Here is a 63,655-nt window from a genome sequence, read left to right on the forward strand (position 1 = left end):
ACTGCCTCCACATCGGTAACATCGTATGGAAGGTGGCTTGTGATTTGTAGAAACCACAGGAGCTGCTGCTGAGGCACGGAGAGGAGCAAGAGCTGCAAGGACTTGAGCCTGATTTGACTCTGACTGTTTTTGTAACCCTTTACCAATTTCCTTTCCTAATTCCTTAATTGCCTCAACTATAAAAACCTGTGACCCTACAGGCTGTAGTGACATTCTTTCTATAGCCTCTTCAATAGTCCAATTTGCACCCAATGTAGCTAACACTCTTTTCGTATGATCATTACTATTCTGCAACACACACTGCTTAAGCAATATTCCATACATATATTCTGGAACACCTGCTCTCTGGATTGCAGAAGCAACTTTATCCACAAAATTTCCAAAAGACTCATCTCTTCCTTGTTTGATTCCCATATACATAGGTATCCCAGAACTATCCTTTACAGCATCCAAAGCTGCCCTCACCAATCTCATAGCCTCTCTTATTTTATCCGGACCCATAATCATCTGAGCTTCTGTTCTCTGATAAGGTCCCAGTCCCATCAGTTCATCTATTGTTATCCCATGCAACGGATCTCCTGCCCCTCTTTGTACTGCAACAGATTCATTAACCTGTGCTTGCCAATGTGCATTAAAAACCAATTGTTGATGCTGTGTGAGTATCAGCTTTACCACACTTCGCAAATCAGTAGGAATCAACAGCTGAGTGTTAAAAATATAATCTAGCATCTGTCGAGCAGGCTCACTCTTAAAGCCAAATTGACTAACAGTCTGTCGCAATTGAACCAACAATTTCCAATCTAACGGAGTATATTCTCCTACTTGAATCGGATTACCTTGTGCATCTACACCTTGCGTATAAGCCACTGGAAAAGCCCATAGCTTTCCTGCATCAATCTGCGCCTCATCTCCCTGTTCAAAGCCATGTTTTGCTACTGCATTCCATGCCTCTTTGCGCTGTCTCACCCTCTCCTCCCACAGGCTATTTTGTAATTTAGGGACAAGGGATAATTGTGGCGCCTGTGGCTCACTAGACACCTGTGATGACTGTGTAGATATTTCAGGCAGAGGTGCAGAGGGTTCTACTGAACTACTTGTGGCTCCCGATGTTCCCGGCAAGGGTATCAGCACTTTTGTTACAGCTGGGGCTTTTGGCTCCTCAGTAGCTGCATACTGTTCATTCCTAGTTTGTGCCTTTAAGGCTTCTTTAGCAGCCCGCTTTTCAGCCTCTTGTTGCAACAAAGTATTTTGAACAATTTGCCATGTCTTAGCTAACCTTTTTGCTGTTTTATCCTCCCCCAAAACTAAAGTAAATAACTCATCACCTAACTTTTTCCACTCAGTGAGCTCATGTACCGAATGTGGGTTAACAAAATAACCTTTAGCATATCCCCATTCTAACAACCCCGGGAGGTCTTTCCTTATCTCCTTAACCCCCCGTTTCTCTAACCCTGTCATAAATAAATCATATGCTGCTTGCCTGTCCATTATGTCGTCAGCGCTGTTGCAACTCTCCGGCTTCGGCAGCACGTATGGCTCAGGACCACCTATATGGCTCCTGAGGGCGTTATCCCTTCCTCGTTTAACGCCGACCCGGTTGCATCAGGCCCCAACCCTACTTCTCCAACCGTGGCAGACGTGCACCAGGGCGCGGAAGCTCTTTTTTCGCGAAAGCTCTTCTTTCGCCAGGCGCAGGCAGACATGCTCCCCCTTTTTCTTTTAGTCGAGACGAGAGGCAGCTTCAGCTTCAGGTTCCTGTTCAGGTCCCTGTTCGGGCGCCATTTGTCGGAGAAGGGAGACGCGACACCATATGGTCATCAGCAGAACTCAGTTTATTTAAGTACAATCTTGAGTTATATACTTTGCTTAATTAACTCATACATATTGCAAAAGCTAAGCTCCTAATTGGTAGTGACTATACAATAGTTTACTTCATGTTATATCAGCATATTGCAACAGTTTGTATCACCTTGTAGCATTTAACTCCTCTTTCTCATGATCTCAGTTCTTCTCTCTCATCCTCATGCTGGCCTTGTCCTAGCTTCTAGTTCTGAGAGCCATTGTGTCTTTTCTGAAAGCTATTGTGTCCTTTATCTTCTTTCCCATTTCTCAGCCAGCTTCTCAACCTCTCCACAGGAAAGGCTTTTTTCCTTCCTGAAACTTTATAGCAAACAGGCTACAAGACATCCCTAATTTTTCATAAATAATATAAAATAACTCTGCTTCTTTGAAGTGCTCCCTGGCAAGACCATGCAGGCTTGGCTGCCTAAGCACATCTCTCTCTTGCAGGCAGCTTGCTGCCCCTCCCCATGGATTTGGAAGAGGCTGCTGACCTGGGAGCGCAGCCCACCACCACCATACACCCTACTGCCCCCTCTGCTCCCACCATCACCACCCCCCCTGCAGCTCCAATAGCCCACACCAGCTGCAAGAAGAGCTGGAAGAAAAAGAAGAAGAAGGCCGAGACCAGGGCAGCTGCTCAGGAGGGAGGGGATGAGGTAGCAGGGCAGGTGGATGCAATCAAGGGCTTCACACGAGCCGGGCACCGGGCGCTGGCTCTGGGCGCTGGGCGGGAGGCAGTGGGGTTCTTCAGGAAGGCCCTGATCCTCTCCAGGGACACAGTGAGCCCCCAGCTCCACAGGGCTTGTGCCTTCAACCTGGGGGCTGCCTATGTGGAGACTGGGAACCCCAAAAAGGGCCTTGAGTTCCTCCTCCAGTCACAGCCCTCAGAGATGGAGAGCAGGGACCACTTGGGGAGCCTTTATTTCAGCGTCGGGGCGGCTCATGAAGGGCTCCAGGATTTTCCAAAGGCTCTGGAGTGTTTTGAGAAAGTCGCTGGCCACGCCGGTGCTGCGCAGGCTGGCGGCCGAGCAGGGACCTGTGTGCAGATGGGCTGCTGCTACCTGGGGATGCGGGAGCCGGCCCGAGCCGCACGGTACTTCCTGGACGCGGCGCAGACCTACGCGGCGGCGGAGAGCCCCGAGGCCGCGGCCGTGGCTCTGAGCAGGGCGAGCGGCTCCATGCTGCAGAGCCGGCGGTTCCAGGCGGCAGAGATCGCCGGGGTCCTCGCCCGGTGCCGCTCACTCTGCGAGACCATCCCTGACCTGACCCTGCGAGGTAACACTGCGCCGCACCCCTGCGCTCTTAGGGCCTGAGATGAGCAGCTCCCACGCTTGCTTTTCCTCTCTGTTCCCAGGGAAACTCTACAGCGACATCGGCCTCGGCTACTCCCAGCTCCACATCTTCTCCCTGGCTGCCGAGAGCTTTGAGCGGGCCCTTGAGCTGTGTGGTGGGGAGCCGGAGCGGGACCGGCGCCGGGAGGCTGCGCTGCTGCAGAACTTGGGTGCTGCCCACAACGCCCTGTGCAGCTTTGGCACAGCGCTGGACTGGCACCGACGTGCCGCCGCGCTGCACGGTAGGTCACACTGCTCTCTCTGCCTCTCTCCTTTGCCGGATGTGCCAGCTCGGCATGGAGACCTGTGTTCCCAATTCCAGGTGCTCTGGGGAACCGGAGGGCTCAGGGGCAGTGCTTTGGGAACCTGGCATATGCTTTCAGCCAGCTCGGGAACCATGGGGCTGCCGCGGAGAGCTACCTGCACGCCCTGCAAGCCTTCCGAGACTCGGGTGAGGGGAGGCACAAGGCACCCCCTTGAGGGGAGTCTGCAGCATCTGTGAGCCAAGTGGACTCAAGCTGGGTCACGCTGCCTGCCAGGGATCTCGGCTGAGCAGTGCTGAGACCAATGTAGCCCTTTGCCTCCCAGGGGACTTGCAGGGGCAGTGGAAAGCATGCGAGGGGCTGGGTGCAGCATGCTTCCACCTGGGAGACCCCCAGAGAGCCATCAGGCACTATCAGGAGGCCCTGCTTCTGCTTTCCCTCTGTCAGGTAAGAGATGATGGGGCAACCCCAGGGCCAGGCCCTCCCGTGCATCATGGGACACTAGTCTTAGCCCTGGGGCACATCCACTCAGCCCATCGCACATATGGGTTCTCTCCACCACAGAACAGCCCCAGAGCTGCCCACAGACGGGTCGTGCACAAGCTCACAGATGCCATCCAGCACCGACTCCGCCTCAGCCACCTCTCCTACCGGGGGGGCTGGGCGCCCACCCCAGCTCTGGTGAGCACCACCCAGGGCATGAGACGTTGCAGGGCTGGGAACTGGGACCCCAGTAGGGGTTGTGGCAAGAGATGCCTGAGTTTGCTGGGCAGAGGGACACACATATTAATCCCATCAGGAGCCCAGCCAGCTGCGGTTTTGCTCCACACTGCCCCGTGCCAGTAGGACACAGCTCCAGGGGAGCAAGGTGTGAGTAGGAAAGCTGCCATCCTCTCTCTCCTGCCTCTAGAATGAGTTTCCAGATCGCACAGGAGACAAGCCTTCCTTCCTTCACTCCATGTCCTTCAAGGGGAAGGCCCAGAGTGAGGACAAGCTGTATATCTGTGCGCCAGGAACACATCCCAGGTATTCAGGTGAGAAGGTTGAAACTAAACATGGGATTGAGCCATCCAAGCAATTCCTGATGGAGCTGAGGCTTTGGCACAGTCTGATACTGCATACTTGCCTGTTTGTCCTTCCTTTCTGGAGGCACAAGAGTGGCCCTGACTGGTGGTCTCACACTGGAGCCCTGCCACCCACATGGCCTCCTGGGCACCTCTGGGGAGGATGACGATGGTCCCAGCTCAGCTCCAGGGTATCACAGTGAGCCCCAGGCTAACAGGTGGGCAGGCAAGGGGGAGGCACCTCAGTATAGCCCCTGATACCCAAATACCTCTGCAGCACAAGGGACTTCTCCTGTTTAATGGTGAAATCCAGAGATTTTTAAAGATACATAATTTTGGGAGTGCATTTGGGGTAATTCCAGCTGGATCCTGGGGAGGGTTCAGTCACGATGTGATAGGAGAGAGTTTCTCAGAGATGCTGTCCAGAACCCACCCATGAGGTCGACTTGTCTCTCAGTAAGAGGAACACCAGCTCCCTGCACCCGGCCAAGCTGCCCCATGCCAGCCTCTGGCTACATAAGTACCACACACAACCAGAACGTCACTTCTCCAGCAAGCCCAGGCCTGAGGATCTCACACCACATTCCACAGGGCATCAAAACTGCCAAACCCTCCATCCAAGGTGTCTGGAGAGGTAGGTGATGCCTTGGGGGAGTGGGCAAGGGAGTGGATGGGAGGTCTGGGCTCCAGAATGTCCTCTGAGGGGAGGGTTCATGGGTGGAGACGCCAGCAGGGCTTGGGACACCCCTGTTTCTTGGAACAGATGTGACCCCAAGCCAGAAGTCACAGGGGCTGGTGAATTTGGCACCTCGTAGCCAACACCAAAACTATACCCTATGGATGGGTTGGCAGATCTAAGGGGCAGTTTCCAGGACCCTGGTATGAACCTCCTGCCCGCTCCTGGCTTCCAGTGCTTAAAGGGGCTCCAGCAGAGCTAGAGAGGGACTTTGGACAAGGGCCTGGAGTGACAGGACAAGGGAGAATGGCTTCCCACTTCCAGAGGGCAGGGATAGATGGGATACTGGGAAGGAATTCTTGGCTGTGAGCGTGGTGAGGCCCTGGCACAGGCTACCCAGAGAAGCTGTGGCTGCCCCATCCTTAGAAGTGTTCAAGGCCATGTTGGACAGGGCTTAGAGCAATCTGGGATAGTGGAAGGTATTCCTGTTCATGGCAGGAGGGTGGGACGAGATGGGCTTTAAGATCCCTTCCCACCCAAAAGTCTGTGACTCTGTAATTCCATTATTCCATTTTGCATCCTGCTGGACACCATCACTCCCCATGATGCCTCCTTGGCCCTGCAGCCCTGATGATGACCCCATTGCCACTGCTGCCGGCTGCTGGTCCCGCCAGAGACCTCGCATGAGGTCCAGAACTCTGTCCCTCATCTGCATCCTCGTGTGACCAGGAGGACACCGGGGAAACGCCGTTTCTCGGACGGCCTGTGCAGGCCCAAACCGGGGGAGGGAGCGGGCCGTTGAGCAAACACGGTTTTGACCCCGCTCCGTTTCCGCCATCCTTTGTTTTTCGGGATCCCGGGGAGGAAATGAAGGGGCTGGAAGGACTGCAGAGTCATGACTGGGCCTGGAGCCACTGCGGACTCTGCGCGGCTCCGCCCCGGTCCCGCCGCGCAGTGAAGGGCGCTCCGCCTCGGGGTGGCCCCGCGCCTGCTCCGTGGCGCTCCAGGTGCTGCCCTGGGCCGTGCTGGGCCGTGCCCGCTGTATGACAGGCCCACGCGCGCTGCTGGGCTTGGGGCTGCTGGTGGCGGCGGCGCGGGCGGGCGGGCGGTGTCGGGACCGGGGCTGGGGCTGGGACCGCTGCCGCTGCCTTCCCCGACGCGCCATGCACGTCCCCAGCGCGGGGTCCGGCCCGACGGGGCTCCGCTTCCTGGGGTAGGGCCGGGGGAAAGGAGGGAGGTGGGAGAGAAGGCGAGCGGTGCTTGGCGCCCGCAGGGGGCGGAGGGGGCACGGGGTGAGGTCAGGCGGGACAAAGGTACGGGCGGGCTGAGGGGTGCAGAGGGGCTAGGCAGGACATGGGGTCGAGGTGCAGATGTGCGCGGGGGCTCAGCTCTGTGTGTGTCGTCCGCCCCCCGGCTCATGCAAAGTCGAGGGGATCATAGCAGTCCCCAGGCTGGACCTGGCCGGGTTTTGGGGTACCCAGGGATGCCATCTTCCACCCTAGGCAGGAGGAGGCCCACGCCATCGACCAGGAGCTCTTTACTGAGTACAAGTTCAGCGTGGACCAGCTGATGGAGCTGGCGGGGCTCAGCTGTGCCACTGCCATTGCCAAGGTGGGGATCCTGGGGGGCCGGAAGGGGGTCCTGGCACTGTGGGCTGAGCTGCACCACTGCCAGGGTGTGTGCCTGGGAGGTGGGTGGAGGTCCTGCGGGAGAGTTCCAGCACTACAAGCTGAGTACTGTCACCACCATTGAAAAGATGGGGGCCCTGGCAGGCAAGGAAGGGTCATGGGGGTCCTAGCATTGTGTACCAAGCTGTGCTACCACCAAGGTGGGCACCAGGGAGGCAGATGGTGATCCTGGGAATGGTCCCAGTCCCATGGGTATGCCAATCCCTAGTTGGGATCTTGTGAATCCTGGCCCCATGGTATGGGCCCACTTCTCCATCATAACCCTGTGCCTCTTGTCCCCCATCAGGCCTACCCACCCAGCTCCTTCACCACGAGCCAGCCCGCTGTGCTGGTGGTCTGTGGGCCAGGGAACAACGGTGGTGATGGACTGGTCTGCGCCCGGCACCTGAAGATGTTTGTGAGTCTTGCACAGCCAGCCATAGGGTCCCATGAGGGTGCTGGTCCCTGTGCACTCCTGTACCTTTGAGTTCCAGGGTCCTACTCCTTTGGCTGCTGCCAGTGCCAGAGTGGGATGAGTTCAGGTCCCTTGTGCTCTTGCAGGGCTACCAGCCAACTGTGTATTACCCCAAGCGCCCCAGCAAGCCCCTCTTTGAAGGTTTGACAACCCAGTGCAAGAAGATGGATATTCCCTTCCTCCCCGAGTTCCCAAGTGAGGTGAGAAGCAGCCCCAGCTTGGCAGCAGCTACCCCTGGAGCTGTGGCCAGGACTGCCCTTCACCTGCTGCCATCCCTGCTGCAGGCTGCATTCATCGATGAGCTCTATGGCCTGGTGGTGGATGCCATTTTTGGCTTCAGCTTCAAGGGAGCAGTGCGGGAGCCCTTTGGCAGCATCCTCAGCACCCTGGAGCACATCACAGTGCCCATTGCCAGCATCGACATCCCCTCAGGTGAGTTACGGCTGCACCTACCAGAGGAAGGCGCCTGGCCAGGGTGGTCCCAGCTGCAGCCTGGCCATGGGGCTCATTGCAGGCTGGGACGTAGAGAAGGGGAAGGCAGATGGCCTCCAGCCTGACATGCTCATCTCCCTTACGGCACCCAAGAAGGCGGCGATGCATTTCACCGGCCGGTACCACTTCCTTGGGGGCAGGTTTGTGCCCCCCGCGCTCGAGGAGAAATACGCTCTAAACCTGCCAGCGTACCCCGACACAGACTGCGTCCTGCAGTTGACCTAGAGCTGGGGCCAAAGGGTATGGGGAGGGGGCCAGGCTCAGCTTCAGCACTGCACACCAGGGCCAAATTTTCCCCAAGCCTCTGCCAGGACGGTGCTCAGCCTTCACTGGGCTTCAGTGTGAGCCAGCAGGATTGAAAGCGCCAGACAGAAGGTCCAGGAGGTGGGAGTGGTAAGGGGCTGCAGGGGGAGGTCTCTTTGGGGTTGCTGACTAATCCAAGTACTACAGGTGTAAAGGTGATCTGGGATCCGGGGCTCTGCCACTCATGCTACCACTCACACTTCAGGATAATCTGATTACAATAAAGATTTATTCACGCCCTTAAAAAATATTTCAGTATTCTGCAGTGTGTGTGCTTGTGTCCCTCTGTGACAGGCCCATGGCAAATGGGTTCCTGCCCCAGGACCAGAATCACCCCTGAAGGTTCAGATGGTAAAGTAAAGCTTGATATAGCTCCAGACCAACTTGTCTTAGCCCAGCATTCCCATGCAGCTGGGCCACAGTGCTGAGCTCCATCTGGAACAAGCTCAGAGCACCCCATGGCACCCACCAGCAAGAGGATCAGGACCCTTACAGCCAGGTGGGACTGACAGCTGCCCAGCACAGCAGCCATGTCACTTGCTCACTCTGGCTCCCTCTTCCTCTTCTTCCTCTTTGTTGTAGGGCTGTGTCCCAAGTTGGGCTCATCTGTGTCTTGTAGAGGTATGTCTGTTTCAGCTGTTTCTTTGTCCACCTCTTCCTGCTGCTTCTTTTTCTTCTTTCTCTTCTTTGCAGCCTTCCTCTCCTCTTCTACCACCTCCTCTTCTGTGCCTACCTCTTGCTTCTTCTTCCTCCTCTTCATGACCTTCCCTTCCTCTCTTGATACCTCTTCTCTACATGGCTCCATGACTACCTTCTTCTTCTCCCTCATGACCTCTTCCTCTCCTGTCAGCTCCTCTTCTCTGCTTGGCCTCTGGTTCTTTTTCTTCTTCTTCACAACCTTTTCTTCTTCCAAAACCTTTTCCTGTTCTCTGTTTGGTTCCTGGCTCTGTGGCACCTCAGGATTGGCTCCTTCCCTGGACTGTTTCCTTTCCTTCTTTTTGCTCTGGCTGCCCTCCAGGGGCTCCTGCTGCTGCTCCTGTTGCCGGTATGTGGCCAGGAAGGCTCGTTCCTGCTCCTCCAGGCGTGCCAGCTTGGCACTCATGGTCAGGCCGTGACGGGCACCCCTGCAATGACCGCAGGCATCGAGGACTGGCACCTCCCCAGCAGGGAACATGTCCCCAGCCCAGCCTGCTCAACAGCTCCTGTGAAGAGAGGCAGCCCAGACAGGCAATCCCCCAGCCACTCACTTGTGTGCTGTGCGGCCCCCACACGCCTGTACCAGCTCCTCGTCCGTCAGCCTGTGAGAGACAAACAGGACCTGTCACCCCCAGCATCTGTGTAGGAGGAACACGGTCTGGACCAGGGCTCCACCTTGCAGCCCTCATCGCTCCCCGCCAAGGGATGGGGCCCAGTCTCACCTCCTGACTGAAGAGAGGTCCAGCTTATCCTCCTCCTCACTGCTTTCAGAGCTGGTGGGCAGTGTCACAGACTCCTCCCCACAGGCTGTGAGTGTGGCTGACTGCAGCACAGAGACAGAGGGACTGTGAGAAAGGGGAAGAAGGAAAATGGAGCTCTGGGGGCCACAGCAGCAATGAGCTGGGGGTCATGCAGCCCCCAGGCTCCTGGAGCCAGTTACCTTCACAAAGCGGCCATACAGCAGGCTCCCACTGTTGCCAGCCTTGCGTGGCTTCTTATTGCTGATCCTGCCTCCCTGCTCAGAAAGTGCTTTCACAGAGATGCCATCCTGGGTGGGAAAAAAACAAGGGGCTTGAAAATGATCTGTCCAAGGGGCTTTGCCCCTCCAACAGCACCTCTCCACCACCACAGCCGCTGTGGAAGGTGCTGTTTGCTGACAGGGCCTGGGGGGATACAGTGGCTGTACAGGAGCCACCAAAGGAACCCAAACACCCTCCCCTGCCTTCAACCCCATCCCTGTTCAACTGGGGTGCCCCTGCCACCCCCCAGCCCTCCAACCTGCCCAGCCTCCACAGCAATGTTGGCAGCCGCCTTGTTGAAGACGTGGTCCCACCAGTGGAAGGTGAAGGGCTCTGCCGCGTCGTGTCCCACCTGCGGGGTGCAGAGGAGCCGTCAGAATGGCTGCAGTGGGCAGCGGGCACTGGGCCAGGGCCGAGAAAGGATCTGCACTCACCCCCGCCGTGTCGCACTTCACCTTCACCCGGATGGCCTCGGCGATGCCGTCCTCCCGCCTGCCCAGGCCCTGTCCTGCGGACAAGGTACCCCGTCACCCCTGCATGGCCGGGGAGCACCGGGAGCTGGGGTGCTGCAGGACTCCGAGAGTGGGGGGGTGAGGTCGAGACCGACTACTGCAGGAAGGAGGGGGGTGAGGTGACGGGCTCTGGGAACCAGAGGGGTTTGGGGTGGGGACCCTGGGGCTGCCGGGGTCTGCAGGGTCCCGGGGCTTGGGGGTCGCTGCGTCCTGGAAGGAGGTGGGGCCTGGTGGAGGAAGATAGGGCTTGGGTAGGCACGGGGGGAGACGGGACTTTGCGGGGGACCAGAGTCTGGGGGACAGCCGGGGCGCTCAGGGTGGGGCAAGGTGGGGCGCAAGGCCCGGGACCGCGGTCCAGGGACCCCCGCTCGGCCCCACCTCGGCGCCAGCCGTGTCGCCTCAGCTGGTTCTCAGCGAACAGCATCCCGCGGCCCGCCGGATCTGGGGCGTTCATGGCCTGGCGGGTCCCGGGGATCCCGGAGGGTCTCCGGGAGTCTCGGCGTGCCCCGGTGTGGTCCCGGTGTGTCCCAGCCGCCGCACGAGGCAGGAACGGCGTCACGGCCGGGCCGCCGGGAAGGGACTGTGCGCGTGCGCGAAGGGCGGGGCCGAGAATGCGCCGAGGGTGAGGCGGGGCACGGGGACGGAAATAGGGGGACGGGGCCGGCGGGGTTCGCCGCACGGGGACAGTGATAGGGATACACAAGGGGTCAGGGATAGGGACACATGGACACGAGGACACACGGACACTGGGATAGGGACATGGGGGTGTGGGGGGACGCGGACACGGGGACGGGGGTTACAAGGACACGGGGGCACGGGGACGGGGATACACAGGCATGGGGATGCACGGACGCGGGGATGCACGGGCGCGGGGACGCAGACATGGGTGTGCACATACCCACATCCGGACGCGTGCTCACACGTAGCATGCATATACGTGTACATGCTTACAAACATGAACGTGTGCACACACGCACGTGCTCACAGACTTGTGCACATGCACACATGGGTGCACACACAGACGCATTCGTGTCTGTGTACACCCACCCCTCCTCACCTGCTGAGCGATGCACACACCTCTGCTCGGTGTGCCACAGGCACACACGCACACACACAGAGCTGACTCTGCCCTGTGCACACACACGCACACACACTTGCCCTCCCAGTTTCAGTGCACCTGCACTATGGGCAGTGTTGGCTCTGATACAGACAACCCGACAAGCTGGAAACACCCCAACACCGACAGCAAGCTGGTGAACATCACCAGCACCAGCCAGGCAGTGTCAGGAAATCAGGTGTCAGCTTGCAAGTGGAATTAAAAATAAACTATGTCAGAGAAACATGAATATGGCCCTAAATGTGCCATGGTCGGGTCCTGCAGCAGGGAGCTGTCAGGGCTGGCTGTGGCCCAACCATGCTCTAAATTATGGTTTTCTGCTCTTAAATGCTGCAGAATTCAGCAGAGAGGCTGAGAAGCATCATTGAGGAGCCTTATGACTCCTGTGGCTGAGCAAAGTTGCTGCAGCAACTCCACATACACACACACACACACATATTTTCCAAGCTATCCTACTCCATGACCTCCTAACCTCAGGATATTTCCCTACTGACCCTCTCTTGAGACACTTTGAGTTTGCCCCTCTATAATCAGGGCTGTGACCACAGGAAACTGCCCATACCATGGATCTTGGTAACAAAAAACCCCAGTTTATTGAAAGGAATATAGATGTTGGTTTCCTGACATCTTTCTCTCCTCCACGTTTTAGAGATTTGATTTCGAAGTTGGAAGTGTTACACTGGGATATTGGGGGAAAAGGCTGTGGATCCCTTCCAGGGAAAGGGGGAGGAATGAAGTGAAAATATATCCTTGACAGCAGAAATCTCTCCCAATCAATCACCTGGATTTGCCACTACCTGCTGCCAAAATTACTTCTTTCATTATGTTTTAAAAGAATTAATTATATTTATCAGAGTAAAAAGAGGAAACAGTCAGTGAGAACACCTTTGGACAATCCCTTGGAGAAAGAGAGATATGGGATCGAGAAAGTGCAGTCATTCCTTCGAAAGTGGGCCATTGAACACATTACCAGGGATTAGGGAAAGCTCTGGAAGGGATTAAGGTTTCACAAAAGACTCCTTCTCACCAGCCTTCAAAGCACCTTTTTCTTTGAAGCCTGGAAGGGCTGAATCTGCATCCCCCATAGGTACCAAAGACCAGACCCAGCTGCATCCACTTCCCAGCTCTCTCCCAGTGATCCCTGTCGCATTGTGTCTCACCACTGAGGAAGCTGCAGACCAGACCCTCCCAACTCCCCTTCCCAATACATGAGCAGTACAGCAAAGCCCTTGGGAGCAGTGTGGCATGGGCAGCTTTGCCAGACTGTTGGGGGAGGCTGAGAAGCTGGGAGGTGGCATCAGATGAACATAAGAGGCTGCAGGCTGCCCCGTGTCTGTATTTTAGCATCTTGGCTGGTGGGCTGGCAGCAGGGGAGGAATGTCCCCAAAGTGGCACAGGAGCAGATGCTACACTGTGGAGACACAGTAGAAATGTGTTTTTCCACTTAAACAAACAAGAGACACCCAGGACTGGATGGCCTGTGAGGGCTCATCATGGCCTTTCAGGAGTTAAAGGAAACTTGTGAAACTGATGGACAAAGTTTTTTTTATATGGACAGATAGTGATGATTCAAGGGGAAATTGTTTTAAAGCAAAAGAGGGAAAACTTACACTGGATATTGGGAAGGAATTCTTCCCTGTGAGGGTGGTGAGGCCCTGGCACAGGAGCCCAGAGAAGCTGTGGCTGCCCATCCCAGGATGTATTCAAGGCCAAGTTGGACAGGGCTTGGAGCAACCTGGGATAGTGGAAGGTGTCCCTGCTCATGGCAGGGGTGTGGAATGAGATGAGCTATGAGGTCTCTTCCCACCCAAACCATTCTAGGGTTCTTAAACTCCTGTGGACTCTTGTCAGTGGTTCACAGCCATCTGCATACACTGCAGCAGGATTCCTCTATCATGCAGGGATTTATTTCCAGCCAACTTTGAAGTCATGAAACTGCTCCATCCCTCCAAGTCCTTGTTCCAACAGATCCCCTCACACGCACACAGATCCCTTGCACTGCGGTGACTGACATCACCATGTCACACCTTGCTGACACACTGAGGGGGAGGAAGGATGATTTCTGTCTGTCCAGAAACAACACTAATGGGACTAATTTTGCTCCTCAGAAGTTCAAACTCACCATGGGGTATATGGTGAGTACCACTGCCACTCCTCATGACCCTGTGCATCCCCTCTGTAGCCTCCCTTCCCTGCTTGCACCATCCATCCTCCCATAAGCACATTCCTTACAAGAGCTGGTTTGTGCAGGGACACAGACTTTAGTGCTGTCAAGGGACACTGAAGAGATCCCAAGGCTCATACAGGCATTTTCAGGAGCTGCAAAGGGGCCGATCGGCAACATATGGGAAGAACTCTGATCCTGCCAGTGCCAGTTGGGACCTTCAGTCCCATTCCTACACAGGTCTGTGTAGGAGTCTTCTTCTCACGTCTGAGGAGAGGTTCACAAAGCAATCCACACGTTTGTGCACCGTCTCCAGAAGAGGTTAAAGAGGCTTTCTAAATCCTCCTCCAAGGGACTGCAGTCTCATTAGGATGCATATGCAGAGGCAGGAGTGTTTCCAGCCCTGTTTTCTCCACCACCACCACCTACACTCTAAGCAACACGAACACCCATCGATCCCAGTTTCAGCTACGGAGCCAGCTGGGTGCAGCAGGTTTTACAGGTATGCAGCAAACCTCCTGTTCCCACTCTGCCCAATCCTCCCACACTGAAAGAAACTTAGAACTATCAAATAAAACTGACTCCGCGCTCTCAACAGCTCCAACAGTTGCTAATTGCCAATTCTAATTCAAAAGAAGCTTCCAAACCGCCACTTTAGGACCAATTTTGGGAAGCTTCAGCAGCATTCCTGAAGCGTCAAAGGTTTCCGGGCCACAAGGAAAGGCAGCTGGGCCAGGTGGGAAGGAAGAGAGACAACCCCATGCCTGCATTGAGCACAGAAAACAGGACAGGATGGATTAATCCCAAGTAACTGGGAACTGACCCAGCTGAGCGGAGGCAGGCAAGGATGAGACAGGGATGCAGGGAGACAGATGGTTGTGCGCGTTTATTTTCCTTTGATAAAAATGGTGTATGTAAATTACACAGCCATGGAGGCTCCTAGGAAATACCACCCTGCTGATCCTGGGGAGTCTCTTGGACAGTAGGAACATCCAAACACATCAGAATGGAAGGGGGGATGGAGGATGGATCTAAACTGGGAAGAACATGAACTTCAACTTTTTCCAGTGAAGTGAAAAGACTGTTAGCTTATTCTTCCATTTCTTTTTTAGTTTTCACACTTGTAGAAATGAGCCCACTGAGCACAGGAGTCAATGACCCGGCACACTTCTGACCAGGAACCATATGACTTGGGAAGAAACACACCTTTCAAACACCTTCCTCTGCACAGCACCTTCAACTCAAGCTCAAGAACAGCACACCTGGTTGCTGCACACCCCTAGGCTCTGTTACACCACCCCCAGAGTGTAAAGAGGCCACACTTCAAATGCAGGTTTTCCACCCATTAACCCTCTACCAGGAGATTGGAGGCACCTGTGAGTGAGGGACACGGGCTCGGTTCATCCCAGGAAACATTAAGACAAATGACATCAGAAATTCTCAGGTAATTTCAATTTTTCTTTTGATTCATTCCCAATAAGATGGTGAGAGAAATAACCAATCCCCAAACTTGGCTCAATTTTTTAAATATTTGCCTGAAAGGAGGGCTAGGGGAAGGAATCATGTACAGTTAAAATCAAGCTACTCAAAACACAATCATTCAGGTAAGTAACTAGAAGTATCGCCTCTACCATCTAGAGAGAGAGAGAGAGAGAGAAGAGTGTCTGAGACAGGGCATATTTAGGAAAAAATACACATCTGAAGTCTCTGTGGCCACGATGAGAACTGGAATCCACATACAAGCCAGTTAAAGAGCATTTCAACATGAAATCTTAACTTAGTAGGAAGGTCAAGGGTTAAGCTGTATCTTTTTGTTTTAAATACATGGACAACTGTCAGATATGAAAATGATGGTGGGCTTTCCGGAAAGATCCCCTGTGCATGTGTATGGATGCATGTGCTGACGTCTGTGGGACAGCAGGACAGAGTTTAGGAAGGCTGGGAGCCCAGCAGTCTCTCGATAGCTGCGTTGATGTCCCCACCAGTGGCGATGAGCGCCTGGAGATTGGCCTCACGGTTGATGAAGCCCATGGCATTCAGCTGCTCCAGCTGCTGTTGGAATCGCACTTCGGGACTCTGCACCTGTGAGGAAAAGCACAGAGACCTTGGAGTCAGAGAGCACAGACAACATTCAGGCAGTGCCAGCAGCCATGGCTGTGCAGGAACCCCGAGGTCAGCTTCAGGCTCATGTGGGGACAGTCCCCATGTCCCCTTGGGTGGTGGCACAGCAGCCACACCAGAGTCTGTCCTGGTGCAGTACTGACAGCAGCAGTGCAGGGAGAAGGATCCCCAGCATGCTGAGCTTAAACCTCTCAAAGGGTTCAACACACCAAAGAGTCATTCAGACCCCAAAACCAAACCTGGCTCAGGGCACCACTGTCACAAGAGATTGTTGGGTACCACATCCCCTGAGTGGGGTGAGGTGGGAACCCCTCTCAACACCTCCCTGCCCGTGCCAGCTCCCACTGGGTGCTACGTACTTGAGAGCTTCCTCCGGCCAGCAGCTGGATCATCTGCTGCATGAGCTGCTGTTGAGGGTTACCACCCCCAGCTGGAGAGGCACTGGCCGGCGTTGAAGCGGAGGGAACGGGGTTCTCCGGGATTGTGCTTCCTCCTGTGGAGGACAGGGGCATCCGGGGCATGCCAAAGGAGCCGAGGCTGCAGAGGAAGGCAGGGCATGCTCAGGGTGACACTGGCATTCTGGGCACCCCCACAGAGTGCAGCAGCAGGGCAGCCAGCAGGCATGACCAGGCTGGCCCTCACTGAAGGCCCTGCTACAGGGTAGCTTTGAAAACTGAACAGACTGCATCCATGTTCTGGTCACACATGGCACAGGGAATGAGCAGCGCTAACAGAAGCCTGAAGAGAACTGCTTTGATGGAACATGACCCATGGTAACAGTGAGCTGCCAGTAGATCAGCCTGCCCCAGCACACCCACCCAGCCTTGTGTCTCTCATACTGTTTTCCAGAGATAAAGTTCTAGAGTTCAGTTCACACCAAATGCAGCAAAGGATGGGGGGAGAACCAAGTGCGTTCCAAACCTTTTCTCCAGAAAGAAAAGGTCAAGGACTTCCCAGTTAAACACAAGCAAGCAGCAAGTGCTAGTTAGCTTGCCCAAGAGGCCTGCAGGCACACACCCGCACAAGTCCCCATGACAGAGCATCCTAAGCAGATCTCCCAGATGAATCCACAGCCAGTTTTGCCTGCTGGTACTGGGCACAGCAGTTCTGCATGGCCCCACTCCGTACCTTGGCACTAGTCCAGGGGCCTCTGTCTGCAGCGTCTGGAGTCCCTGCTGGATCTGGAGCAGGGCCTGCATGGCACGGGGGTTGGTGAGGATGGACAGGGAGTCCGGATTCTGCATCTGCGGACCAAGGCAGAGAGATACCATAGTACCAACCAGTGAGAGCTCAGGCAGCCAGAGCTCCACCACTGTCACATCCGAGCCAGTGCCAAACTGCGCCTCTTGCCTGCAGCCAACACTGGCCTTTGTGTCTGGATCCTCCTTTGAGGCTCCAGACTGCAGGGTTCACCTGCAGGGACACTCACAAAGCTCACATCAGGTTTCCTAAATGAACTGGGTGAATCAGATTAGAACTGAGGACACATGCCTTTGGACTCTGATTTACCTGAACACCAGCTGCTGTAATTTTTGTAAACTCAACACAGTGAGAGACTGTCTACACAGGGGTTCCAAGTAGCTTAACAAGTCTAATCTGGAGTCCACCTTTCAGTAATTCAGATGAGTTAATTCAGACTACCTTGTCTAACCAAATTCTTCTTCTTTGTCTCCCCTGTGCAACCCCCTTCCTTCCTCAGCACGGCCCCCCAAGCCCACATGCTTCCTAGTGCACTCAACCAAGCAGCTGAGATCCTGCCTGTCCCACAGTGGGGGGAGAAGCTCTGGAGCCAGGGGCTGAGGGCAGCACAGGGCCAGCCAGAGGCCTTTACCTGCTGCAAGAAGACAGGGAGCTGAAGGCGGAGCTGTTCTTGAAGCTGTGGATTCCCAGCAAAGAGGGGGACATTTACCATGATCTAGCAAGAGACAGCACATGTAGGTAGGGTCAGAGGGTTGCTGCCACTTGCTGTTAAACCCTATGCAACTAAGCCATGAAGAACAGGTCAGTCATAGGGCCCCTGACTCCCTCCCTGGGCTTTCAACATGCTCCCCTGCTAAGTGCTAAGTGCTCAATTCCTGACAGCAGTGTTGAACAGGGGCCACCTGGCCACAGGCAAAGAGAAGAGTCATTCCCATTTCCTTTTCAGAGCCACCTCTTGTGTTAGGGGCTCTGCAAACACACAGGGCTCAGAGCTGGGGCTGCCTTCAGGCTATTGAGAAATACAACTAAACTGTGTATTTACTCTGCTCCAGTGTCTGCAGGAGGAACCAGTCCAACTCCAGCAGCAGAGTGACCTCACACTGAGCTCATGGCCTGTTTGGCAACAGCAGACAACTGCAACACTTTTACCTGTGCTGCAAAGTCCGGGTTCTGGGCAAGAGTTTGCATCATGCTCCGCATGTAGGGGGCAGAGATCATATTCTGCATCAATTGAGGGTTTTCGGAAATCTGCTGCAGAAGTCCTTGCATCTCTGGGCTGTTGAACATGCCTGCAAGGGGAAGGGAAGACAAAGGAAAACCCCTGATGAGCCTGAGCATCACTGCATTGCCTGAAACACAATGTGACAGGTGACAGCACTGCCTGTACTCTATCCCCCCCTCCAGCAGTGAACATGGCTGTGGACAGCCATGGCAGTGCTTTGCTGGCCACCCTCCTGTTCTTGAGAGCTTCAGGGACAGCAGAGTTCCCAAAGGAACTGTCTGACAAGTGCATCAGAATAATTAATTTGTGTCTGCAAGTAGGCTAGACCCACTCCTCTGGGTAACAGCCACAGATAGGGCTCAAATGCCAGAGGAACTGACCCTCCAAGGAAGCCTGTGTGACCTGCTCAGCCAGCAGCACCCTCGGGCTCCTCCCTTACGTACCAGCACCAAAACTGGCAGCATTCAGCCCGAAGGGGTTGGATACAGTCGGGGTGCCCTGGGTGGTTGCTGAGCCTGTGCTCCCTTCACTGCTGGGTGCTTGACTCTGGGAAGCAGGGGGTGTGGGGCTCCAGGGGTTTGGCAACGGCTCTCTGTTCTCCGTCCGCAAAGGCTGAGAGCTCGAGCTGTCAGAATTCCCCGTCAAGGAAGAGAAAGGATTGTTGCCAAACTAGGGAGAAAAAAAGAAAAGAAACATATGGAATCAGTTAGTCCCAGCAGACCAACGCCTGAGTGAGCCAGGGAACAGCCGATGATATTCAGCCAAGTCCAGAATTTGCTAAACACGTGCCATAATCCACCTCCTGAGAAATCTGCAATCCACAACACACCTCACTCAGAAAAAGACCAGGCACAGGAGTGGCCACAGCCCTGGATTCAGCTCCCAAATGCAGGGCTTCAAAACGCCCCTGTAAAACCAGCGCCTGGACATACAAGTAGGTAGTGCTGGATTGGAGTATGTCTGCACAGCCCTCTGCAGCCAGACCTGTGCTCTCTCCTCCTGCACTACCAGCCAACTGGATCTGAGCCAGCTCCATTCCGAAGGCATTGGGCTCCAGCTAATCCAGGGACCAGAGGGCTGTGCTAACAGTAACAGGGCCTGCCTATTGGTCAGGGCTGGCATCCAACCTTGCTGGGGGGCTGGAGGAGCCAGAGCAGGCCTCTCTAACACCTCAACCTGTGTCATGAGAGGCACTGCACCATACTCTCTGGCCCATGCCTACACTGGAGTGGAGGGATGAAGAACCACACTCTAGGAAAACTGCTCCGTCAGCACAGCAAACAGGGAAAGACCCCTTTCCCACACTACACCCCACTCACAGAAATGCATCCAATACCTGCTCCCTGGCTGCACTAAACATGGGCTCCTGGATGTCCGTGTACATTCGACGCAGGGCATTGTATCCTCCTGGAATGCTCTCGAGGTTACTCAAAGCACGGTCCTGGTTCCGCATCATCTCCTGCATCATGGCAGGGTTACGAGCCAATTCCATCGTCTGAGAGAAGGAGGAAAAGGTGGAAGGCTCAGGCCCACATGCACCATGAAGGGCCAGAGCCGATCAAGAGCCTGGTCAGCAGCCAAGCCCTGAAAGAGTTAAATCTCAGCTCCGAGATGAGAGGATAATTAAACCCTATTCACAGGCGGAGGGCAGAGAGATCATTTATCCAAGCAAAGACAGCCCAGGGATCCAGGCTCCTCCCCAGCCTTGTTCAGCTCTCTTCCTTCTCAGCCTCAGTTCAGCTCGATGAAACTGTTCTGTTCCTAAGCAGTATCAGGACATCCAAACATCCAACACCCAAATGTTCCCACTGAGACTGGATGGACTACATACAACAACTCGGAAGGTGGATCCTTCCACCCTCTCCAGACTTTTGATGGGTCTTCCCTGCACAAAGAACATTCAGGTCTCATTTGAGGAACTGCTTAAGTACAAATTATTCACAATTTAGTCCTGCAGGTCAGGAATTTCAGGTATGGCCTAGACAATTGAAAACAGAATAACCGAGAAGCAGAAACTTGGTTAAACTAGGCCCATTCAGCACAACCTTCTTGAAAAGCCTTCCCAGGAAACAGCAGATTCCTGTCAACAGCTATTAACACCCAGATTCTCACTGATCCCTTAGGATTCCCTTCTGATGAACCTTTGGTCTTCCAGACAGCCACTCCTCTTGGATACGGGTCCTCTCTGTTCTGGGAAAAATGAGAGCCCTCTGGGATCCCAGTCTAGACTCGGGTTCCCCACTGACACAGGTAGTGAAACACTCACTGTACAGCTCTGGAGTCTCTACGTAATCTGTCAAGAGAACTAAAGAGAAACAAAGAGCTTGTGCAGTAGCTTCACTTCTCCAGCATTGTTTTTACTCCCAATCCTGAATCACACAGCAGCCTTGTAGTCAGCATGCCAGGAAAATCCCAGCATCCCTTTTTTTCCCAATACACCATGGATTCAATAGCTCTGAAAGGGAGACAAAGAGTTGCAATGATGTGGGTTGAGTAATCGGTATTCACATAACTCAAGACCCCCATCTGTTTGTGGGGAGCTCACAGCAGGAAGTAAGAGATCTCCAAAACCACTGTTCTGACATTCCCAGTCTTCCTCTGCAGTGCAGACACTGATGTTGGTCCACAAAGACTCTCCTCAACACTGTTTACTGAGCCCTGGTGTGACTCACCTGCCTCATGAGCTCTGGGTTATTGAGCATGTGGCTTATCTCTGGATTTCGTTCCATGAGCTGCTGCATCTGGGGATTGGCCATGATCATCTGCCTCATGAGGTCAGGGTTAGACATCATGTTCTGCACCAAGGGATTCTCCATGATCTGGGAAAGCATCTCTGGGTTGGACATCAGCTGCCGCTGCATTTGCTGCTGGAGCTCCATAAAGTTGGCCGAGCCCATCCCAAGGTTGCCCAGCCCAGTGATGCCACCGAAGCCAGCTGGAGAGGGAACACACAGGAAGAGAGGCATGAGTCAGTAACTGCCAGCAACTGCAAAAGAGGACAGTCAGCTGAACTGCATTCCTACAAATCCAGGGGTATCCCGTATTCCTATGATGGCCAGCTCTGAGTAAAGACATCCCTACACACACACACACTTCACTAAGTGGCATTACCTTTAGCAGGGACACAGAGGTGTGCCACGGGAGTGACTCATGCAAAGCCTATGGCAAGCAGAGACAACAACAGGGGTCAAGAACCCCAACTCCTTGGTCTAATCCCAGAAAATTCTTCCTTCTCACAGCCCCCACTTACACAGGATGGATGCAGCACTGTTGGGGCCGCCATCTCCAGGACCTCCCACGGTCCCCGACCCACTGCTCCGTCTGCTGCCACTCCCTGCATCTGGACCGGCACTGCTGGATGTGGAGGGCTGAGATGGGGCAGCAGGAGAAGAAGGGATTGCAGTGGGGGCAGAAACAGCACTGGGGGCAGAAGCAGCAGATGTTGAATCTTGGACCCTGCAAAGGATAAAAAGTATTAAACTCCCGGTACCCGGGGAAGGGCAAGGGCAGTCCTCTGCAGGGACACAGGATGCACAGCCCATGATGACCAGGCTCCCAGCACACCAGTCATCCCCACAGCAGCCAGCCCCAGCTTCCATCCCATCTATGCCTGCACTGATCCACAGCTATGCTCCCAGATGCCTTCCATCTGCTGGAATCTGCCTCCCATCCTGATGCACTGCAGCCCCTGACATGTTTTCCTGGCCCATGCAGAGTGGCTGGACTGGTCTTACCCTGAGTTGTATCCAGCTCTTCCTTGAATCCCACTGAACTATTTACTGCAGCCATATCCTTGAGCAATGAGTGTGCTCCAAACAGGAAAATCCTTCTGCTGCTCCCACAGAAACCACAGGAGGTTACAGCAGGGCTAGTGCATGAGGTAAACAACAATGTTCACTTCTGAATATTCCTAGCAGTGCTTCTGGGGCAAAAAGAAGCATTAGCATTACTGTACAAAGAGGGAAACTGAGGCACAAGGCAGCCAGCACCTGTCTCACAAAGCCATGGAATGTTTCTGGCCAGCTTGCCTGCAAATTCCCAGCTCTGCCACTGGCTGCACCTTGATGCAAGGCTCCTGCTCCAACACAAGTTGTCTGGAGCTTCTTTTAACACATCCACACAAACACTTTCCTGTAAGCCACCATGCAGCAGGTGCTGGACATTAGCTTTGCTGAATACACCAACCCAGGTTAGTACCTTGTTATCACAGTTACTCCTCAAGAGTGTTAAAGGAATTTGAAAGAGGACATTTAAAAATTTTCTGAAGCCTTCATAGTCACAACAGTGAGTCCTGGACTAGTGTTGAAGAGCTTTCATTAAATTAGACCAAAAAAATCACTTTACTCACTTCAATAATGCTATTATACTTCTAAAAACAAGAACAATGATTTCCTGATTTTTCCCAAAACGAGAATAATTCCTTTTCTCTATCTCCTTTTCCTTTTTCACTCTTCTAGAACTTGAAAAATGAACCCTAAAGGCCCCTGTCCACTGTCCAGACTAACCTGACTGCTGCTGAAAACCACTGGCCACTGAGAGAGGCTAAAAGTGGGGAAACAAAGCAAATGGGAAGCTGAACAAGAAAGGAAGAAGGAAGGGCACTTGGTTTCTCTCTGCCTCTTCTCACAGGAAGAGGCTGTAATGTCTTCAGTAAGCACTTATCTAGGACTATTAGCAGGAGAAAAATGAGCAGCCCAGGACAGCTATGATTCACCCTTTGAAATAGTTTGCCAATACCACATTTATAATGGAGATAGCAGAAACAGCATCAGGCTCTCAGGATACCTGGAGAGGCAGAATCCAAGGAGAGGCCACAGAACCTGACAGTACACTTCCTTGTGTTTGTAAAAAAAAAACAGGTGGAAAAAAAAAAAAAAACCAGGAAAAAAACCCCATCTTGATTAATGCAGCTCTCCCAGAGGACAGCAGAACTGCACAGAGACATAGCCCTGGAGCTCCCTGGGAGCTGGGGCACACTGCCGCCGGAGCCTGAGGCATGGCTGTGAAGGGCCAAGATCAATGAAATGTGGCTGCAACTAAAGCACAGCTGCTGTTTCCAAAATCCTTCCATGCCCACACTCCTCTGGAAAGTGCTGGGAAGAGCTAAATCAGCAGGAGCCGGAGGTCAGCCCCATGTCCCATTCTCAGTCTGAGGTCTGTGGTGCACGTGAGCTACATCCCCACTGGGAACTGCCCCGAGTGCACCCACAGCCTCACATGAACGAACCCCCACACCACTCCTGCGGCTGCACAGCCTAAGCCTCTGTGCACTCCCGATGTGGAGCATCCACTGTCTGCACCGGCCTGTGCAGCTGTGCCTCCACAGGTGCCCCACAGGGCTCCGCATGCCATGTGCCTCCTGTGGTGCCTCTGAGAGCCTGAGCACAGGCTGAGAGCTGAGTATGTTCACTGGGAAAGTAACGCCTTTTATCAAAACCTTTTTCTAGAACTTTTGCTAGAAGCAGTATCCATTTCTGATGGGTTCTTCCAAGACACACAGAGGAGTAATGTTAAAGGGTACCAGCCCCTTCAGGTACCTGCCATACACCATCACAGCTGTGTCACCCATGGACAGGTTACTGACAAACCCCATTGTTGCGTGGCACAGCTTGGGCAGGGAAAGCTCATCAGGATCATCACAATCATTTATTCCCATTTGATCCCAGCCCTCCCAAGACCAAACTCTTACTTCTGCGGAGTCTTAATGACCAAGTGAACAGTGAGCCCATCTTTGATCCCATGTTGATTCAATGTGTCTCCATCCTTCAGGATCTTCCCAGCAAAGATCAGAACCAGCTGATCCTGTTTGGCTTTAAACCGTCTAGAAATCTCTTCTTTGAACTAAAAAACAAACAGAGCATTTTTCAGGCAAAGAATTTGTATCACTAACATAAAGCTCCAGGGATCACATCCACTCTGGGAACAGAGGAACTGACAAGCCCTCAGAGCCCAGGAAGGTACCACACAGTCACCAGTTGCTGATGATGTCTGAGGTGTTAATGAAAACCAAAACAAAGCAAAGACAAGTTCTGAAATCACAAATTATGGAGTAAATCTCAGAAAAAATAGAGCCATTCCCTCAGAAGAGCTGAAAGCTTCCAAAGCCAGACCAATTGTGCTTCAGAGCTAACCCAAACACACCATTTATCCTGAATGACTGAACTGGTTTTGTCTGCTCATTTGAGTTTTTTTTTTTTTTTTTTTTCTTAAGGAAAGCCAAACTGATTTAATACAGGACAGAGCTCCATGGAAAAGGGAATAGTCCTTTATCAGCCAATGGAAATAAACTAGGTCTTCTCCAATTCCTATTTCTGCAACTGAATTCCCTGTGAGCATGCCACAGAGCATGGACACCTCTTCCTTACTGTGTGCTGTGCTGGGATTCACACCTGCAAGCAAGTCTCTCACTGCTGACCCTGCCAGGGCATTCCCAAATTGATTTGGAGGAAATAAATCCCTGCACTTGGAAAACACAAACTAAAGAGACTTCAGAGGGGAATGTCAGGACAGAGTGAAACATATGCCAGTTCCAGAGCTCTCAGCCTTTGCATCAGAATCTAAAAACAAGGCTGGGCACAGCATAGCCCTGGCCCCAGATCACCCTGTCTGTGTCTCTCCCCGCACAGCTCTGTGTTCCTCCTCACACAGCTCCATGTCCCGCCCCCCCCCCCCCCCCCCCCCACAGTTCCATGTGCCCCATACAGCTCCGTGCCCTCCCTGCACAAAGCCCTCACTCCACACCCCCTGTACCAATGGGCTCCCCGGATGGAAAGGATCAGGAGGGCCACACGTGCACAGCCCCTGCCCACACCATGAACTGCTGTCTAGAGATCCCTTCCAAGCCCTTCACACAACGACCTTGTGCCCTGCAGACAGCCCAGCACAGAGCCCATGACACCTTGTCCCAGTGGGCATCGCCACTTCCTCAATGCCAGGACCAGCCCCAGAGCCAGCTCCTGCCAATCCCAGCCTTTGCTAACCCCAGCTCTTGCCAATTCCGGCCCTCTCCCGCTCCCTAGCAGGTGCAGAGGCCCACCCACCCACCCGTGGAAGGGCCGATGTTTCCTCTCCTCCAGCTCACCCAACGCTGGCCCCAAACATCTGCCCGGCTCCTCTGTCCTCAACCGAGGAATCTGCCTCCAGAGGAGTCTGGACCTAGGCCAGGACTCCCAGACGCCCCCCCAGCAGCCCCCCACGCACCCATGCGGCTCTGGCCACAATGTCAATACCATTTCCACACCTCCGCTCAGGAAACAATTTCCCACGCAGCCCAGCCCACGGTCCAAGCCCCCAGACCCCACTCCGGTCCTTCACACCCCTCCCACTGCCACCACCCCCAAAGCAGTCTCCGAGTCCCTCAACTATTGTGGTTTCGACACCTACGACCCCTCCCAGAGGTGAGCCCCCCCAGACCACCTCCCGCCCTCGGGACTGTTTCCTCTTTAAAGCCCTCCAGCACCTGCCCTCCTTCAGATCCCCCTGCTCCCTCCCACCCTGGCTCCAAAAAGGCCCAAAGGCCTGGGGTGCCCCGAAAGGCTCCCAAGCCGGCCCTAGCCCTGATCCGGGTCTCCAAGAAACCCCCCGGACCCACCGACCGCCCCCCAGCCCAGATCCCCCTTCCCTCGCTCCTCACGCCCGCCCGAAATTCCTTCCCGGCTCCAAACGCAGGTCCCTTCCCAAAAACCCTTCACCCCACTTCTCGATTCCTCGGTCCCCCCAGACCAGCCGCCCCCGCCCCTCAGCACCCGCGACAGCCCCCCTCCAGGCCTCTCCGCCCCCTCGGCCTGCCCCCGCCCCCACCTCGCGCACGGAGGCGCCGTCCGCGATGACTATCTCCTCCTTGTCCTTGGGGGTCTTCACGGTGACGCGGATGAGCGCTCCGCCAGGCCCTGCCTGGCCGTCCCCGCCGGGGCCGGGGCCGGGGCCGGGGCCGGGGCCGCCGCCACCGCCGCCACCACTCGGCTCCGCCATCTTCGCCGCCCGCCGCCAGCCGGGACCACCGCCACCACAGAGAGGCGGGAGCGGCGCTACAGCACCTCCTCGCCCCGCCACAGCGCCCCCTCAGCGGCCCGGAGGGACAGCGGCAGCGCGGGGGCGCACGGGAACAGAGCCGGGGGCTCACAGGGGCGAGGGAGGCAGAACGGGAACGGAAAGAGGGGGCCAGAGCCTGGGGAAGGCAGAGCGGGGAGAGGATCCTGCGCGCAGGGCCCCACCGGTGCCTCCAACGACGCCCCCCCTTCAACCCTCCCCATCCCCGATCCCCGCGGTCGCCGAGGGCCCACGCCTGCCCCGTGCTCCCTTCTGCTGTCGAGGTCTCTCTGGAGTCCCGGCGACCCCGGGCCCCCCCGCCACGGGGACACGGGCAGGGCCCTGCCGGGACTACAGCCCCCGGGATGCTCCGAGCCCGGCGCGGTCTCGTGACGGCCCCGCCCGCCTCGGCCCCACCCCCGCCCCGCGATCCCGGCGGTGGCCATGCTGCGGCCCAAGGCCCTGACGCAGGTGCTCAGCCAGGCCAACACCGGCGGCGTCCAGAGCACGCTGTGAGTGCGGGGAGCGGGCGGGGGGCGGCCTTCCCCGAGCGGGCCCGGCGGGCACCGGGCGGTCCCTGATGCGGGGTGACGCCACTGCGGGGAATGCTTTCCCTGCCCGGGGATGTTTTCCTTGTACTTAGCCCGGCTGATACTACCCCTGTCCATGCCCCAGGGGGTGCTGCCCCTGCCCAGAGATGCTGCCTACCATTCCCCCGTCCCTGCCTCTGCCCTTGCTCCTGTCCCAGCCCTTGCTCCTGCCCCAGATCCTGGCCCTTCTCCTGCTTATGTCCCTGCACCTGCCTCGGGCATGCTGCCCCTGTCCCTGCCCCAGGGATGCTGCCTGCCCAAGGATGCTGCCTGCCTTTCCCCTGCCCCCAGCCCCTGCTCCTGCCCCTGCCTGGGGATGCTCCTTGCCCTTGCTCCTGCCCCTGCCCAGGGATGCTCCCTGTCCCTGCCTGCAGAAGGCAAGGGGCCCTTCCAGGGGCAGGCTGGGATTGTGCAGTGTGTGGGGCTGGGGCCTTGCACCATTCCTGATATCCAGTGCTGGGATGTCTCATGCACAGTGCAAAGGCTATGCTCAGAGCTGGGGCCATGCACAGTGTTTGTCCCCCAGGCTCATGCCCAGCCTGTGGCAGATCCCACTGCTTCAACAGACAGAGCCACCAGGCCCTGCACTGCCCGGGCCTGGGGCCACTGCTGAGCTTTCTGGCTTTGAAGCCCCTCTAGACCCTGCCAAACCCCTGCAGAGTGGCAGTGTCTTGGGAGCAGTGCTTGGGACTGGATGAGCGGGTTTGCTCTACCCCTGGTACTGAAAAAGGGTCTGGTGTTAGAGGCATCAGTTTGCCCTGCTGTGTCCTTCCCAGGCTGCTGAACAACGAGGGGTCCCTGCTTGCCTACTCGGGCTATGGGGACACTGATGCCAGGGTCACTGCGGCCATTGCCAGCAACATCTGGGTGGCCTACGACAAGAATGGGCACCAGGCATTCAATGAGGACAACCTCAAATTTATCCTCATGGACTGTATGGTATGTGGGGCTGGGGCCTGCCCTGCCCTCCTTGGGGACCTGGCTGTGGTGCCAGGACTGTGCTGGGAGTCCAGGCCAACCTGGGGTGCAACAGGTGCTGTTTCTTCCTGGGCAGGAGGGGCGAGTGGCCATCACACGGGTGGCAAACCTGCTGCTCTGCATGTACGCCAAGGAGACAGTCGGATTTGGGATGCTGAAGGCCAAGGTAATGCTGGTTGGGAGGTGCCCAGGTGGTTTGCAGGGCTGCATTCCTGCTTTGGTATGGAAAAGAGCTCTTGAAGAGGATTGGGATGGAAGGGCTGGAGGAAGCTGCTGTGCTTGGGACACGCTTTTGCACCTCCCCCGTGCCTGCCCAGGGACCGCATCACACCTTTTTAAGGTTCTAAACTGAAATATAAATGACAATAAGCAAATGGGCAGTGGGTACACAGGTTGCAAAACCCACCTGAGCATGGCTCATGCCATTCTCTGCTTGCAGGCACAGGCGCTAGTCCAGTACCTGGAGGAGCCGCTCACACAGGTGGCCGCATCATGAGCATGCAGTGGAGGGCTCTGCAGTGCCACTGGGCTCCGACACCATCACCGTCACCAGCGTGGGTTGGGTGTGAGTGGCCCCATGGGCATCCTGGAGCTCTGGTGTGGTCTTAAAAATAAGGTGGAAGGAATATAAAAGCTGGGGGGAATAAAAGTGTGTTTGATGCTTGTGTCCATTGTGTCTGTTGTTGGCTTGTGTCCATTGCATCTGTTGTTGGGGGAGCTGAGGGGGTAACACAGCCTGGCTGGGTTGCAGGTGCCCATTGCAGAAGTTGCAAGGGGCTGTTGTCAAAGGAGAGGGGTTACAACAGCTCTGCACAGCCCTGCTGGTCACACTGGGATAGCTGGGAGTGGCGGGGGCTCCATCCCATCCCAATTTCCCTGGCTTTCACACGATGGCAGCAGAGTCGAGGGAACATTCACAGCGGCGGGAGCCGGGCTGAGCACGGGTTCTGCTCCTGGCACAAGTGCCCTCGCTGCCGTCCCACCCCACAGTGCCCTGCTCTGCCCATGCTGTCTCGGTCTGCCTTTGCTGCCATCGCACCACACGTTTCCCTGCTCTGTCCATGCTGCCCCAGTCTGCCATCGCTGCCTGCGATACCATCGCACCCCTCCCCTCCCCACGCTGCTCACAGTGCCCTCCCTGCCCATGCCGTCTTCCCTGTGCACGCCGGCCGTGTTGCCTTCACTGTCCTGTGCGCCCTGCTCCAGCCTGGCCACGCTGCCTTCACACCCCACGGTGCCCTCGCATACCTCCCTGCCTATGTTGCCCATACTGTTCATGCTGTTCGCGCTGCCTCAGCCTGCCCTGCATTCAGGATCAGGCCCTGGCTCCTCCTCCAGCCATCCCGTGACGGTCCCAGGGGTGACACTACCTGCCCAACCTGCGCTGCGACACCCAGTCCCACCCCTTGAGTCAACCGGGAGCGTTGTTGCCATCTCGGCCGCTCTCGCCTCCGCTGCCCCAGACCTTCCGCTCTCCCGTGGACCCCCTTCGGTGCCGCTCCCTCCCCAACAGAGGGTAACCTTTAGTCGCTCTGTCTCCTCCCTCGGCGCCTCCGGGAGCCCGGCCCACCTCGCCGTCTGCTCGAGGGTTGGCAGCGGGAAGGAGGAAACCCGGGGCGGCCCTGCAAGGGCAGGCGGCAGTCGGGGCGACATGGCCAGCCCCGAGGAGGACTATAACTTTGTCTTCAAGGGTGAGTCTTGCGCTCGATGCGACCCTCCACTTCCCCAAAAGGAGTGGAGCAGAAAGCCAGGAGCTGCGGGGAGGGAACGAGGGTGCCCGTTCCCCAGAGCGGCTGTGTCCCGAGCTGGGACGTTGTTGACTATCCCTGCAGCTGTGATAGGAACCGGGAACGACGGAGGGTCAGGGAACTGGGGAACAGGCACCGACCACTGACAGCAGCGAGGCCAGGGCTGCTGAGCAGTGCCAGGGTCCCCAGAGACCCGGAGAGATCCACACTCACCTCAAGGCTGCGGGTGTGCAGTGCCAAGCAAATTACTGTTGCGAGATGGGGCTGAAAAAGCTGGGACTGAGTGTGTGAGACATAAATGCCACGAGAGCCTGTAACCTCCGAGAGCAGTGGGCATTGAAAAGTCATTTGCTGTGGTGACCTGGGCAGTGGCATGTGCGAAGAACATAGGGGTCAAACCTGAGCTGGAGAAATGAGGGCAATCTCACACCTCCCTTGCTGAGCTCCTTGGGTCCACCTGATCTCTGCCAGGTACTGGTGGCTGGACTCTGCTGGAACTCAGTGCTCCCTTTGGGCATGTGGAGACAGGCTCTGGCGTGCCACCCATCCTGGGTGCCCACTGCAGCAGGGTGACCCAGGGCTCATCAACATCCTTGCTCTGCTCCTGCTGCTCAGATCCCGATAGCCATGAACCCCCTGAACTACTCTGGGGCTGCACCAGCACTAGGGAGCGCAGCTGGCTCCCACAGGGCCCCTGTTTGCTGAAGGAGCAACCACACTAGGGTTCAAACCCACACAGCTGCCCAGCCTCTGCGATCCGTTTGGGGTCATTGGACAGCAAGCGATGCCCATGCAACCAGTGCTGGTAGCTGGGGCAGTCCAGTGGGATTTCTCCTTCCTTCCACAGTTGTCCTGATCGGGGAGTCTGGAGTGGGAAAAACAAACCTGCTCTCTCGTTTTACCCGCAATGAGTTCAACCATGACAGCCGCACCACCATTGGCGTGGAGTTCTCCACACGCACAATCCTGGTGGGAGACGCCGTGGTGAAGGCTCAGATCTGGGACACTGCTGGACTGGAGCGGTACCGCGCCATCACTTCAGCGTAAGGATGGGAGGCCTGAAGTCCATGCTTCTCCTGGGGCTTGGGTTCAGCCGTGTGGGTGAGGATGCTGAGGGTACGGTGGATCTGGAGCATGGAATGATGATGGGGTTCTGTCACAGGTATTACCGTGGGGCTGTGGGTGCCCTGGTTGTGTTTGATATCACCAAGCACCAGACATACGATGTGGTGGACCGCTGGCTGAAGGAGCTGTACGACCATGCTGAGGCCAGCATTGTTGTCATGCTGGTGGGGAACAAGACTGACCTCGCACAGGCTCGAGAGGTGCCCATGGAAGAGGCGAAAATGTTTGCAGGTACAGGCTGGCACCCCACCATAGGGCTGGGGGCTTAAGAACCTCCCCAAAAGCGTGGACCTGCACCAGTGCAGGCACCTGAACATCTCTAAAGGTGCTCCAGATTGGGGCCATGTCCTCACTGGGGTCTGCATCATCTCAAGAGGCTCCTCTTCTTGCAGACAACAATGGGCTGCTGTTTGTTGAGACCTCAGCACTGGACTCCACCAATGTTGAGGAAGCATTTGAGACGATCCTGAAAGGTACAGGCACTGGTGCCGTGGTGCAGCAAGGTCCCAGGGCATTGTGGAGTCCCTTTCCCAAGGATGCAGAGCTGGGCAGATGATGTGCAGCACTTCTCTCCCTGCTCCACTTGAGCTGTTTTGGGCTGGTTTCATGAGATCTTTTGGTGGTGTCTTTCTGGCTGCTTTGGCTTTCAGCCTTTGGTGCTGGGCGTTTCACTCCCCACACCTGAAGCTTTGTTCTCATGGCCTCTGGGAATCCCTGAAGCCCCAGGGGCTGCTTCTCCCCCATAATCTCCAGTCTCCTTCCTGTTGTCCTGGGCTCATGACTTGGTGTCTCCAGCATCCTGCCAAACCGGCCATGGGGACCTGGGGGGCCAGGGATGGAGTCTAAGAGCAACTCTCCAGGAATGGCAGCCAGCAGCATCTGGGCAGTGAGGTGTGCCATGCTATGCTGAGCCATGCCAAACCATGTGGTGATATTCCATGCCATGCTGTGCAGTGCTGTGCTGAACCACCCTGGCCCAGTGAGGTAGCAGCCCCAGCACAGGGTAAAGCACTAATCCCAGGTTGAGCAAGCGGAAATTGCCCAAGCACAGGGTGTTCCCCAAGCACGTAGAGATGCAACCTGTGAGAGCTGCTCCCTTGTTACCCCTCAAGTCACCCCTCTGCTGCATAGAGGGGAAGGAGAGCCACTGGCATGCCAAGCTGTGGGAGAGCAGTGGGGGCTGCAGGCTTGAAGCTGTCCCTGCATCCCCAGGGGGCCTTGGCTGACATACTTCCTCTTTGGCAGAAATCTTCTACAAAGTGCAGAAGCAGAAGCAGAGGAGCAGCCAAAGCAACACGGTGTCACTTGCCAACGAGAACCCTGCAAGCCTGGCCCCAGTGCAGGAGGAGAGGCGCCCGTGCTGCGTGCCCCTCTGAGCCCGCCAAGTACCCCGGGAAGTCCCCAGGGAACCCCACAGCCCTGGGACACACCAGTGGCCACCAGCACAGGCTGTTGTCACCCTACCTGCACTGCCACCCCTGTCCTGGTGCAGTGGGGACCAGCAGCCTGGACAAGAGCCAAATTCTGCCATAAACAGTGAGAAGCCCCAGCTCCAGGAGCTCTTCTCTCTCGGTTTCATTTTTGCTGAGCCCTGATTCGCATCACCACTGTCACGCACCGTATCAGCCCTTCTGGAGCTGCAGGGCAAAAGGACCAGGGACACCCCTGAGGCACTTCTGGGGAAGAAGCCAAGAGGTTCTGGGCAGGATCATACCAGCAACAGGAGCCTTTCTGGTTGCCTCTGGCCCTGAGGTTTCTCCAGTAGGGCCACTCTGTGCTGTGCACTGAGGATGTGGCTGACCAAAAGGTATCTGTCCCACCAGGGACTGCTCTGGAGTTGAGCCAAGCCCTATGGTGTGAAGTGGCAGCACTCAGCCTTTGGCTGTCTCATCCCTAGATATCTGTCCCATCCCTAGACATGGGGCACATGTGGCAGAAGGACCAAGCAAAGGTGCCTACTGTCTGCATGGCAGGACAGGGCTTGGCGCAGGGCCCAGTGCCATGGGGCCGGGAGCAGCTCTGTGTCCAGCAGGGGCGTGACACAATCATTAAAGGACTTGTGAAATGCAGGTTTACTGAGCTGGAATTCCTGCGTGTTTGTGGTCGACGCCCTGGATCTCCACCTTTATAATGTGCTGAAGATCATGGCCTCCAAAGCAGCCCAGCTGGATGCCATGTCGCCCCTGTGCCCCCTCCTACCCCAATATCATGGCCCTCCTGCACTCCCTCCCACCCTGAAGCTAGGCGCGTCCTGCACCCTCTCCCACCCTAAAGCCATGGTCCCCCTGTGCCTCCTCCTCATGCAGCCTTTCCCAGTTTAGGTCCTCTGTTCGAACTTTATCAGTTCGAACGATGACGAAGCCTCTGTTATCTGAAACCCCTTGGAAACGGGATAATTCCTGATGGATTCTCTGTGTCTTCATTTGCTTTCCCTTTGCACCACGCCAGACGTGCCAGCCCAGCTCCACGTCACACCCACGGCTCTGCGTGGAACGTGTGGCCAGCACTGTCCCCATCAGGAGCACACACAGGTAGTGGCCTGTCCCTGCCGCCATGCAGCATCCCTGCCCCCTTACCTGGCCTAGGTGAACACACCTGAGTGCTGACGGGCGGCCCCGGCCGCCAATGGGTGTGGAGCAGGAAAGGCTGTGGCCACCAATGGGTGGCGGGGGACAGCCCCTGCTAGGGCTGGATAAGGCCCGGAAATCCCAGTTGGCTCGGTGGGAGTGGGGCTGTGGTGCTGGGCGAGATGCGGGGCAAGGAGGATGAGTACGATTATCTCTTCAAAGGTGGGTCTGCTGCCCGGCCTGCGCTGGCCATGCCTGCAATGAGCGTGCCTGTGCCCGGCCTCAGCCTGCTGCCGTCCGGGCCGGCTCCACGCAGCACCCTCGGCGTGGAACTGGGATCTGAGGCTCGTACTGGGATATAACACTCAGTTCTCAGGACGAGGCGGGAGGGGGGGGCTTCTTGTGGTGCTCCACCGTGCTGGGAAGGAGGGTGGATACTGGTGAGGCTGGGATGGAAGTGTTACTGTGGTCGGAGGGTTTGCTAGAGCTGGTCTGATGGTTTGTGGTCTCGATGCTCATTACAGCAGCACTTTGCTGCTGCGGGAGTCGGCTGGAGGCCACAGCGTCAAGGAGCGGTGGCTGTGGCGATGGCCGTGGCGATGGCAGGGTGCTGATGCCAGGGGTAGAGTGGGGAAGGCTGGTCCGTGGGACTCTGTGGGTGCCGTGTTGGCCCCTGAGCACCCGTGGGTGCTCTGCTCTGTCGCACTGGGTGAGGGGAGCACATCTGAGAGCTAAGTAATCAACCCCAGGAGAGAAAGCCGTGCTGGTCCCCAGCTGCAGTGGAAGGAGAGGATCCAGGGATTTGGGCTTGTCCTTTCTAGTGCTGGTCATGCTCTGACTACTGCTATGCACGGGGCGGGTGGGGGACAGGGGCAGGCCCTTGGAGACACTACCTTGGCGTTTCTGCCTGTGGGAGCCCAGCATCCCCGTGAAGCATCCCCATCCCTGTGCATGCCAGGCTTCCCTGCAGTCTGCTGTGGCCAAAGCGGGTGCTGGGGAAGCAAAGGGACATCTTGGCAATGCCACAGCTTCCTGAGCCATAAAATCCAGGGTGTGAGCTCACCAGTGGGTGGCTGTGAGTCAGCCTACCCACACAGGCCTGCCCGCAAGGCCCCAAGTAATTCTAGCCACCGACACGACGTAATTCCAGCCAGCAACATGCTGGTAGCCCCTGGTTCCTTGCATACCTCCCCTGGCTGCTGCCCAGGAAAATCTTCCTCCCTGGAGTTAGTCAGGGACCTGGTGTGGGGGAAACTGCTGCTGAGTGGTGCCTCGAGTACAATGAGGGAGGAGCTCTCTCAGCTGCTTTGTTCTGCACTTCTCTCCTGGTGCTGTGCCAGCTGTGTGGCTCTGAGGGGCCCTCAGCACATGGTCCTCCTGTGTCTGTCCATCCCCTGTCATCCTACAGGAGCCAGGGCTGGGAGCAGTTCACATAGATTCTTCATTCCCCTCTTGGATCTCATGGTGGTCTCTAAAATTCTAGAGAACTCAGTTTTCAATGCAAGGGCAGCTCATCCTTTCCAAAGCCAGAGCAAAGTCAAGGGGTATTTATAGGCAGCAGTGATGCTGCTGGGAGGAGTAGAGGTGGCTGGTCCTGCTCTGCTTCACCCCTTACCAGTCAGTTTCTCATGGATGAGATGGGGTCTGGGTGAGGGGAGGCACCTGGGGAAATTCCCATCCGTGGCAGGCTGTGGGGTGGGTGGCTTTCCTGGGTGGCTGGGGGAACTGACACTGTATTTGTGCCCCCCAGTTGTGCTCATCGGGGACTCAGGGGTGGGGAAGAGCAACCTGCTTTCGCGCTTCACCCGCAATGAGTTCAACCTGGAGAGCAAGAGTACCATTGGGGTGGAGTTTGCGACAAGGAGCATCCAGGTGGACAACAAGACAGTGAAGGCTCAGATCTGGGATACAGCCGGGCAGGAGCGGTACCGGGCCATCACCTCAGCGTGAGTTTCCTTGCTCTCAACCTGTGGCCTTTGCCTGGGGCCCTGCTGTGACCCTGTCCCCTCACTATCCCCCAGGTACTACCGGGGGGCAGTGGGAGCTCTGCTCGTCTATGACATTGCCAAGTACCTGACATATGAGAATGCAGAGCGCTGGCTGAAGGAACTGCAGGACCATGCTGACGCCAACATTGTCATCATGCTAGTGGGCAATAAGAGTGACCTGCGACACCTGCGGGCTGTACCCACCGATGAGGCCAGGAGCTTTGCAGGTATCTTCTCCCATTCTGTCCGGTCCCGTCCCATCCCATCTGGCTGGAGTTCATGGCACTCACCTGAGCTCACATTGTTCTTGCAGAGAAGAATGGGCTGTCCTTCCTTGAGACATCTGCTCTGGATTCCACCAATGTGGAGACAGCTTTCCACAACATCCTTTCAGGTAAGGGGCAACCAGAAGAGGGAGGGACAGGGATAGAGATGGCTTTGGACATTGTGTCTTCTCAGGACACTGCTGGGGGCCTGGTTGGAATCCTGCTCCCCTGGATGGGGAGAGGTGGGCATTTGCATCCCTGGAGCTATATTTTTGTGGAGGGAGCAGATCCCCTACTGAAATACTTACCTAAACAATTTTTTCACTTCTCCTCTCTCTGCTGGCAGAGATCTACCGCATCGTGTCCCAGAGGCAGATCACTGGGCAGCCGGAGCCAGAGTTTGGCCCCTCCACCACCATTGAGCCCATCCGGGTGCTGCCCACGCAGCAGGAGGGCCGGCAGGCACCTTGTTGCCAGAACATCTGAGCCCCTGGGGTGCCCCCACCTTGACCCCCCCCACCACACAGCACATGGTGGCATCATGCCTCACCTTCCACCTCTGCCCACCACAGCTCCCTGAGTAGTGCAGGCTGGTGGCTGCTTTTGTGTGCACCATGATCCTGCCTGTATGCTTCTCCGCCTGTGTTTATGTAGGACCAACAAATAGCGGGGGGTTGTCTCCCCTCTCTCCCCAAGGTTGGGGGCATGCCATCCCCTGTGTCCCTGCTCCCTTTAGCCCTGCAGGCGTAGTTGCTGGGTGACTGGGTGGCACTGAACAAGCCCAAACATGGTGAGTCCCTGTTTGGTGATGCCCTGTGTGCAGCCCCATGGGATGGGTGTGGAGGGGGACACTGGGTGCATCCTTCTCCTGCCTGGTGAAACCAGCAGTGATGTGGCTGGTTGTGCCCAGCCTGGTCCCTGCGGCACTGAGAGCTGGGATTGCCTCTGGGTGCTGCTGGGGCCATCCAGGATGGGTTGTGGGGGGTGACACTGTTTTTGCATTGTGAGCCCCTCCCTGTGGCATGACCCCAGCAAAGGGAAAAGCTGTGACTCTTCCATGGAAAAAGATGGGAGCAGAGGCTGGGGGGCCTTGGCCAAGGAGGGGTCAAGGGGGGACCAGGGATTTGGAGGGCTGAGGGCGAGGGCAGGGATGAGGTGCTTAGGCTGGGCACATTGTCCTTCTGCACAGCTCTCTGTGTGGGAGCCAGTGTCAGCACTGAGGACCCCTTGGCTCCAGCTGCAAGGACCCCCTGGCATGGCTTGGCCCTTCCCTTCTTGAGTGTGTGGCCACTGTGGCTGGTGGCTGCATGGCCCAGCCTGGGGACATGCCATCACTGGATGGAGCGTCTACTATGTCAGTGACTGCCTTGGGGACAGCGGCCACTCGCCAGGGTAGGCATCATCCGAGATGTTGAGACAGATTGTGCTGAGTCCTGTGCTGCTATCAGGGGTGGTTGGCAGGTGTCAGTCAAGAGAGGTGCAGGTGGGAAACCCTGCACTGTTGAGCCAGTACTGGGAGTGTGGCCCCTGTCACAGTGTGGGGTTTTGGAGGATCTCTTTCTCTCCAGAGCTGCCCCCAGTCTCTGCATCTCACTTGGTTGTACCAGTAGGATCTGGGATAGGGTTCCCCCTTGGAGCATGATTTCTCAGTGAAATGGAAATTGAGGCAAAATCCCCAAATAAAGCTGCTGTTGAAGCCTTTTCTAACTCTGCCAGGTCCTTCCTTCAGGCAAGAGCAGTGCCAGCCCTACATGGGGCAGCTGGGAAGTATCCACAGGTAATGAAGGGTGAGGAGGAGGGTTGGGAGGAAGGTATGATTGTAGCCTGGGCAAGGTAGTGTCCTGCTGGGAGGCCAGAGGGGAGACCTTGAAATCAGGATTAGAAGAACAGGTGGGATCCTGCTGCTGGCACAGGGGCAGTGCAGGGATGCACAAACGGGGCACAGAAGCGACCACACCTTATGGGTGCCCCTTTTTATCCACCCACTGTGCAACCACCCCAGCCCTGGCAGCACCTTAACCTTGACTCCAGGCCCCTGGCACTGTGTCCCTACACCATGGCACTGCCCCCTCCTGAGGCAGCCTCATCCCTGAGCTGGCCAGACCCATCCTCTGTCTGGGTCTGACTACAGCTGGGGGCCATCCCCAGGTGAATGGTGGCCACTGCCCCACAGGCTGTACTTCGCCTCATGCCCACCTCAGCTGGCAAAGCCCTGGCAACATGGAGACCAGCTGGAGCTGTCAAGCATCACCTCCTCCCACACCATCTGCCCACACCAAAACACGGTGCCAAGAGGTGATGTCAGCCCCACCGGCTGGAGAGGTGGGCACGCGGGTGATGGATGCTGCTCCACAAAGGGACAAAGCTGAGCCACATGTCTCTTGGGCCTCCCTGCCACTGGACATGCCATCAGCCAGGCTCTGGCATGGACACACAGGATGATGAGTTCATTTAGACTCATGGAGACACTCTTGGCCAGGCAACTCAGTTTTGTTCTATGCTTTCCAGTTTTCGGATGTTTTCTGCTGGGATGAAGAAGTGGGAAGGGTGAAATGTGGCACGGGGTGGCTCATGGACATGGGACCTGCTAGCACCAACACTGGGAGAAGCAGCTGCCTTAGGAGGCTTATCATCTCACAACTGCTTTAATTAACCCCAAGAAGTGCTGCCAAAAGCCTGGGACTAGTGGGAGACACAGGAGAGGTGGCAGACGGAGGTCCAGCCCCACTGCCCTGGAACTCAGCCCAGCAGCGCCTTGTTTCCAGCCACTGCTCCTGGCCCTTCCTGAGCTGTGAACAGACACAAACCAAGAGCAGATACCAGGTTTCTTAAGTAATAATACTTTAATAAAATTAAGTTCTTAATGTAATTTAGCACATTTAATACATTAACCCTTTCCCTTCTTTGTTTTCTACAAGTTGTGCAACATCATTATTTTAATTTTATTTTATTTTAATTTTTTTCCTTCTCCCATTATACTATATGCCTCAAAACTCAGACAACAAGCCTAACTCTACTTCTATGTTCGGTTACATCTCTCTCTCAGGCCTTTATTTTTGCGTAACGCCAGAGAGATGAAAATACCTGGATGGAACATGTGATCGGTTTCCAATAGTAACAATCCTGACTACAGGTTCCCTATGATGTTAAAAGAAAAGAGGAGAAAAAAAAAAAAAAAAAGCTAACACAAAATAATAGGGAATGGACTTTGAATGGAAGGGCCACACAGTCAGCATGGCTGGCAAGGACCAGGAGACTTGGTGGCCAGCTGGCTCAGCACGAGGTGGTAGTACTGTAGAGCAGGACCGTGCAACAGCGCCCAGACCCAAGGGAAAGTGGATACACACAAACTCATACATTAGTCTGAAGTGAGGATGAGAGGAAGCACACATGATGCTGTGCAAGCAAAGCATGAAGGGCTGGGGAGGGCTGTGCTACCCTGGGTGAGTATCAGTGAGATCAACTGCTGTGGGGACCCTGTGGCTTGGGTTTCATTTTAGCATGTCTCATGTGAGGAAATCCCATTGGAGTTGGCCTGCTAGAGTCCCAATGGCAGCAAGCTGGAGCCTGGATCTCTTTGATACCAGAGCAGAGCCAGAGGAAGTCCTCTGCAGCCCCACAGACTCCCGACTTCGAAGTCAGATGCCCAGGGGCTGCTCTGAGCATCTCTGGGGATTTCCTTGGCTTGCCTGGGGCTGGGATCAGAGCCGGTTCTGCAGCAGTTGCCAAACCTTCCAGTCTGGGATCCGCCAGCCCTTGTGCCCTTTGCCTTTCATGTTTGCTTAACACTGCTTTCTAACTCAGGAGCAAATCCCATACAGCAAAACAGGATCCAGCCCCTGGTCGTTTCCCCCCCCCCTCCCCTTTTTTTTAATGATTATCTTGACGAGAATTCATTAAAGAAAAAGGAAAAAAGAATGCTTATGGTTTCACAGATAAGCAAAACAACCTGTGACCATGTCTTGTGTCCCAGCTGGAAGCCAAGAGCAGATCTCAACAGCCACACCACCGTGCTATGTCTCACCACTCCATTTCTCTGCAAGTTGTTTCAAGAGCATCATCATAAGCCCAGAAAGCACATCCTGCTGTCAGCAACCTGGTGCCACCATTGGAGGGGGAATTCATTTTGCACAGACAGTAGTGGAACTACTCCAGATTTTACATTAGTGTCACTTTACTGGGGGTGACTTTCAATTTGCTCCATTAGCAGCCCTGAAGCGATGTTGGAGCAGATCCAGCAGGGATGCCGCAGCCTGCCAGGGCTGCAGTGACTCCAGATTCCAGTGAAGTAACCCACTGGAATGGGGGAGTCACACAGGAAGGAGGCAGGAGCTGCCCAATCTCTGCTGGCATGGCACAGGTAAACCAAAGTCTGCCTAGCACAATCCCAGCTGAATTTTTCACTGGGTCAACTGACAGCAGAACGTGACTTCAAGTTTCTACAGGATGTGAAAACCCACACTGAAACACAGAGATTCCTCCCTAACATCCTAGAAAGCGTTTTGGAAGAACCAGCCCACGCTGGCTCTGCTGCCACCAAGGACACCTTGCTGGGGCTCGGCAGAGGTGGGATGGGACCCACCATCCGTACACAAGTGACGATAAAGTGCATCCACTCTCCAGTCCAGAGCACTACTGTACAATGTCCATCACTGACGCTTCTTCAAGTATCAAATAAAAAAATGAGGTAAAACAAAACTGAAAGAGCAAACAGACCTGCCTCGCCCCCCTGGCAGGGAAGGACCAGGCGCTTGATTCCACGGAGCATGAACCCCCCTGGACGTGCAGGAGACATCGTGCCCTGCTTCCCAAAACATCCCAGCATGCCAGGAGGGATCCGAGGAGGTTCTCAGATTCACAGTGCTATTTATACGCAGAAACCGAATGACAGCTGTCTTCATTCCTGTCCTGACCTATTGCATGGCTTTGCTGAGTGATGAATGCTGGTAAAGGCTACTCCAGCCCCCCAAAGCAGGCACCGTCAGGCAGCAAGGGGCAGCCACCGCGCTTCTTGAAGGCATGTGTGGATGCTCCCAAGCTGCAGGAGATCCGTGGGTTTGCTACAGCTGAGCCACAACACAAAGAGGAGCAAAGGCTAAACCCAGAGGGAACCAACTTCCAAGGGTGGTTTTTTTGTGGCACTCAGCTTTGCTAATGATAACATCGCCTCTTGGATGTTTCTTTCTGAATTCTCTCCTTTAAGCAGAGATTTTGGTGCAGTGAAAAGCATCACCATCATCCAGAGAGAAGTGATGGCCTTTCTCTGGAATGAATGGAGCTGCTAACAGGGGCATGGGTCATGTCCTGCCCCAATGCTGGTGCCAGAGCTGCCTTGTCCTGTCCTGCAGTGTTCAGAGTGGGTCTGCCATTGCAGTACCCCCTGCATGCTGCTGGCTTGAGGAACCTTTGCTCCCGCTCTTGGCACTGCAGGGATTCAGGATGCATCCAGAGCACAACATGCTGTGCTGACTAAGAACAGCCTTCAGCCTCCTCCACACCCCTGCAGCCAGAAACCAGGCATGTGCCATGAGCAGGACAGTGCTGTCCCATGAACAGGACAGTGTCGAGGCAGCTGTTGGGAAGCAAGGCTGTGGGATCAGGAATGTCATGGCCCATCAAGGCTGCAAGAAGGCCCTCTTGGGCCAGCAAGGGCTTTTCCAAACATCTCACCTACAGCTCCAATGCTGAAAACCGATGCTTGGAAGCTAAGTAAAGAAACACCCAACAACCCATATCTGGAAGATGCCACATGTAAACAAGTGAGCTCATCCCGAGGTGCACGGTGTCTCCCAGTGCAATGCAACCGGGATGACAGAGAACCAAGAAAAAGAAAGAAAACAAAGCAAAGAGGGAACAAACCAACCCTAATGCCCTGACACTGCCCAGTGCAAGGGCAGAGCCTCCGCCCGGCACCTCGCTGCCTTTGAGCTCTGTCTGTCACCTTACAGAGGGGAGATCACTCAATCTTCCTTCCCTTCTCCTTCCTGCCTGGGATGGTCCCACCTGCCCGTCCCAGGATCTTCCCACACCTTTGGTGCTTGGAGAAGTTCAAAAACCAAGAACAACCCAAGGAAAGTAACAGCAACTTTGAACATTTTTCTGCAATTTCCTGCTCCAAGCCCAAGGCTGGAAGTCAGAATAAGGCAAAATTTAATGGCCTAAAACTTCCTTATTTTGTTCCATGACTAGCCAAATCTGTCTATTTTTATTAAAAAAAACCAACATAAACCCCCAAATGTATCTTTTTAAAAAAATACATAATATTAGATCCCTTTTTTGTTTGTTTGTTTTTGTTGGGGTTTTTTTTGTTTTGTTTTTTTTGTTTGTTTTGTTTTGTTTGTTTTGTTTGTTTTGTTTTTTTTGTTTTTGTTTTTTTTGGGGGGGGGTTGGGTTTTGGTTTTTTGGTTTTTTGTTTTTTTTTTTCCCCTCTATAAAAATAACTTCAGGACTTTGATTGACAGAAGGTACCAATTGGTGGTTGTTATTTTGTTAGGCTGTCAGTCATTTATTTGTTTGCATCAGAAAAATAGTACCAAAAAAAGATGGAATTCCTGGGGAAGTTAACAATGATCATGTTCACAAGTTTATTTTACATTCTGCTCTGTCTGGGATCACTTGGATCTACTATAGATTAAACAATATGGATAGCATCTACTATTTGAACTAGTTAATTTTTTTTTAATCTTTACTCTAGGATTATATGAAATAAATTTGAGTGTTTGTTATTATTAACATTTTTTAAATACCCATCAATGCAAACCTTTTCTTTTCTTCTCATTTTTGGTTAAAAACAAACTAACAGAAAAAAAAAATCTTATTTTAAAATGCTTCTTTGAAAGGCAACAGAGCAGAAGCATCACCCCATCTTCCTGCTGCTTTGGGAGGGGAGCAGGGAACGGGCTGCATTCCGGGTGTGAGGAGGAAGACTTCCCCCACTCCCCAGCCCACAGGGAGGTCATGGCTGCTCAACATATCCCTAAAGCAGCTTCTGGGACAAGATCCTGTGAAACACTTCAGGATGTGCCGGAGCCAAGTGCATGCTGAAGTGCTTCCCTGGATTCAAGGAATCTCAGAACCCAGCTGGGGGAACTCCCATTGCTCTGGCTGTCCCTGTGTCCCTGCAATCAGTGTCTTGCTGGAGCTGTGCCCACACTGGCTTGGGGGAGCACACAGGGTGAACTATTCCCATCTAGGATGGGCTGGAGCCGTCTGGGAGCTCTGTGTAAGCTCAGCCCCTGGCTGGTCAAAACATCACAACAAGCCCACCAAGGAATGACCATGGATGTTCTTAAGATCATGCCTCACCTGAACACTGGGACCAAACCCTCCTGCCACTGCAACCCACCCAGCACAGGAAGAGACGGAGCCAAAGCCTAAAGGGAGGCAACTGACAGTGACCACACAGTAGGTCTCCAAAGCCCCCCCCCGAGCATGCCCAGCCGGGTGTCTGTGCCAGTAGTGGCCATCAGTCCTGCCCAGCAAGGCTGGGGAAAGGACCATAAATTTTCATATTACACTGGGCTCTCTGCAACCAGATCAAGGATAAGACTCCTCTGGCTCCCTGGGATGAGATCAGGCCGACAGCGCTGGCAAGAAGGAGGAGGAGGGCAGGGAGGTGGGTAGTGCCAGCACTTGCCTTCCAAGCACCCAACTCTCCACAAGCCCCTGTCCCAGGGAACCACAGCAGGAGCAAACTCTGTTTCCCAGCACCTGCCCAGGTGGTGGGTCAGGTGGGATGGGGTTGGACCCTGGGATGTTCAGGGTGCCCAGGAAGGGCTGTGCCACAGCATGGGGCCAGCACGGGGTGATGCCGCCCAAAAACTGCCCCAGAGCCAGCCCCGAGCCAAAGTCCACTCAGACCTTCACCCTTTCCAAGAGGACTCCCAGATGGAGAAGCCACAGGATGGGGGCAGAGGCTTGGGTTTATAGTGGTTTTTCTCTTCTACTTCTCTCCTTTTAATTACCTTTTTCTTCTCTCTTTTTTTTTTTTTTTTTTTTTTTGTTTTGTTTTGTTTTGTTTTGTTTTGTTTTTTTGCTTAAATACATCCAACTGTGTTAATTTCTTATTTGTGGAAAGGGCTATCTGCACCATAACTATCACCTTTACATACACACACGCACACACGAAAAAGGAAACATATATTAAAAACACTTTTTAAGCAATACTCTGGATACAAATGTATTTTTTAACCTACATATATTCTAAACCTTCTAAACTTTTAAGGATCACTTTATCATAAAATAAAATATCCTTTTTTCTTATAATAAATTACCTAATAAAAAGTATTTTTATTAGCCCAGTTCCTTGCTACATTTACATGTAATAAATGCATTTATTAAAATAGAATATTAAATTATAAAGAAATGTTCTAATTTTAAAATCTTAATCTTTTTTTCCCTCCTCTCTCTCTCTTTAAAAAACACCAGGAAATGCATCAAAATAAACCCTTCAAAACACCAAACAAAACAAGTTGGAGTATTTTGATTTCAGAGGTTAACAATATTAACAGTCTGAGCCTTTGTATGTATGAAGATTTTTTTTTTTAAGAAAGAAAGAAAAGAGAAAAAAATAATAGATATCCCTCCAGCTGAAAAATACTTTTGCAAATGGGAGCTAGGACAAGATATTTTTGTAGTATCTCCTCATTAACTATAAATCCAATTTTGGTTCTTTTTTCTTTCTTTTGTATGCATTATAATACACACTATTCTCTATATAATTTATGTCCATGAGGATGACATCACAGCATGATACTACTTTTTCCCTCTGTTTCCCTTTGCTATATTTTGTCACCCGCTCCCCTGCACCGTCCCTTGTCCAGGAGTCTCTGTCCTCGCCGCAGCAGTTGGCAAACACCGCCCGAGGACGCAGTTTTGGGCGACGACGCACTATCCCGGCACCCCGCGGCCCTGGTCACATCTCCCCGCCGTGCCGGGTCCGGGGAGCCCTTGCTCCCACAGTCCTGACACGGCTCGGCTCCGCCCGGGAGGTCACATCCACAAGGAGAGGTCACAGGATGAGTCCCAAATCCAGCACAGCCCCAAGACCCGCTCCCTTTTTGCAGCCAATGCCGAAATCGGCGGCAGTTTGGCAAAGCACGTGTAGAAATCCCAGCGCTGAACTGGGCGGGCACCGCGCTGGAGGCCCTCCGTCCCCCCGCGAGGCTGATCTCGTCTGGACCTGGCCACGTCCTGCCACCAGCTCAGCACCTTCCAGCACAACTCTGGTCTCGCTGGTGCCAGCCCTGGGCTTTGGGCACCTGCCCTCAGTGCCACTGCCTCGCAAAAGACCACCACCACCGGCATTCACACGGCACGGCATGGGTCACCTCGGTCCCCACCCTGGCTCCACCGGCCCCACGGGCAAATCCCGGGGAACTCCCCACTCCCCAGCCGGGCCGAGGGGAAACCCGCAACGCCCATTGGCACCGGGCCCCCTCGGGGGGTGCCCGTGTCCTGCCATTGTTGCCAAGAACCCACCTCAATTTGGTGGGACATGATTTTGCAGGATGGAGGTCTCACGGACCAGGCTTCCCACAAGGGTCTTGCTGCTCCTAATCCAGAGGGAGGAAGATCTGGTTGGGCGTGTCGGGTCCCTATTCCACCTACCTCCTTCCAGCCCAGGCACAAGTGGGGTGTCCCCATCACTTTAGCACTCCAAGGGCATTATCCCAAAAGCCTGGGAAGGATCATGGGGGCAGCTGAAGCGAGAGAGGTTCAGTCCAGCTGGTTCACACTGCAAGAAGGGCTCACCAAGAGCATCCTCGTGGTGGGAGGGAAGGGGAGAAGTGCAAGGACCCTGGGTGCTCTATTGGACGCTGCAGAAAAGGGATGGGTGCAGGAGGAGGGGGCTGTCTTTAGTTATCGTTATTGCTGGTGAATTAGACCAACAAGTCATTTTTAGTCACCTATCAAGGAAGATACAAGTCAGAGCAAATAGTTAAGGTCATGGGCGTTTTTCTCGTTTTTTGTTTTTATTTTTTTTTTTTTTTAAGATTTTTATATATATACATATATTTAAAAAGAGAAAAAAATTACGCAAATTTGTCGTTCAAGCCCCACAACCGGGCTCCCCATGGATGCCAACAGGCAGGGCCCAGGCTGCCCCTCTCCGCATGCCCCATGGGGCCAGGGAGAGGCCCAAGCTCCCCAAGTTCCCTGCAGCCCCCGCTCAAGGCAGAGGTAGCTCTCGGTGCATTTACAGCGCCTGTTTTTTCCTTCTTCCAAAGTTGCTACATCAAAATATGGAGTCGGTGGGGGTACAGAGGGAAGCAGGGGACAGGGGAAAATCAAAATAAAACAGGGGCCGAAATACTTCTATTCATTTTAAACTAGAACTGCTACATCAAGCTTTTTTTTAATATATATGTATATGTATATATATATGTGTATATATATATATATATATATAAAGGTTATTGGAACTGAAGATTTTATTAAAGGCCAACTTGGAGACAGCCTCCCCCAGGACAGCCCCACTCATGTTCCCAACAGCAAGCATTGGACGTTTGTTTGGGTCATGATTTTTTTTTTCCCTTTCTTTTATTTTTTTAAAAGAAAGGGGGTTTGTTTTTTTCTCTAACATTTTTCAGCATGCAGGAGGCTTTTACATCGTTTTCGTGTGTTAAGGTGAGGGAGGAGATACAAGGAGCAGAGGTGAGCCTCCTGTACCTTCCCCATTCCCCACTCCCTACAGTCAGTGCTAGAACAGGTCCCCCCACCCCAGGTCCCCAACACAGGGGTCTCCTTCCCCCCTCCCCACTCCCACCCACCTCTTCACAACCTGGCATCAAATAAAGACATTGATCAAGAACTTGCTCACATTACCACGAACAGACTCCACTCAGCCAAGAACAACTACTCACTCACTAACACAGCGGCGCGGGGCTGCGGCCACCGCCGCGTCCAGCTCAGCCCCTCCAGCACCAACACGAACATTTCTGAATGCCCCTCTGAAGGGTGGTTGATCCCCTCGCCCACCCCCCGCCCCCCAGCTCGTGCTCCAACCACTCTCTCTACATCAGTGGGGGAATTTTGCGCAATGAACAGATAAAACACAACCCTGGGGTGGGCAGGACATGATGGAGAGGGTGGCACTGGGGAGAGAAGAGAGGTTCCCAGAGAACAGGAATGTTGCCCTCTCCCTTCCCTTCCTTTCCCTTCGACCAAAATGAGGCCAGATTTTGAATGAGAACTGGGTCAGTTTTAGGAAGGATGTAGCCAGTGCTGGCTGGGGCTCCAAAGCCTTTGCTGAGGCCATGCTGCCACGGGGAGGGATGGCTGTGCCTCAGGACAATGCCGGGATATGGGGGCTCTGGGAGTTCATCCAGAGCACCCCAGCCCCTCCATCACCCTACAACCCCCACACCGGTGCCTTCCCCCGAGCAGTTCACTGAGGAAAGTACTCACATCCCAACCCGGTCCTGGTGTGAATGGCTGTGCCGCAGGGTCGGGACAACCACACGGCCAGAGATTTCTCAGAGCTTTGGGGAGGAGGGGAGTACCAATTCTGCCTGACGGTGTCCCATTAGGACGGCATTGTTACTTTTATCTTTACTTTTTCCAAAACATCAACGTCTACTACAGCCTGGGAACATTGTCCACCCCTCCAATCTACCTCTCACCCCTACGGAATATATTACTGTTGATGCAAAACAGTGGAGGCATCCCATCATCCCACCATCATTTCAAACCCTCCAACTGGTATCTGAAGATCAAAAGTGGATATTTATCAGCTCAGAGCACCAGCACCACCTGCCCCAGCACAGTGAGCTCAGCCCCTTCAGTGACTGCAGCTGGTGACCATGGCTGGCCTGAGCCCACTGTGCCAGCACACAGACAGCAACTGGGAGCAAGCAAACTGAGCAGAAGAAAAGATGTTCCCAGGAACATTATTACGATGAAAATAAAGTCTCCTGTAACTGAAGGGTATAAAAAAATCTCAGGCGATTTTTTGTTTTTTGGTTTTGTTTTTTTTTTTTTTTCTGTTAGAACTGTCTCTGCCAAGTTGTGAAACTTGTTGGTTCAGTTCTAAATCAGGGTCCAGGATCTGTGAGCAGAAGTTGAGGGGTAAGAAATGGGGAAGTGGTGGTATTGGGATAAAAATTATATATATGGGTTTATATACACACATATATATATATATATATATAGGTGCTTGATTAATTAAGTGCCTATATATATATATATATACACACATATATTTATAGTTGCATGTACTGGTAGTCAATAGGTCAATCCAACACATTTTTACTATCACAGCATTTTGTCATCCACAGACCAGCTGAACAAACCTGATGGAGTGAAGGTGCTGGCCTGCACCTTGCATGCGTTGGCACGGGAGCCAGATCTGAAGCCCATCATTTCCCACTTCCCAATGGTTTTAAAGTATCTCATTTAACAAAACCAGGAGTCTTGAAATTATTAAAGGATGTTCAACAAGGCAATTTTTTTGTTTTGTTTCATTCTGAAAAAAATATATATAAAAGTGGCCAACCTCAGGAAGATCCAGGAAAAGGACAGCTGAAGAGGTTTTGGTCCATAAAGAAATACTTTTTCTTCTTTTTTTGTTGGGTTTTTTTTTTTTTTTTTTTTTCTTTCCCCACTCAGTTTGGGTAACAAAAGTTTTGGTCCAGTTTAAAAACGACGACAACAAAATTATCTCTATAAACTCAGGGTTTTTTTGCTCTCTGTTGGGATGCATGTTGGTCTCATGGGCTCATTGCCTGTATTGCATGATCGTCTCTCTTAGGTTTTGGTGCAATAGGTATATTTTTTAAGAAAAGAAAAGCACAATATTCTGTGTGTATGTGTGTGTAGCTGCAGCTGGTATCACTTGGAGAAAAGAATGAAGAGTGACCTATGGAAATGTGGAAGTTGATGCACTCCCCCCATGGATGGGAACTCAGGACTGCTTTGGAAATACCCTGTTAGTGACTCCTGATTGGACTGATGAACAAATCCCTGCTTGGATAAGGAAAAAAGAACAAAGTTCCAGACTCCATGGTGGCTCAGAATAACAAAATAAACGCTCGTCACCTGGTGTGATCCCAATAGGTTCTTCCAAACCTTTTTCAGTTTCACCGGCGTTGTTTTTATTTCTTCACCTTCTTCTTTTGATTTTTTTGTGTTTTTGTTTGGTTTTTTTTAAGAAAAAAAGGAAAACAATAAAAGTTCTTTAGCTGTGATTTTTTTGTTTAAATCTTTGAGGTAATACAGTTGTGCCCTCGTTCTAACAGGTTCCCAGAGGTTGATGGTTTCTTTCTTGTTCTTCTAAATCCCTGTCATCCGTTTTCCTTTCTTTCTGTTGTTTCTTTCTGAGCTCCTAGTTGGGCCAACAACCCTGGGGGGAGGAGAGTGGGGGCTTCAGGCCAAGACAAAGGTTGAAGGTGGCTGGAGAAAGGCTGGCAAGGCCCTCCCTGCATCCCTGCTCCCTCCCCAGTCGATCCAGGTGTCCTGGTTTGATCATTGCCAAGAAGTCCCAATCTCACCACCAAAAAGAACTGAACTAAACCGCTTTGCTTGCAAGATCCGAGTGTGCGTTCTGAGTACTTGGTTTGCAAAAGACATTGCGGGCTGGAGCATTGTTTGCCCTTCAAAATTTCTGGCTTTGCTATTCATTTTAATTTTATTATTCACTTTTTTTTTTAAAAAATAACATACATTGCTTGTAAAATAATTTCTTTTCTTCTTCTTCTTCTTTAAATTAATTTATTCTTCCATTCATTTTTTGTTCTTCAGATGTCATTATTATTATTATTAATATTATCATCATTATTATTATCATCATCATTTTTCTTTCATGGTCCCCCCCACTCTCCCTTCCTACCCCCACCCCCCCAATGCCCTGCTCTGTCTCTTTAGGAAAATATTCTAATGGCCTGAGTGGCTGCCGCGTGGCAAACGGGGCACTCGGGATCAGTCCTCTCACAGATCCTCACGGCACACTCCATGCAAAAGAGGTTGTGGCCACACGGCACCAGTGCAGCCGTGACCTCACTCTCAAAGCACACCATGCACTCACGGCTGCTGGCAACGGACGTCCGGGCAGCAGCGGGCGCTCCCAGCTTGCAAAACCCCTGGAGTGGCTCCCCCTGTGACCGCCTGGGCAGCCCTGAGAGGCTGGGCTCTGGGATGGAGGAGGATGGGGAGCGGTGGGAATTGGGATGGATGGTGCCTGTGCTGCTGGAGCGCTGTTGCTTTGAGAAGAGCACCGAGACAGGGTTGGTGTTCTCCTGCCCTGCCCACATGGGAGCCCCTGACTCTGGCACCCCATAGTACAGATCCTGCTTGTTCACACTGTAATTGGGGAAGAGGTAACCATAATTGAAGTCATTTTGGTCATTCAGCCGGGGGGTCTCATAGACTGGGTCAACAGAGCAGTCACCAATGCAGCCCAGGCTGTTCTGACGGAAGGTGGAGAGAGGCTTGCAGCCCGGCGCTGGTGTGTGGACTCGCCAGGCCTCTGAGTAGCGGTTCTCCATGCCAGAGTCAGGGCTGCTGGAGAGGAAGTCATTCTCATTGTTATACTCCAGAATCTTGCCTGTCCTCACCGCAATGTGCGTCTCGATCTCCTCCCGGGCACGCTCCACGTTGCCCGGTGCACCAGTGATCTCAAAGACAGGGTCCCGGTCTCGGCTTGGCGTGATGATGTAGGTGTTGGTCTGCTGCTGGATCCGCTTGATGGTGGCTCCCTTGGGGCCCACCACCAGCCCCACCACACGGTAGGGCACACGCACCCGGATGGTGACCTGCCCCGGCAGGGTGGGCGCGCTGCCGAAGGTGGTGCCTGCCTTGTTGCGGGAGGCCCTGATCATGGAGAAGTGCTCGGCTGCTGAGATGATCTCCCGCCGGGCCATGGCCACGTCCTCCCGCCGCCCTGTCACCATGAAGACTGGCTCCTCCCCCCGCACTGGGGTCTTGATGTAGGTGTTGGTCTTTGCCCGCAGGGCTTTGATCTTGCAGCCTTGGGAAGAGAGAGAAGAAGGCACGGTAGTTAATGAGGCTGTCCCACGGCTTGCCCTGCTCTCCAGGACACTGGGCTGAGTGGCCATAATCTCCTGTGTCACCTGGCAGCCACTGCGCAGGACATGGAACAAGGGAAAGGCCCTATCCCCCTAACTCTGAGGGGAAATGCCAAAGGGAGGTCCACCCTCATCATTTCCAGAGACTCCCTCCCTCAGCATTGCCATGCTCCCTCATCCCCCAAAATGGGGGTTCACCATTTGGTGGTGTATCCTACCACACCATCCCCCCTGACTGCCTTCCTTCAGCAGTCATCTCTAAGATCTCCCTTCCACACACCCCAACACCACGGAGTAATGAAGGATCCACCCCAGGTCTCAGTGGTCTCTATGATTAGGCCTGTCCCCAGAGCCCCAGGATGGGCCCCCAGAGGCAATGGTCATTCTTGGGCTCTGGGGACAGGGATGATGCATGGGACAGCCTGGACATCACAGGAGAACAGGGGGATGCTGGTCACACAGCCTGGATGGCCAATGTGGAACCCTCTGTCCACCCTATGCCAGCTCCCAAAGGGAGTCACCTGCCATAACTCCAGAGAGACAGAGGATTTTGGTACTACTGAGGAGGTTTTGGGGTGAATGCAGTGAACTTGAGGGGGCCAAGTTTGGAGGAGAGTTGCCGAGACACAGCAGTTTGGACCTCCCCACTGGCAGGACTGCAAATGCCAGCAGAGCTACATGGCCAGGGGTAGCAGGAGGCCAGGATTTGCTTTGGGGCTGAAACAGCAAGAAATTGGGCAGGGCTGCCCTCCTGTGAGCCCCACAGCAGGCTGTGCAAAGACTCCTGCTCTAGGTGCTCAGACCCTCTCCCAGGATCACTGGCCAAGTGATGCTTTTGTGTACACACAGTGTCCACATCCCAGAGCCCATTGAGCCCATTCCTCAACTCCTAGAACCTACCAAGCCCACTCATCAGCTCCTCCAAAGCTCAGAAAACAGGCTTCTGCTTTCCCAAAAAGGGCAAAAGACTTTCCAGTGTGTTTTGGCTTCCAAATAATCTTTTGGAGGGTCTTGATCCAGCTGTTTGGCTCCAGGTTCCCAGATGACACCAGGATGCCATCAAGCAACTAAGTGTTTTTACAGATGGGGCACAGTTCTCCAAATTACTCCTGGACCCCACTCTGCTGCTGTCCTGCCCCTCAGACCCCTCTCTCAAAAAGCCTCACTTGGTGCCCCAAGGCATTTTCTGAAGCCTGGCACTGAGCTCCCATGCAGGCTGGGGGTTCCTATGCAGGAGGTATGCTCTGAGCTCAGATCCCAAAGAAAAGTTAAAACCTGTGATTCTCCAGTGGAGATGAAGTAAGGTGAGCACTTTGCTTCAGTGTCCCAAGGATTTGGATATCTGATGCAGGGCTCACAGAACCAGAGGACGAGGACACAGCATTGGGACCTCTGTGAGATGCCTCAGCACCTCCTACCTACCTTCTCTCCCCAGAAAAGAAATCTCCTGTACTTCCTCTGACTATCTGACACCAGCAGGTTTTCCTTCACACACTCCACTGATATCACACTTCAACACACAAGGACCTGCAAACGATGCCTCTGCAACCACGAAATGCAGATTCCTCAGCTCCTGGGCTGGAACATTATTATTTATCCAGATCCTAATAAATAACAGTATCTCTCAGGCTGGGAGCTCAGGGCTGCCACTCAACCACAGCTCCTCTGGTGAGACATGGGCTGGCAACATCGGGGTGTTCACTGGAATGAAGCAATCCTACCACCCTGTATCATTGGCAAGAACTGAAGCTCAGACATGTGGCAATGGAAACAGCCTCGTGCCAGTAGAGCTGACAGGAATGACTCCCTGGGCTTGTGGCAGTGGCTGCAACCAGCAGTGCCCAGCATGGAGCACGCTCAGCCCAGCCAGCCACGCTCACGGCACTGGCACCACACAGGCACAGCCCTGGCCCCCGGCACAGCCATGAACCCACTGCCCCTCAGAGGGTCTTGGCAGCAGCGTCGGACAGCCCTGGTAAATCAGAACTTCACTGTCGACCCACAGTGTGACTTTTAACTCCTCAGAGCTACTTCAGCTTACAGAGCCTCATTTCCCATTTCTGGAGCAGGAATGGCTGTCTCCGCCCTTGTGCTCCTGCAGAATTTCCTCTTAACATTCCACATCACAGTGCTGCTGCACTAAACCCATCTCTGAAACAGGAATTCCACACTCCTGGGGAATATAAAAGCCAGATCTGGCACAAAGAAGATCTGGGAAAATCTCCAAATCCAAACCAAATCCACCTCCTGTCAAACCCAGTGCAGCTCATGGGTTACTCCCCAGTTTGTATCATGAGGTATATTTGTGATGCTTTGTTAAGTAAAGCTTCTAAACAGCCCATGTGGACCAATGGTCACCCAGTGGTGCGCTATTAATTCCCAGGAAACCTAAAGGCTCCTCATGGAGCCTGGCTCAACTCCATTGTAGGATAAACCCACACAGGCAAAATCCATAATAAAGGTTCATCCCAAGGAGAGCTGGATAAAACCGTGAGAGGTCACTCATGCCCTCTGGCACCCCTGGGCAGGTAGGCTGTCCCTGACCCACCGCTGGCAGACATCCTGGCAGACATTTCCCTGCCCCACTCTTGTGCCACTCACTCCAAAGAGGGAGATTCCATCTTAGGAAGATTAACCGAGATGCCACCATTTCCCCAGGGATATCAGTGGAGCATCACATGGACAGACAGGGGTGTTAATGGCAAGCATCAAGCTGAAAATGCCTTCCCATGCATCACTCCAGGCTGCAGGAGCTCCACTGAATTCCGCAGTGACCCACACTCTGCCTCTGGAGTGCAAGGCTTGCTCTCCTGTGCAGAAAAGACCTCAGACAGGCGTGTGGCACGGCTGGGATTGGGCTCCGCGTTGTTCTGAGCTGTGGGACAATGACGGCGTGTGGGGGAGAGGGATCTGAGCCCTACAGGACAGGAAACAATCACGGAGCCGACAGGGAGGGTCAGGCAGGCAGAGCAGTGACAAAGGACGGGGCTCCACGCTGGGGACAGATGCAAGGGAACAGTGGCAAGGAATACACATGAATGAGGGCAAATGTAAGCATGTTACATGAGCTGCAGGAGTGGGAGGGAGTTAGGGATGGAGCAAAGGTGATGGAAATTGAGGAAGAGGCACACCCTGATCCCTCCAGGGGAGGAGAGTGAGGTGTGTAGAGGCAAAGCCAAGACACCCCAAAACAGCAAAAGAAAGAAGAGCAAGGAGAGAACACAGTGAGAGGGAGGGGAAGGAGGATCTGGAACGGACAAAAGGACGCATGGTGCAATCAGTGGTGTGAGAAGGGGGGGAGGAGGGAGGGTCTCTGTGCAGGCCTGCAGACGGGAAAGCCAGCTTTGTAGAGACAGACAGATGGGAATCCTGTGCTTAAAAACAGGAGAAAATCACCTCCTAGGAAATTAGACCAATTCCAGCAAGCCCAGCAGCCCAGTGGGCTCAGAGGCCCCACCCTCCAGCAGCTCTAAACTGGCACAGAGAAGGGCCAAACCATCAACAGCCCAAATCCAGAGACCTCCACAACTTCCAGGGGCACTGTACTGGTGGTTTACATCAGCCAAAACCAGGCTGGGCTTAAACGTGATTTACTCACTTAGTGCCAAGGCTCTGGGCCCATCTCAGCCCCATTCCTGACTCTGCTTTGTACACTAAAAAGGAGCTGAGCCTTCTTTGAGATCACCCTCTTTCTGATGGAGCCCAGCTGGATAAGGATGTGGCCCATGACATCCCAACCAGATGGGCAGCACATCCTGATGTGCTTATTCCAAACAAAATTTCTTCTGCATGGGGTGGTTTTTTTGACACTTTCTCTTCGTGCATAACTGAAATTTGAAAACACCATCTAACAAAGCATTTTACTAGGGGATTATTCAAAGGGGAGGGAGGTGGAAGGGAGGGAATTGACTAGCAGGTGGTATCAAAATGAAGCTAAGGGAAGAAAAGGACCCATGAAAGCTGTACTAATACATAACTTGGTGTATGTTCTCCTCATTATGGAAGCGCACAGACATCAGTGTGTCGATCCCTGGAAGACCCCTGCCACTTAGATTTTTATTAAGCCCTTTCTCATTGTGTTTCCACAGTCTACCTTCTATTATCCTGGTTTTCACCAATGATGCAGATCCCAAAGCATTTCATGAATGAGGTTGTAAGTTCAGTTCCTCCACTCATCCTTTTTTGTCTTTAATTACACTGATTACCAATTGACTCAAAGTAGATGTGTTTGCAAATTACCTGAGTACATCACAAACATTCCCACACAGGACCAAATCCTGGAGGAGTGGAGAGCCTCTGGTGCCCAGACCAGTCAGCTAACTGGAATTAATCCAGAGAGCAGCCATCTCTGGATGAAAACATATAAATAAACTGAGTCTAGACATTGCCAATATGGGTGGTGGGGATCAGGGGGAGACCTGGATGCACAGCCACCTTCATGTCTCTCCTTACCCCTGCATCAGGGCAACGAATTCACCAAAATTAACAGAGAAGGCTCTAGGAGCTTGGTTCACCTCTCCAGCAAAGGCAGCTGCTCACAAGGGACACACAGGTGCTGGATGCATCTGATCTAACTTGCTTCCTTGGCATGAACCCATCCCAAATATTCTCACTCTGAGCAGCCCCAAACCAATGTGTTTCCACAGGACCTCACCAAGGCTCCCAGGCACTGCTCCATCAGCGAGCAGAGGACAGATCAGTGCATGGAATGGCTGTGCCCAGCACACCACCACGATAACAATGCCATCAGGACAGTGCAATGGCACACGCGGCTCTGCCTGTGGAGTAGACCCCTCAAATAATTTCACTTTGGTGTATGTAAATTCAGAGTTAGACCTGCTGATGACCTTCTCCTTGGTGCTGCCACAAGGCCAAATCCTGCACAGGTATATTCTGCTACTGATGCAGTCTAGAGAGTCCCATCTGGCATCAACTGGTACCTCCAGCCCAGGAGCGTGACCCTGACTCTGGAAGCACCAGAGGAGCTGTAGCAGCTACAGAAAAAAGCTCCGGAGCTGACCCCAAGGTGGATCTTTTTGTTTCATTGACTGTGTTGTGGTTTTATTTTGGAAAACACACCCCACAAATCACTCGATCCCGGATATTTCTTTTTAGCCCTCTTCTCATTTATCCCAAGGCACTGTTATACTGCACAGATAAAAATTACACCTGTAAATACCCCATGCAGTCTGTTCTGGTGGTGCTAGTGGGGTGCAAGAGGGTCTAAGGGCAAATTAGAACTTGATCTTTTTTTTTCTATTGTAGTAAAAAAATTGAAGAGGATCATAAAATAAACAACCCTCAGCTACCTCGGGTAAGGTGGGGCATTCTTTTCCTCATTAACATGAAAGCCTTGTTAAAAGACAAGCACACAAAGAACCTCACAAATAAACCCTCCTGACGGCCTGTGGGGTAAGGTTTTCCTGCATTGAAAACCTGATGAAAGTGGTGTCAAAAAACACAAATGCACACAAAGGACCACAACCAAACAACTAAATCTCTTTGCACCAAGGGCTTATTGTCCTGATGATGCAAGTTGTGTTTACAAGAAGGAGGGAAACGCCACCCAACACACCATGCCAGGAAAATCAGCGACTGCCTTGCTCCAGTGCAGCGATTTTACGCTTTTTCACATTGTGATGAAAGTTGTTAATGGGAAAAAAAAAAAAAAAAAAAAAAAAAAAAAAAAAAAAAAAAAAAAAAAAAAAAAAGGAAGAAAAAGCCCACCAAAACACCCAACAATAATAGCCCCAGTGCCACAGGCAATCACTGCCTTGTGTGGTGGAGGAAAGTTGGGAAGTGGAAGCCCCCAGCCCCGCCAGCCATGCATGGCGTGGAGTGGGTGTGCCCGTGGCGCCCCGCATGGCACAATCCTGCCGCGGCCCCGGCACACGCGCGGCGCTGGAGCCGAGCTGGAGCCGGGCAGTGCCGGGGGAAGCGGGGCATGGCGAGCGGCGGGGGAACGCGGGGAGGGGGCTGCCAGACAAAGGCGGAGGCCCCCACCCAATGACAGCACGCTTTCCCACTGCCCTAGATTCCGGGCGGCTGCGCTGCGGCGCGGTTCACTCGGTCAGCGCGGCATCCAGCCGCCCGATCCGATGCGCGGAGGAGCGTTCGTGTCTCCCTAGAAAATTCCCTTTGTCTCTCTCTCAGACCCGTTTTCTCCTCCCACCTCCAGTTCAAACAGCACGAAGTCGACCCCGTTCCGCACTTTTCCCTTGTGTAAATTCAGACCAATTCTCATTAACACTTTATAACAACCCCACACCGACTGCAATATCTCTCTCCCTTTAAGGCCCATCCTGAGCTGCCAGAGCAGCGTACAGACCCCACCAGATCGGGTGGCTTTCGCTCCAAGATTTCGGCGAAGCAAAGAGACAAGAAAATCTGCCCCCCTTGCTGCTCCTGGATGCTGTACATACATCAACCTCCACAGGGTGGATGGGGGAGCTGCCATCATCAGAATTCCTCAATGGAAAAGGCCTCCTTGGACTATTTTTAAATGCTGAAAGCATTGGGGCATGTTTGGAGCTACACAGAGAGCCAAATCACCTGGGCTTAGTGGGGCCTCTTGTTATTTGACTTCACCTTGCCAAGAAAGAGCAATTTATATTAAGATCCTCTCTCACATAATCTCATTCCTGGTGACAACAGGCTGGTTGGAGCAGGCTGGGAGGTGCTGCATCAAAGGGTGTCTGTGAGTACAGGTGACAATGGATGCTATTACTGTGATGAGACCAAGAACCCTCAGGAGGACCAAAAATCCTTACTCCAAAAATTCTTACAGGGAAAGCCTCATCTGGGAGTGGGTGCAGCACGAAGCCAAACCAACCCCACACCTTTTCCCAACACCTGCACACACCAGACACACAAAGAACCAGCACCATGTCTCCCTAACCAGACCTGGCCCTAAATGTGCTTTGTGACCTCTTCCCTGGCTCCACCAACAGCAGCCCAGTTTGTCTGTGGGAGCAGGCAGAAAAGTTGGATGCGAATCTTGATCTGGCTGATCCACACCCACCTACGGTCACTTCTAGGGAAAAACCCGGACACTGCAGTGACTGAGGATTTCTGCCTCTTTCTAATTTCACAGCCTGCACAACCAAAACATGATGCCCTTCAGACATTCTCCATTTCTCCCAGCACCTCTTCCATCTCAACTCACATCCCTTGATGTCTCACCATCTCCTCAAAAACCTACGGCAAACCCCTCCAGTGCTTTGTCTTCACAATTTCATCGGCGCGGCTGTGAGAGCCAGCACAGTCACGGACAAGCTATTGCAGGCAGGACACCTACAACCTGAGCTGGCAGGAGAAATATAAGAGCCACCAAGCATCCTGGACTAGCTCTAGAACCAGGGAGCACTGTCCAGGCCACGGCACACACCAGGAGGTTCGGTCACCCAACTCAGCACAGGTGGAGTTCACACACATTCCAGGGAAGGGGGGATGACCTGCAGGAGCCCTGACTCAGGCACAGACCCACCTGTGCCCTTCACCCTCACAGCAACAGGACAGGCATGGAGATCATGGCTCCACCTCCAGCCAGGGAAGGGGTGTCACTACCAACCATGCCCAGGGGTCATAGGCACCAGTCAAAGGGATTCTTGTGACTTCATCCCCTCATTCTTCCTTTTCCAGTTTCCTGTCCTCGAGTTTGCAAAGCAGCCCTTGGCACATCCCACTAGCCACCCAGCTCTTTGCCATGGATCCTGGGGCACCAGGTGGAGGAGCCTATCTGGCCAGTTCCCATCAATCCCCATTTCCAGAGCCCACCATCGCATCCCAGCCAGTCCCCCATCCCAGCTGGCTCATGGCTGTGCTGCTGGAGACGCGCTGCTCAAATTCAGTGCACAAACTAGCCCCAGTGCAAACCGGAGCAAGATTTCCAGCAGGCAATTGGCTCCGCGAGGGCACGTTCACAGCTCCTGGGGAAAGCAGGAGCTGCCAAGCTCAGGTTGAGTTTCTGCAGCATCTCTTGCTTGGAGTGGAGCCACCCTCTCTGCCACAATTACATCTCTTCACAAACCACCCTTACAGACATTCCAATAAAAATATATTGGGCTTGAGCCTTATTTACACTTAAGTGCCTTTTCACTTCTTTGGCCAAGTGAGAGGTAGCCTGATGGCAGGTGGAATTCCCATGGCCAAGTGTACGCACCAGGGCCCCTGTGTCCGGATCCAGGCCTCTCATATCCACACCTGCCTGTGAGGAACGCTTTCATAGATGGTTGATATTATTATAAAACAATCTGAAGGGATAGTGCGTTTCTTCAGAAAAAGCTAAACCTTGTTACCATGTAAAGCTGTGAAATAAATTTTGATTTCATTATTATTTTTCCCCCTCCCTTCTGCAAGATGTTCATCACCCTGTTCACAGGTACCCATAAAACAATTGTTTCCCTAGAAAACCATCTGCCACAGGAGCAGTACTACCAAGGGGTGACAATCTGCAGTTTCTGGGATTCCTGGTCAGGCATCCATGAGAGTCCAGGATTCAATCCCTCTGGGAGCCCTGCACCCAACTCCAGACCCTCTTAATGTGGCCCTCTACACAAAAACAAGGCACTGGAGACAGTGGAGACATTCCTACAGGCCTTTTGAAACAAGTGTGGGCCATGATCTCTGCTGGACTGAAGAGCTGTAGCTACAGGGTCTGTGCTGAAGGAATCCCCAGCACAGGATCCATCCCACTCACCTCCATGATGGGGCACAGGCTACACCATCTGCCCCACCAGCCAAAAGAGCACAGTCACAATTGCATCCCCGCAGGTCCAGCGCACTGACATTTCAGTTTCCCAGATGTGGAAAAACCCTCACACAGAAAAAAAAAAAAATGGTGGAAAAAATCCAGGTCTCCACGTTCCTCTCCATCACTCTGGACACAACAGGCACGTGCTGTGCTCTGAACACATCGGAACACACCCCCTTCTCAGGAGTCTGAAGCAGCAGTGAGATCCTGGAAGAAAACAGCCCTGGCACATTTCCCCTCGGTTCCGCCTGCCGAATCTTCTTTCCCAACTTTATTAAACAAAGGAGGCCTCATTCTCCTATAGCCTCACACCCATCAGTGCAGAGTTGGGGCTGAGCCCCACCGTGTCTGCCCACTCTCCGCTCCTGGCAATGTAAAGGCAGCACAGGCAGGATCAGAATCCAGGCCAGTGCGATCTCCGGGGCCAGACCTTCACCCCTTCCTGCCCATCTCTCCGGGTCCCCAATTAGAGACCCCCATCCCAGTGTGGATGCCAGAGCAAGAGTTGTTTCTTCAGCTTCAGATGCTCCAAGTTTTAGGGAGGTCAGCACACCCCGGACCCCTGCCCGCTCTCCATCCCGGTGTGGGAACCGGACCCTTGCTCCACGGGTGGGGGCAAGCGGAGCCTCTGCAGGCCCCATTGTTCCAACTGCACGCCCTAGCGTCAGAGATGCCCAGCAAGGAGCCAATTGTGTCCCTCTCAACGCGGCTTCCCCTCACCCACCTCAACCCTTCTCGGGACACAGGGAGTCATCACCCCTCGAGTACCACCACAAACCCCCTGCTCAGGGGCCTTCTATCCCAACCCACAAGGGAGCATCTGCCCATGGAGCCGCAGCCTCTGCCCATCGCACTTCCAGAGCGTCAAGTTACTTGTTCAGAAAGAAAGAAAGAAAAAGAAAGACAAAAAAAGAAAAAGCCCAACACTTCGCCGTACTATTTTTTTTTTCCTTTGTAGCACAAAACTTCTCTCGGCAGCGCCGTGCCCGGGCTCCCGCAGTGCCCACGAGCAGCGCGGGGCCCCGCACCGCACACCCGGGAGTGGTGAGGGTGGGCGAGGGGTGACTTAAGAGTGGGTGTGGTATGGAGATACACACACACACACACACACACACACACACACAAATATATATATATATATATATATATATATATGTAATTTTTTAAAAAGCCCTCCTCCATTCCACCTCGCTCCGAACGGAGCCGTGAGGAGAACAAAAGCATCACTGTGGCGGCGCGCGGGCAGCGACTGCGGGGGGGCCAACGCGGGACAGCGGGTCCCGCTCCAGAGTACCCTCGCTCCCAGGGGCGGCAGGAGGAGCTCGGCTCCCACCCGCTCACCGGCTACTCGGACCGAGCCTGGCACCACCACACCCCCTCCGCCCGGCCAACAAAGCGGGACTCCGAGGCGCGGGGCCGGGCTCAGCCTGCACCCCCCGCCCTTCCCCCGCCTTATTCCCATTTATTTTTTTTTTTTTTTTCCTTAAGGAGAGCGGGGTCGAGATCGGCTCTGGCAGAACAGGGGAGCGGCGCGTGGGGCTCCGGTGCCGGCAGCCAGACAAGCCCCCGCAGCATTCCCACAGATCCCCCATCCCACCCTTCCCAAAATCCCCCGTGCCGGGAGCGCAGCCACCCGCCCACAGCCCGGGAGTCCCGGGCTTTGTCCTCGGCGGGGCCGAGCGGCCCCGGCCCCGAACAATGGGCGGGAGGGAGCGGCGGGGGCGGCGGCGGGGCCCCCCGGCCGCGGGGGAGTGTCCCGAGGCCGGCGACCGGTGACACCGGGAGCGATCGCGGGTACCGGGGGCCCGGCGCTCACCTTGCCGTCCCACGATTTCGGCCACGTGCTCGGAGCTGGGCACCGGGACGCACTCGGTGGTGTTGGAGCTGCTCTTGAGCCGCAGCTCGGCCTCCTTGTAGAGCGCGCACAACTTGGGCTCCGCCGCCCCGGCACTGGGCGCCGCCGAGCCCTTCGGGGCCGCCGGGGGCGGCGGCGGCGGCGGCGGCGGCGGCTGCTGCGGCGGCGGCGGCGGCGGCGGGGGCTGCTGCGGCGGCGGCGGCGGCGGGTTATTGTTGTTGTTGTTGCTGTCCTCCACCAGCACCACGGCCGAGGAGGAGGAGGAGGAAGAAGGCTCGCCTAGCCCCAGCAGGCAGAGCTGGTCCAGGGCGAGCTGCAGCGCCCGGTCATCCTCAAGCAGCGCTCTGTCTTTGCCGCTCCCACCGAAACAGCCTAAATCGCCGAAACCCCCGTTCCTTTCCATTATCCCTGGGACTACCAGGCTAGGCATGGCTAACAAAGGCTTGGGAGGGGGCTGGGGGCTGGGGGGGGGGGGGGGGGGGGCGAGAGGAGGGGAGGGGGGGGACACAAAGAGCTCGGGAGGGAGAAGGAAAAAAAAAAGGCAGAGGGAGAGAACGAGAGAGAGAAAAGGACCCTCCGCCCCCCGCCCCCCTCCTGGCCAAGCCCCTTTCCCGTGTAACCCGAGCCCCGCGCCCGCCGCCTCCACCGCGGTCCCCCCGCCGACGCCCCCGCCCCCGGCCGCCGCCGCCAGGGGGTGCGGGGGGTGCGGGGGGCGCTGAGCGGAGCGCGGCCCCGCGGGGGGAAACTCTTTTGTTTGAAGGCGGCTGGGCGCTGCGGGAGCGGCCCGGCCCGCGGGCTGATGGGGGATGTAGTCCGGCTGCGGCACACCCCCGCCCGCGGCGGCGGGGATCGGGGCGGCGGGACCGGAGCGGCGAGGACCGGGGCGGCGGGGCCCGGAGGTCGCGGGGGCAGGCGATATGGGGCGGAGGACCCGCTGTGACACGGGGAGGGGGATGTGGAGACCCACGGTGACACAGGTGGATGTGGGATGTGGGGGGACCGGCTATGACACGGTGAGGAAGCTACAGGGGACCTACCGTGATACGAGTGGAGAGCACGGGTGCACGGGCATCCACGGTGACATGAGTGGAGCGTGATGTGCGGGACCGTCTGGGACACGGAGGGGAGGTTGCTGTGGGGGGCACATTGTGCGGTGGGTGAAGGTGCTGTAGGGCTCACACGGTGTCATGGGTGTAGGGGCTGCAGGGGCACCACGCGGTGGAGGGGGATGCAGGAGGATCCACCATGTCACCGGTGGAGGGACTGCAGAGGGACATGCCATGACATGGGGGTGGGGGGTACATGCTATGCCTCGCATTAGGGAGGTGTGAGGGGACCAGCCATGCAACGAGCGAGTGGAGGGGACTGCGTGGGAAGCCACTGTGACACGGCTGGAGGATGATGCAAGGGGATCAGCCATGCAGTGGGTGGAAGGGACTGTGGTGGGACCCATTGTGCAATAGGCGCAGTGGGCTGCAGTGGGATTCCCTGTGTCACTTGTGGAGGGGGCTCCTTGGGGACCCACCATGCAATAGGTGGGTGGAGAGAGCTGCATGGGAACCCACCGAGACACAGGTGTAGGGGCTGCGTGGGGACCTACTCTGGGTTCCATGAGGGGCTCACTGTGCATGCACCTGGCATTGAAGTATCACAGGAAAGAAGGGTCTGTGAGGGGACTCACTGGGTGCACCCAGCATGGAGGGGTCATGAGTGGAAGGGGTCGATGTGGGGACTCACCACATGCCCCCCATTGTGTAGGGGTCATGGGTGAAGGAGGGTATTTGTGCAGACTTGTTGTTGCCCACTCATGAGGGGTGCTGCAGAGGTGTCCAGGGTTGGGATCCATCCAGAGATCCACAGGGACAACAGGGATTCCTGGGAGGAGTGGTGGCTTCACAGGGACGCCTCGGGGTGGAACTGCTTGGGTACAAGCTAGCGGGGCACCAGGGTCAGCAGGGTGAATGTTGGGACAATGGGACAGGAACCTCCTCCTATGGACAAGGAGCACACTGCTTCATCCTTGTGCAGGAGGACATGGTCTTCCAAAAGGGTTCCCCACAAACATGAGGACTTCAGTCTTGCAATGGGAAGACCCCTGACACAGCCACGAGCATTTGAGGGACAATATTGCATATCCACCATTATGGAAATTACAGAAAACAAGACGGGGAAGCCCCCCAGCCCCCCAAAGTGTTGTAGTGGCTCCAGGCACAGTGAGGCTTAGTGAGGCTGCTGGAGCTCAGTCCCCACCCTTGGCTCCGTGCCCCAGCAAAGCCCCTTTCTGCAGACTGGGAATGCTGGGGGGGCCGCGGGACAGCCCTGCTCTCTGGGCTGGCCTTTCTCATTGAAATTAAGGAGGATTCAGCATGGAGGGAAGAAGCATTGACAAGAAGCATTGACAATCGCTCCCCAGCTCCCAGCCAGCCAGGCTGGGCAGTGAGTGTGTAAGCATGCAGTTCTCCCCTCGCTCCTTTCTTCACTTTGAATCAAACCAGATGTCTCCCATGAAATGAGATTGCTGGAGCTCACACTGGAGTGGGACAGTGTAGAGGGATGCGAGGCTCATGCGGA

At 54.4% G+C, this 63,655-nt stretch overlaps 8 protein-coding genes across 9 annotated transcripts; 5 read left to right on the top strand and 3 right to left on the bottom strand.

The window, feature by feature from the left end:
* Nucleotides 1-2,309: 2,309 nt before the first annotated feature.
* On the top strand, nucleotides 2,310-5,901 carry TTC24 (tetratricopeptide repeat domain 24; the record flags this gene model as incomplete). The annotated part of the gene is made up of 10 exons (XM_083878886.1): nucleotides 2,310-3,117; nucleotides 3,197-3,415; nucleotides 3,496-3,624; nucleotides 3,762-3,883; nucleotides 4,001-4,117; nucleotides 4,236-4,304; nucleotides 4,347-4,470; nucleotides 4,586-4,718; nucleotides 4,958-5,134; nucleotides 5,802-5,901. 10 exons carry the CDS (start codon nucleotides 2,310-2,312, stop codon nucleotides 5,899-5,901), a joined length of 1,998 nt encoding a protein of 665 aa, XP_083735012.1.
* Nucleotides 5,902-6,199: 298 nt separating this feature from the next.
* NAXE (NAD(P)HX epimerase) lies at nucleotides 6,200-8,363 on the top strand. The gene is made up of 6 exons (XM_083879107.1): nucleotides 6,200-6,389; nucleotides 6,679-6,787; nucleotides 7,151-7,261; nucleotides 7,405-7,518; nucleotides 7,603-7,750; nucleotides 7,833-8,363. The coding sequence occupies exons 1-6, from the start codon at nucleotides 6,220-6,222 to the stop codon at nucleotides 8,033-8,035; spliced, it is 855 nt and encodes a 284-aa protein (XP_083735233.1). The 5' UTR covers nucleotides 6,200-6,219; the 3' UTR covers nucleotides 8,036-8,363.
* Nucleotides 8,321-10,896, bottom strand: GPATCH4 (G-patch domain containing 4). The gene is made up of 7 exons (XM_083879105.1): nucleotides 10,719-10,896; nucleotides 10,263-10,336; nucleotides 10,088-10,180; nucleotides 9,750-9,857; nucleotides 9,532-9,632; nucleotides 9,361-9,411; nucleotides 8,321-9,237 (listed from the first exon to the last, which is right to left on the bottom strand). Exons 1-7 carry the CDS (start codon nucleotides 10,792-10,794, stop codon nucleotides 8,655-8,657), a joined length of 1,086 nt encoding a protein of 361 aa, XP_083735231.1. The 5' UTR covers nucleotides 10,795-10,896; the 3' UTR covers nucleotides 8,321-8,654.
* A 3,592-nt stretch (nucleotides 10,897-14,488) lies between these two features.
* Nucleotides 14,489-26,135, bottom strand: UBQLN4 (ubiquilin 4; the record flags this gene model as incomplete). Of its 2 annotated transcripts, XM_083879206.1 has the most annotated exons (11): nucleotides 14,489-15,703; nucleotides 16,102-16,279; nucleotides 16,871-16,986; nucleotides 17,574-17,657; nucleotides 18,092-18,231; nucleotides 18,608-18,833; nucleotides 19,501-19,659; nucleotides 20,837-21,099; nucleotides 21,415-21,620; nucleotides 23,854-24,005; nucleotides 25,965-26,135. In XM_083879206.1, 11 exons carry the CDS (start codon nucleotides 26,133-26,135, stop codon nucleotides 15,551-15,553), a joined length of 1,848 nt encoding a protein of 615 aa, XP_083735332.1. In that variant the 3' UTR covers nucleotides 14,489-15,550. The 2 variants fall into 2 exon arrangements, with proteins under 2 accessions (XP_083735332.1, XP_083735333.1); XM_083879207.1 differs by lacking the exon at nucleotides 17,574-17,657.
* A 473-nt stretch (nucleotides 26,136-26,608) lies between these two features.
* Nucleotides 26,609-28,429, top strand: LAMTOR2 (late endosomal/lysosomal adaptor, MAPK and MTOR activator 2). Its single transcript, XM_083879127.1, has 4 exons — nucleotides 26,609-26,704; nucleotides 27,559-27,721; nucleotides 27,837-27,926; nucleotides 28,200-28,429. Exons 1-4 carry the CDS (start codon nucleotides 26,637-26,639, stop codon nucleotides 28,254-28,256), a joined length of 378 nt encoding a protein of 125 aa, XP_083735253.1. The 5' UTR covers nucleotides 26,609-26,636; the 3' UTR covers nucleotides 28,257-28,429.
* A 574-nt stretch (nucleotides 28,430-29,003) lies between these two features.
* On the top strand, nucleotides 29,004-32,830 carry LOC310919542 (ras-related protein Rab-25-like). Its single transcript, XM_083878916.1, has 5 exons — nucleotides 29,004-29,451; nucleotides 30,356-30,551; nucleotides 30,671-30,864; nucleotides 31,026-31,106; nucleotides 31,879-32,830. Exons 1-5 carry the CDS (start codon nucleotides 29,019-29,021, stop codon nucleotides 32,007-32,009), a joined length of 1,035 nt encoding a protein of 344 aa, XP_083735042.1. The 5' UTR covers nucleotides 29,004-29,018; the 3' UTR covers nucleotides 32,010-32,830.
* A 496-nt stretch (nucleotides 32,831-33,326) lies between these two features.
* Nucleotides 33,327-37,946, top strand: LOC310919543 (ras-related protein Rab-11A-like). The gene is made up of 5 exons (XM_083878917.1): nucleotides 33,327-33,422; nucleotides 34,951-35,146; nucleotides 35,222-35,415; nucleotides 35,502-35,582; nucleotides 35,801-37,946. The coding sequence occupies exons 1-5, from the start codon at nucleotides 33,383-33,385 to the stop codon at nucleotides 35,938-35,940; spliced, it is 651 nt and encodes a 216-aa protein (XP_083735043.1). The 5' UTR covers nucleotides 33,327-33,382; the 3' UTR covers nucleotides 35,941-37,946.
* An 11,367-nt stretch (nucleotides 37,947-49,313) lies between these two features.
* Nucleotides 49,314-61,514, bottom strand: MEX3A (mex-3 RNA binding family member A; the record flags this gene model as incomplete). Its single annotated transcript, XM_083879132.1, has 2 exons — nucleotides 49,314-50,419; nucleotides 61,046-61,514. 2 exons carry the CDS (start codon nucleotides 61,512-61,514, stop codon nucleotides 49,314-49,316), a joined length of 1,575 nt encoding a protein of 524 aa, XP_083735258.1.
* Between the last annotated feature and the right edge of the window lie 2,141 nt (nucleotides 61,515-63,655).

Source organism: Zosterops lateralis, assembly GCF_965231275.1.
Source record: "Zosterops lateralis genome assembly, chromosome: 27".
In the NCBI taxonomy this organism is placed as follows: domain Eukaryota; kingdom Metazoa; phylum Chordata; class Aves; order Passeriformes; family Zosteropidae; genus Zosterops; species Zosterops lateralis.

Bases quoted from the DNA above. Each gene is read 5' to 3' on its own strand.
- NAXE (XM_083879107.1), top strand. From the start codon at position 6,220: ATGACAGGCCCACGCGCGCTGCTGGGCTTGGGGCTGCTGGTGGCGGCG. The intron at 6,390-6,678 runs GTAGGGCCGGGG...CTTCCACCCTAG, and splicing joins ACGGGGCTCCGCTTCCTGGG to GCAGGAGGAGGCCCACGCCA. The intron at 7,262-7,404 runs GTGAGTCTTGCA...GTGCTCTTGCAG, and splicing joins CCCGGCACCTGAAGATGTTT to GGCTACCAGCCAACTGTGTA.
- GPATCH4 (XM_083879105.1), bottom strand. From the start codon at position 10,794: ATGAACGCCCCAGATCCGGCGGGCCGCGGGATGCTGTTCGCTGAGAAC. The intron at 10,337-10,718 runs GTGGGGCCGAGC...CCTTGTCCGCAG, and splicing joins GCGACACGGCTGGCGCCGAG to GACAGGGCCTGGGCAGGCGG. The intron at 9,412-9,531 runs GTGAGACTGGGC...TGTCTCTCACAG, and splicing joins GACCTCTCTTCAGTCAGGAG to GCTGACGGACGAGGAGCTGG.
- LAMTOR2 (XM_083879127.1), top strand. From the start codon at position 26,637: ATGCTGCGGCCCAAGGCCCTGACGCAGGTGCTCAGCCAGGCCAACACC. The intron at 27,722-27,836 runs GTATGTGGGGCT...CTTCCTGGGCAG, and splicing joins TTATCCTCATGGACTGTATG to GAGGGGCGAGTGGCCATCAC. The intron at 27,927-28,199 runs GTAATGCTGGTT...CTCTGCTTGCAG, and splicing joins TTGGGATGCTGAAGGCCAAG to GCACAGGCGCTAGTCCAGTA.
- LOC310919542 (XM_083878916.1), top strand. From the start codon at position 29,019: ATGTTGCCCATACTGTTCATGCTGTTCGCGCTGCCTCAGCCTGCCCTG. The intron at 30,865-31,025 runs GTACAGGCTGGC...CTCTTCTTGCAG, and splicing joins AGAGGCGAAAATGTTTGCAG to ACAACAATGGGCTGCTGTTT. The intron at 31,107-31,878 runs GTACAGGCACTG...CCTCTTTGGCAG, and splicing joins ATTTGAGACGATCCTGAAAG to AAATCTTCTACAAAGTGCAG.
- LOC310919543 (XM_083878917.1), top strand. From the start codon at position 33,383: ATGCGGGGCAAGGAGGATGAGTACGATTATCTCTTCAAAG. The intron at 33,423-34,950 runs GTGGGTCTGCTG...TGTGCCCCCCAG, and splicing joins GTACGATTATCTCTTCAAAG to TTGTGCTCATCGGGGACTCA. The intron at 35,583-35,800 runs GTAAGGGGCAAC...CTCTGCTGGCAG, and splicing joins TTTCCACAACATCCTTTCAG to AGATCTACCGCATCGTGTCC.